The sequence below is a fragment of the Callionymus lyra genome, chromosome 17 (genome assembly GCF_982586985.1).
Source record: "Callionymus lyra chromosome 17, fCalLyr1.hap1.1, whole genome shotgun sequence".
In the NCBI taxonomy this organism is placed as follows: Eukaryota; Metazoa; Chordata; class Actinopteri; order Syngnathiformes; family Callionymidae; genus Callionymus; species Callionymus lyra.
In genome coordinates, this window is record NC_141834.1 from 13,038,120 (window position 1) to 13,089,999 (window position 51,880).

General features: G+C 38.6%; 2 protein-coding genes across 2 annotated transcripts; both read left to right on the forward strand.

Annotated features, from left to right (window-relative positions):
* The first annotated feature begins 19,050 nt into the window (after nucleotides 1-19,050).
* On the forward strand, nucleotides 19,051-29,515 carry efna1b (ephrin-A1b). Its single transcript, XM_087812704.1, has 4 exons — nucleotides 19,051-19,213; nucleotides 27,622-27,917; nucleotides 27,990-28,178; nucleotides 28,288-29,515. Exons 1-4 carry the CDS (start codon nucleotides 19,116-19,118, stop codon nucleotides 28,407-28,409), a joined length of 705 nt encoding a protein of 234 aa, XP_087668830.1. The 5' UTR covers nucleotides 19,051-19,115; the 3' UTR covers nucleotides 28,410-29,515.
* A 4,717-nt stretch (nucleotides 29,516-34,232) lies between these two features.
* On the forward strand, nucleotides 34,233-40,261 carry slc50a1 (solute carrier family 50 member 1). The gene is made up of 6 exons (XM_087778955.1): nucleotides 34,233-34,430; nucleotides 35,072-35,149; nucleotides 35,218-35,341; nucleotides 35,416-35,577; nucleotides 38,951-39,070; nucleotides 39,456-40,261. The coding sequence occupies exons 1-6, from the start codon at nucleotides 34,363-34,365 to the stop codon at nucleotides 39,558-39,560; spliced, it is 657 nt and encodes a 218-aa protein (XP_087635081.1). The 5' UTR covers nucleotides 34,233-34,362; the 3' UTR covers nucleotides 39,561-40,261.
* Nucleotides 40,262-51,880: the final 11,619 nt, after the last annotated feature.

A 51,880-nucleotide genomic window follows, 5' to 3' on the forward strand; every position in this document is an offset into this window, starting at 1 on the left:
CACGTATCACATTACAGGGACAACGATACAACATATTATGACACTGTAGTAACAAGGATATATTTGTAGTATTGTCGAGTACTTGACTCTGGTGTTGCACTATTTAGAGACCGCATGACTCTTGACGAAGTCCTTTTCATTTGTTTTGAAACCAAAATATGTCCAAACATCAGCTTTAAAAACTTCTGGAGACAACTGTATCCTCTCGTCCTCAGTCATCACTAGGATCTCACTGGATTTTATCGTTTCTTTAGCTGAGGATGACATAATGACTGCCGCCATCTAGTGGCTGAAAGATAGGTTAAGGTGGAAGAGGAAATGGGAAATCCTTAAAAGAAAAGGGTTTTAAGTAAGTTATAAAAAATAACTATTTGACGCTCTTGCTAGATGTTGTCGTTTTTTTTCCCCAAGTAAATATAATAATTTACACAAATTAAAAATGTTTTTCAAATCACTTATTTGAACCTTTTAAATTTACTTGAGCGGAAAAAGTCAAAAGGTTTCATATGGAGTAAGAACATCAACATTTCTTTCTGAAAAACAAAATTAGAAAAGCCGACAAATTCATACTCATCATACTTTTAGTTTATTTCTGTTGATCAACAAATAGTCGACATAGTTCTCATGTGTACTGCTGTGTAACTTTAGGTTCTGAGACCTTCAGTAGAAGTATTTAAAAGATTCCTAATATTTTCAGGTTATAAACTCAGGCAGATGTTTTCACATTTGCTCGCTGCCTCCAGCCCTTGTTGTGTTGTTGACAAATGTACACGAAACCCCCCCTCGGGACGGATCCCATGACTCTAACGCACTTAAGAAAAATATCCCTCAATTGAATCTTCTTCCTTCGTAAACACAGAAAAGAGACGTCAACAGAGTCTGAGCCCATGAGACCCTGGTCTACGACTGGATCCCGGTCAAGGGGGTGAGATGAGGTGAGGGATGTTTCCAAGCTGCTCTCCATCCTTCCTGCTTTAACCATAAGCTTGTTAGGAGGCGACTCATCTCCGCGACTCATGACACCAAGTCCTTCTGACCATCTCGTCCTGTCGCGGTGTAATGGCTTTGATTGATTGATTAATTGATCGAGCGTCACCGCGTAGTCTTCTTAGAAAACCACTAATCCTCACTCGTAAGGTTTCTTGTGTAACACGCGTGTCATGCTTGACACGGTTTCCAGACCCACATGTAAAGATCGAAAACAAAGTAATGTTTAGTATTTACACCAAATAATAATAACACATTAATAAATGTCCTTAAATGGACTTGTTCCATGACAAAAAGGAATGAAATTCAATTTTTATTATAGCATAAAAAAAACAATTTCTGATACAGTAACTACAATACTAAATAAATAGAGCAATTTTGACTATAAAAGTTGATTTCAGACTTGATATACTTAACAATTTAACCATTATTTTAACTTGTAAATGGTTATAAAAGTATTTTTATTGCTGTCAAATATGCTTATTTGTGGTAATGTGTAAGATTTTTGGGGACACCCTGGAAAGTTCCTTTGTCCATCACATTGTAATTTATCTGTATTTAAACTGAAGTGCTCGATTCTATGAGGCTGCTTGTGTTTGTAGCTTTGGTTCAGTATGGGTTGGGGGGCCACTTTTGGCCCTTGATCGTTATTTATTTGGCATAAAATTCTGTCTTAAAATGTAATTATGTGGCTGTAAAAGACTGTCAAGACCCTTTTAAAATGATATTCACAGGTTGGAAAAACAAGTTTTTAACTCTGACCCTAATGCGTAAGATCATTTAACAGGATGGAGTTTTTTTGAAACTCACTGATCCTACCAGTATCAGTTTGAAGTTAACATTAAATATCTTGTTTATAATATTAAAAATAAGTTAAAAATCATGATGCCACTTTAAAAAAAAACATTTTAAGAGACGACAAGTGTCGCTCCAATAGTGAGTTGGTTATTTGGGTGTCTCAAGATTCAGATTCTTGGGTTCCACGTTAGATTTAAAATAGATTCAGAATTCTGGATTTAGATTTTGATACAAGTCAGTCTGTTAAAAGTAGATTGGAATGTTTAATCTAATACTTTTGCCAAACTACTTTTAAAACAGTGCTTAAATAATGAAAGAAAATGTGTCGAAAAGATGTTTAACTATAGTTAACGACATTGAATCGAGTTTATTTGTATTTATTTCATATTATCATTTTAAGAATTGATTTTAACCTCATCATATCCACCTCTCTTTATAGGGATAGTTAGCCTAAAATTCTTATTTCATTCATTTTCTACTCACCCTCATGAAGACTAATGGTCAGGAGGAGTGTTTCCTGTCTGATTAGCATATTAGCATTTTAGCATCTGCTACTAACATTCCTAAAATATAGACTTTTTTTTTTTTTTTCGAAAGTATTTCTTATGTCAAGGCTTCAGTACAAGATGGACGTTATAGACGAGCAGTATGGATGTATTTGGATGTTTTCAAAGGTGTCTTTTTGGACGAAGAGGAAGACGAAAATGAGCGCCATTCGTGGCCGTCATACGGACTTACATTTTTGCCTATGACTCTAAAAAAGAACGGATTCCCCTGAAAATAATCCCAACCCTTAGTCGACACGAGGCTGAGTAGAAAATGAGTGAAATTAGAATTTTGGGTGAACCACGTGAGGTCGAAAAAAAAAGATGTGAAAATGAATATCCACCACGTTCGCCTCTCTCTGATAGACTCGTTCCTATTGATTCACTTCTTCAGACAGAAAACCCGAATGAAAAGGTGCATTACGAGGGCGGGGATTTGAAAAAACGACATTTCATTTATGTACGAGGGAAGAGTTCGGCGATGGCTCTGATGGCACGCCGCCCTGTCTGACATCTCATTCAAATAAAATGTGTTTTTTCTCTGCTCTCTGTGCTTTTGAAGAGCTCCCAGATGAAAATGTCGACAACAGCCTGTGATTGCAGCTGAGTGGTTCAACCCTCACATCCATCCCTGGATCAATGTGTGTGTGTGTGTCTAATCGAATAAGGGTGTTTTACTGCAAGAGTCGCCCCTGGAAGAGGACACCATCTGTTGTCAGTTAAGAGCCCGGGGATGAAGGCCGCCGCCCCCCCCCCGACTGGACTTTCTCCGGCCAGGACCCGGCTCTAACTCTTACTCTCGGCGTCGAGAAATGTGACCCGACCTTTTCCCCCGAACCCGTCACCTGCTTTCATCGGAACACTAGAAACTGTCTGCGCTTTGGTAAACTCGGATCATTGAAGTGCCTGTGTGTGTGTGTGTGTCGCTAAATCACACATCAGTGTGTGTCGGTGTGTGTGTGAGACCCCGAGGCTTGATCGGGTTTTTTCAAGGGCTGGAAAGTCTCCCAGGAAAATGTTGTGCACAAGAATCCATCTGCCAAAACCCAACCATCAATCCTGGCGGCGGATCTGGTACCATGTGATCCCCCTCTCCAAGTTGTAATAAGAGATCACTATGATTCTTTTTTTCATCCGGTCAAATCTCACTCAAACGGATGTAAAAACGTTGTTAGCTTTGGAAAGCTTTTTTTTCGTGTCGGATTTGTCTCTTGGATTTTGCTCTGGTATCGTCTTTTCGTGCTTGGCGAAGGAAATGGCAATTCATCCCGGGGAGTCCTCGTCTTCGTGGGACTTCTATCTCGCTCTGCAAAATGTCATCTTGCAAACCTTTCTTAAAGTAAAACATGAAAAGAGAAGATTTCTTAAGTTAATCAGTGAATTCTCCATTGTATCTTAGATATCGAAGATGTACTTAAATGGACGAAATATGCAATTTAAAAGGGGAATATTGTCGGTATAAAAATCCACAGCTCGATCAGGCGGTGATCATATATTTGCACGCGATAGTCGGGATAATAAGCCACTCGGGAGAACTGACGTAATAATAACAAGCATCATTTGGGCAGATGCGTTCGACTGTATCTCTCGAACGATGTAGCATTTCTCAGCTAATGACCATCTTTATCGATGTCTAGAAGATTCATCGTTGCTTTTGTTGTTTGGGAATAAAATTAACAAACCAAGGAAGAAATCATCCCTTTTTTTTCTCAGTTTGCATTGTTTAAACGATTGAATACATGTGATGCTAACGCTAGTTGGCGACGCAGCTAACGCTCACCTCAGCCGTCCTGTGATGTTAATTTTTTTATTTTTTTTTACAATCCCTTATTAGTCCCGCGAGGGGAAATTCGGTAGTGCTTTTGACAGCCATTCACACATACTGATGGGAGTAGGCTGCACACCTGCGCCAAGTCTACCATCAGGAGCAATCAGGGTAAAGTGTCTTGCTCAGGGACACAACGACACAAGCTTGTCTGGAGCTGGGATTGAACCTGCAACCTTTTGGACTGCAGGCAACCACTCTACCATCTGAGCTATGACGCCCCCTTAATCTAGTTTTCTTGAACCAAAAACAACCAGGTATCAGTTTAATCAAAATCTCTATAGTATATTCTATAAGTTGGTCTTCAGTTTGTTCGTTTTTTTCACCGCAAGAGAAGCTAGCACAGGCTAAGATCAAGCTATTAGCCCTAATATGTACTGTAGATATTTTAAGATATTTTCGGGACAATTTCTATGGTCGAGGCTTCAATACAAGATGGACGTTACAGACAAGGATTTATTTGGACGTTTTTAAAGGTGTCTTTGGACGAAAGTGAAGACAAAAAAAAATTGCGTATCAGTCTCTACTTTAAAATGAACATACATTTTTGCCCATTACTCTAAAAAGGAACGGATTAGTCTGACAATAACGTAGGTCGAGTTTGACGAGGGGAAATTTCGTAGCTGGATAAAGGTTTTAAAAGTTCAATCTTGGTCGTACTGAGGCAGGGGTGGGCAAATATAATCCTCAAGGGCCACATTCAATTCTGTGAATGTTGTAAGGGGCTGTAAAGCAAAAGCCAAAGCCAAGCCAAAAGGAGGATGAGAAAATCATTCGTCACTAGGCCATGACTTTGATTAAGCTAAATATCCTGCAATTTTATTCTTGAATATATGATTTTTTTTTCAAAACTTTTCTTTACTAACCTTTAATAAATGTTTTTAGGGATTAATATACACTCGAAAAATGACACACAAGAAAGGAGGGGAAAATTAAATAAGTGTTGAAAATGAAAATGAATAAAACATACAAAATACATTTGTTAATGCATTAGAAAATGAAATGTATACATTTTGAGATTAAGAGGGCCACATAAATACAGTCGAAGGGCCAGGTTTGTTTTGAGGCAATAATCCAGTTGTTGGAACAGATTCATGTAAACATCCAACATGTCTGACGCCAAGATTTCCTTAGAAAGAAAGAAATTATTTTGAAGATTCCAAGATGCATATTCTAAACTATTTAATAAGAAAAGCAAGACTTCACTGCAGTGTCCATTACAGTGTATATTAATTATAATTAAGCTTCACAAGAGAATCAAATTTGACACAGCTGAGAAATATTTACATGTTTTGCGTCCCTAACTTACAGTCTTTTAACTTCATATGCTTCAAACTTGAATACATCTTCAAATGTTAACAGATTTTTGGTTTGAAGAAAGTACTTTCTGTTCCGGCACGACCTTGAACAGTTGGTCCATTTTGAACAGAAGATAAAATCTGGGAATGGAGTTTACAAACAGAAGTTTTCTCCGAGGCCTTCCTGGTGAAAACAAGAGCCTGCAGGCGAAACAAAGATGGTGACACTTTACATTGTTGGTGATTGTAAGGTGGAGGGAAAGTGACGGCGGCGACAATGGCGTTCGGCACAGCTGTTGAATTACTGACAACATGATTAGAGTTACAGCGATGAGCCATGATGTGCCTCATTTTCTTCGTCTATTTTTGGGCCGAGATGAGGACAAGCGGCAACAACCTTCCGGCAACTAAACGAACCGATGTAGAAACACCAACCCCGGCTAAAATACTCTCTTTGAGGACCATCAAATCGACTTTGTCAAGAATTTTCAAGGACAACTGTCAAATAGAAACATGTTTATTTATGACCGAATAACTTATAAAGTTTACCAGATAAAACTATTATTTGATCCTCGCACAGTATTTTTAAACACTTGTTATGTGGACTATTATTAAGATATAAATACGTAGACGTTGTTTTTAATCTTAAAAATGTTTAAAAAAAAATTAAAAATGCAAGCATACGTTGATTTTTTTTACGGTAACATTCTCAATTATTGACATTTCTAATCGAAATGTGGTTAATTAAATGTAATATATTGGTTCTAAATTCATCAAAAAAAGTAAATATAAAATATAAATAAATAAATATATATATAAATATATTCAAAAATATATAAAACTATCAATAAACGATAAAAAAACTGCATAAAAAACGATTGTTTTCCTCTATTCTTAGTATTAATATAATCCGGTTAAAAAACTCATCGATATGAACGAGCATAATTGGAACAAGCTAGCGGTGCTATTTTGGAACTTGCTTGCACAACACACTGCACATGACCAAAAGAATGGCACATACATTTTAACTGCAAACAGTGACGGATCTACAAATAAATGATGGTTTTCCTGAACGCCAACAGAAATAATAGACATCAATGTTTCCAGAAATGTCATTTAATTTGAGTTTTTTGCTAAACTGACGAACGCATCTTTCCATCCCGTGAAATCCTTTGTGAAAGTAATCGATGAAAATCATCATTTAAAACAGAAACATGAACAATAGCGCTGGTTTTGTGTGCACAAGAAAATGTGGCGTATCCGAAAAAAATGCCTCAAACTACTTAGTGTTTGCTCAGCCGAACCAAGTATTAAATGACCCTCTCTATTGAACAACATGGATTTTGTGCAGAAACATTTCAGGGTTGCCATAGTAGCTGCAGCCCTCGACGGTGATAGGTCACGTTGTCTGTGTCTTTCCCCGATACAACAAATATACACTCGCACAACAACCATCGCTGGAACGTAAATCTCACTCCACAATAAAAGACGTCAATGAAGTTGTTTTTTTTAAATAGCATATGCTAATGTGTGTTGTCTGTTTGTGATACTACAGCACAGCTAGACGTAGCAGCCGCCCACTAGAGTCAGCTGGAAGACCCCGGATTACCATGGCGACCAAACTTTGCCAGGAGGCCAGCACATTAACAATGGTGCCCGCTATTATTTGGTGGATAAATTCTGCGGTTGGACTGAAAAGCCACCTCACTTTTTGACATCTTGTGAACGTGAATCCATGCACAGCCCGAAAAAAAAAAACATTGTGGACGAGGATTTTTTCGCGTGGGAGTGTCTGACTATTGCGTCTATAGGTGGGTTTTTTCAAGTGGGTCTACTCGAAAAAAGAGAAGCTCTGCAGCAAGTAGGACGCATTGGCTCATAAACATCAAGATAGCTATTAACTTTAAGTGTGTGGGGGTTGGAACAAGTGGACGGCGCTAGACGGATGGCTCTCGATAAGCAAGCAGCCGAGGAATTATGCAACGGGCGTAAGAGTGCCAGTGATGGACAAAGACGGAACAGACAGACGGAACAGGAGGCGAGAGAGAGAGGCAGTTGGAAATCGCCGAGAGAAGCCGAGAAACCCAAGGAAAAGTCGAAAATAATCCCATTGTCAATCATGTCTTTGCCGTCGAGTGGAAACTTTCTTTCGGGAACTTTTGTCGGAGAAGTATATTTGGACGAGGTCAAGAAACCCCGTTGGAGAATGTTAATGTATCCGTGACACCCGTGCGTGACCTTTGCCCCTCGCACCTGTAACGCTGTAATCTTAGCAGTGTGCGAGTGTGCACGTCGGCCACCTAAACTTAGTTAGCGGGAGCTTTAACCTCTTGCCTCCTCGACGTGTTGATCCTTGAAGACTATCCATAGAAATGTTTAGCATAGCGCACATGTTGGAGGAGCCCCGAGTTTCTCTTTAAATGCAATCTGTGATTTATGGACATTCCGGCCACAAGCATGTAAACAACCATGTGCGCCGTGGACATTTCTGCTCTTATAATTCCAGGTCAAATGAGATGATTTATTACCTCCCGCTAAATATAAAGCACATTGTTTTTTGTCCGTATAAATCTCAGCTGGCTAACCCAGATTAGCATCTAGATCATTTTTGAACTGGTATATAAACGACAACCTGATTGTATCTATGTCATTTTCTAGTCCAAATATCACGTAATGAGTTGGACTCGTTCTCCGTCTCCTCCTGTTTCACTGATCCGGTACCAAATTTTGCAGAGAACGTCTAGAGTCAGCCACAAAAGAAGGGCTTCAACACACACTTTATGTAAATGGATGGTCCACAGAGTAATGTGAGTGGAATTAAAAATGAGAGACGTAAACATCTTGTAGATAACCTCAGCGCTACAGTCTGTTTTCGTCGGGTGGTTTTGGCATCTACCAAAATGTCGATTAGACGAATTAACTACTCACGGCTTTATAGGCATCCATATAACCAGTGTTGGTTATGTTGTTTCCCCAAGGCAAAATATCACACCCCCTGCTGCGAGAGGTCCTGGACAAAAGTAGCCCGTCTATGTAGACTCAAGTTCAAGCCAAGAACCTGTTTGGTAGGGTTTTTTTCCCTTTCTTGTTTAGCACCACCCAGAGGGACCATATAGCCAAACCTATATACACGACAACCTGATTGTATCAACGCCATTTTCTCGTCCAAATCTTACGTAATGAGTTGGACTTGTTTCCCTGTCTCCTCCTGTTTCACTGATCCAGTTTCTAATTTCACATAAAATATCTAGAGGCAGCCATGGTGATGCAAAGGATGTGCTTCAAGAGTCGTTTAATGTCATTGGCTAGTCCAAAGAGTGTGTCAAATTAAACCTTAAAGACGTAAACATCTATACAAATCCTTGAAACCCAGTTCCCGAAAACCTCAGAGATACAGTCCGTTTCATCAGGTGGTTTTGGGTTTCTGGCATCTACCAAAATGATGATCAGATGAATGAAATACTCACGGCATCCTGTTCAGTGTTTTGGTTATGTTTCCCCAAGGCAAAATATCACACCCCCTGCTGCGAGAGGTCCTGGACAAAAGTAGCCCATCTAGGTGGACTCAAAAACCTTGTTTGGTTCTTTTTTTTTTCCCTCCCTTTCTATATACAAACCTTGTTTAGCGCCAGTCAGAGGGACCATATACCTAAACCCATTTAAAGACAACCTGATTGTATCGATGTTATTTTCTATTCCTTACTTCGCAAACACATCTAGAGGCAGCCATAGTGAGTCAAAGGATGTGTCCTTCGACAGTCGTTTTATGTTAATGGCTATTCCACAGAGTGTGTAAAATTAAACCTTCAAGACGTAAACATCTATAGAAATCCCAGGAACCCATTTCCCAAAAAAACTCAACATTACGGTCTGTGGTCTGTGCTCAGTGGTTTTGGGTAAATGAAGTACTCTCGGCTCCATAGGCATCCTGTTCAGTGTTGGTATTGTTGTTTCCCCCAAGGCAAAATATCACACCCCCTGATGCGGGAGATCCTGGACAAAAGTCACCTTTCTACTAAGCCAAGATCCTGGCACCAAACAAAATAACAATATATCAAAAAACTGGAAATGACTCTTTCTTTTAAGACTACTTTTTCCCTGAAGGAGTTCCAGTCTTTCTTGAATATCAGGAAACTATCTTGATTACTGGAAAAACTTCATGACTGACTCTTAATCATAAAACAAAAGACATGTTAAGTATCTCCTTGAAACACTAAAATGCATCCAATATACAGTATATTCAGCATGTTTGAAACCATCTTTTCTGACAGCACTTTTTTAATTTATAAAGATATATTTCAGTTTTCAGATGAATAGATAATGGATTTTAATTCATAGACTGAATCATAAACTCCTCGGGGGATATATAAGGTCCGCGGGTCGGAAAGTAAGAAGTTGGCAGAAGTTATCTCGGCTAAATTCATCTTTATTCATCGATTCTGAAAACTGAATCTACAATGTCATGTTTCTGTCAAGTGTTTTGTTGAGTATATTATTTTGTAAAGTGTTAGATTTTTGAACCACTCTGTCATATGGGAGGGACTCGTGAGGAAATCCACATTCCGGGATATCCCCTGGAATATCAAGTTAAATGCCGGACTCTCCCAGAAATAAAAAACAAATCCTTGAATACAAACACTTTTATGATGCTACCACATGATGTTAGACGTAATTGATGTCGTTTAACGATCTCAGAGAAGCTATATAAGGGCCAAATATTGCTGACATCACGTATGAGTTCAGCGCTGCCGTGCAGATGCTTCGCCCACACACTGCAGCTGAAAAACACCCTCACTCGTGGTCATCTGACCTGAGAGAGAAATCCATTGTGAAGAATCGAAGAAATGCTTTTCTGTTGACTGGCTTCTGAGCTCTGCAAACACCACTGCATCTCTCCAGAACAGATGTTTTATATTAAAGGCAATAAATCCTGTTCATATTGGCTAGATTCATCTTCATTAAATCCTTTTAATGAAAGTGTTTAATGTCATGATATAAATCTACATTAATCATCCATTTTTAATAAGAACAAGGAAATGATTTACATTTTACAAAAGCCACACTTAGAAAAGGGATAACATTTTCTTTGAATTTTCATTTATTCCCATCCTGTGGTTTTTACATACCACTGTATAAGTTGTACATGTTTCCTTCAACTGAGAAAAATGTCTAAATTTAGGAAAATGTGGTCACAACAGGATCTGGAGCTTATAATCCATGATTTTTTGTCTTCTCGTCTGGACTATTGCTTGTTTTCATCTTGTTTTCACAGAACTCTGCAGCTAGAATTCTGAGCGGCTCTAGTAGAAGAACTCACATTTCTCCGATCCTAAAAACTCTTCACTGGCTTCTAGTTTCTTTTAGGATAAATTTTGGTAAAATTCTGGTTCTTACTTTCAGATCTATTCATGGTCAGACTCCTCCTTACTTACTTACTGGCTACTTGAAACCATTCTAAACATTGTAAGGTGAAATTGACCCTTTATCTCTGTTTCTTTTGAGTCAATATTCTTTAAATCTCCAATAAAATAGAAAATCTATCATTTCTAAAATCAAATTGAGGACATTTTTACCAGAAAATATATATTTAAGCAGCGTTCTTTGTGATATTAATTGAGATAAATGCCTAAAGCATGATATTTTTTTATTTGTCATACTGTATCTGAGTCGTCCACTTAACGTCGATATCTGACTATGATAATTTTTTAATGCAAAATGGAAAAATCAAGTTTTTTATAATAATCATGGAAATGTCATGTCGGTAATCTACAATTTTTTTATTTTAACATTTACTTCGTATTGAAAAATATAAATGTTCAATTTGACTTCATTGAATAAATCTTAGATTTGATTTGATTGAGATCCTTTGGTCAGCTGGTTAACAGGTCAATAGAAAGTACGGTCATCAAAAGTATTGAAAATCAAAAAAGTGTTGAAAATATTGCATCCCACTACTCATTTTCCAATTTACCAATACTTGTTCTAGTTTATTTTATTTATTTATGTATTGCACTACCTCAGACCAGTATCATAGTTTCTTTCTGAGCAAGTGTTTTTATTACAAATATTTAACGCGTGATTCTGTTGTTTTCCATTTTTCTTGTTAATAGAAATGTTTATTTTTAATGTGTACTTATTATTCGTCCTTGTGGTATAGAGTATTAATTATTTTCCTGAGTGCCGAGTTATTCATTTTAGTTATCTTGCAATAATATAGGAGTAACATTAAGTTTAGAAAAATTGGCCAAACATGTAGCCTTGGGGAACACCAGAGTGCTGGAGACTAAAAGAACAAAATTGAAATATACAAAAATATAACATTTGGGGAGTCTTGTGTTCTTGGATGTGGTTTGGATGAACTTGCCATCTGTGCGACCACCTCACATGCCCTCAAACCATCCCGGTAAGCATCGTGCACATGCAGACATGCGTGCAGACGAACACCCACGCACACCCTCGGAAGAAGAAGCTCACACTTCGCCCCCGTGTGGCGTACATGTCAGCCCATCTGGGATCATCAACACTATGTTAATGGGTACAGGAGCAGAGAGAAAACAGTGGTGGGAGGAATCGAGCCGGATAATGGATTCTATTCCAACAAGTGCACTGGTAGCTCTGGGGGGGGGGGGGGGGATCGGGATAAGAAAAGACGGGGATGAAGATAAAACCAGTTTGACGAAGAAGGCGAAATGTAGCTTAAAAAAAAATAAAGCAGTTTGTCGGTTACGATGAAATCAAGTGAAAGCAGAATAACGGTGGAGATGTCGCCTCTGGTCAGGAGAAGAAACGACAGATGACAAGAAAGGAAGAGGAGACAGACGACAGATGAGATACTACAACGAACGATGGGATGTGTGGTTAAATATTTCACTCGGGGTTTGTTCTGTGCTTCTTGTGCGCGAGTCCCACGGGGCCAGACGAGTCCGAAAATGAACGAGGGAAGTGTGTTGCCCGGTTAATGATTCCACCTCGGTGTGAATGATCAGTCTGGTGTTGTCCCTGGGGAGGGGGGGGTGGTTCAAACACCCTTCTTTTATTTTATTTTCCTCTTTTAATGAAGATTTCGGAGGAGGATTCAGCAGGTGTCGCTCTCCAGGAAAATAGCAGCCGCTTCTAAAAACGAGGCTTAACCTCGTCCAACTGGGTTAAAATCGGCACATGGCGGAGCGTGTGAGGCGGAAGTGTGTGTGTGGGACCACCTGTATGTAGATGAATGTCGGTGAATGTGTTGGGGGGGTCGGGGAGGGCAGCATACATGCCTTTGTGAGGCTGCAGAAGGAGCAGCTTGCCGGAGTGTGCCGCCATGAGCCGGGGTTTGGGGGGGGGGGGGTCGGCCGGTGATAAAGGCACAGAGGGCAGCAGGGTGACAATCTGTCCACATGCAGATGAAACAATGCCGAGTGTTAACAAGCCTAAGCTCGCCGTAATGACCCGAGATTTGAAGGAACAAAGAGAAGCTCTTTGACATGTGATCCGCGTCAAACACGCAACATATGATTCGGATTTAGTCCCTTTTACTCCGAGCGTCGTGACCCCGTTCGACCTTTTGATTTCGAGGGCCGATGAAACCATGATTTGGAAATTAAGGACAATAATTAACTTGTTTTAATCATCATTTGGTATGATTAATGTTGATGTTTCCAACTCACCACATCTGTGTATGTGGCCCCTTGAAGTTCATTAATAGCAAACAAAAGGTTACGCTGAAACACATTGAAATATAATATTCAATAGTTATTTTTCTAGTTACTTTTAGTAAACTTACAATAGATTTTTGATTCATTTTTTGTTTGTTTAAATATATTTAGTCAACTCAGTGTATGAATGTATTGAAACCATACAAATATATATATATATGTATTTAATATAACATAAGACCCAAAACGCGGTTGAGGGAATACATGGTAGAAATTAAATGAAAAAGTACCTTTTTAATGTACTATAAACTGTTAAGGAAGCATGTACTTGAATCATGTACCAATGTATTTTTAAATGTGTGGGTTTTTTCTGGGGTTTTTTGGGATGGGGTTGAAATAAAAGGAAAAAAATCTGTTCCCCATTTTATTTAATATATATAATAAATAGTTTGAGATTCAATTTAATGTTTTTTCAGTCATAAAAAGTATTTTTTTTAGAATTTAATACAATTTTCAACTATAAATAATAAAAAAATAATGATGTAGAATAAAGTCCAGTGAAAATATGTGTGTTTCGATCAAATGCTTCTATATTATTTGTTTCAGAAATACGTTGAAGTCTCTTTGACACTTCAGTCAGTGCAGTTGAACCTGTGATTCGAAAACAAATAAATTAATTCATCTTGAGGAGCAAGAAAAACATCAACAGTGAGAGAAGACGAGCCCAGAAGACTTTTAAAAGAATCGCGTGTCGGGGTTTTATCCCCGAAGCACGACAAGTTGTTCCTTGTTGTGTTCGGTCGCACCTTCCACCCACAGTCTCTTTCACTTTCTCCACGTTTTTAAAACTCCAACACGCCCTCGTTTCTTTTCTCCCTCTGACACCAGTGAAGGTGAGTCACGGTGTTTCCTTCATTAAAATTAATTTCCAGATTTAGTTGTCAGTGATGTTGACGACACAGAAATAAGGGCGTGTTTGGAAAACAAGTTTCAATTCCAAATATAATTTGTTTTCACGGGCCGCTCCTCTGTTGGTGTTTCTGAACACACATGATTCTATTATATATAATATAATGAAGTTTTCTAACGAAGGATGAGTAGATTTAGGTTTAATCCCAAACTGGTACTTTTGTAACAGTTCCAACTAATGAAAGTCATACTTGGTCTACTTAATGTAATTTAACAGACTGTGTTGTTTTTTTCTGTCAGCACTATTTTGGGGCATTTTTTCACATTTTACATACTTTCCTTTTCTCTCAGTATTATTTTGGGCCAATTTCATTCTCAGACAACATTTCCTATGATCTGTCAGTGTTATTTTGGGGCATTTTTCTTACTAATTTTAACAAACTTTTCATATGTTACATTTGCTTTTTGCTGTCAGTATTATTCTCCGGGTATTTTCCCAACTTTTCCTTTTGCTCTCCTATGTTTTTTTGTAATTCTTACAGACTGTGTTATATTCTGTCAGTATATTTTTATGCCAATTTATTTTATTTTTTAGAAACTTTTTCTTATGATCTGTCAGTATTATTTTGGGGCATTTTTCTTACCAATTATCACAAACTTTTCATATTTATTTGCTTTTTTCTGTCAGTATTATTCTTGGTGTATTTTCCCAACTTTTTCTTTTGATCTCTCATTATTATTTTTTAATTGTTACTGACTGTGTTATATTGTGTTTATAGTATATTTTTATGCCAATTTATTTTATTTTTTAGAAACTTTTTCTTATGCTCTGTCAGTATTATTTTGGGGCATTTTTCTTAACAATTTCAGAAACTTTCTAGGGTTTTGTAAGTATTATTTTTTGGGGTGGTTTCCCCCATTTTCCTACTTTTTCTTATGATCTGTCAGTATTATCTTGTGGCTATTTTTTCCATTGTTACAGACTGCGTTATGTTCTGTCAGTTTTAATTTGGGGAAGTATTTTTTCAATTCTTTCAGCCTTTATGTTATGTTCTTTTAGTATTTCTTTGGGCATTTCCCCCAAAACTTTACCAAATGTTCCTTGAGTTCTTTCAGTATAATTTGGGGGCAATTTCTTTCCATTTTACACATTTTTTCTTATGTTCTGTCAGTATTATTTTTGGGCATAACATGGGTAAAATGGCACGTGATTTTCAGTGGAAAGATATGCTATGTAACATAAGTCTGGTCAAGAAACTTTAAATGAATAAGTTCTTATAATTCCTTAAGTTATATCATTTGCTCCTGAACTTCCGTGAACTACCTGCCACTCCACCGGCAGACGACCCGGTAAAGAGGTCTAATGAGAATTCACGGTGACGAGGATTACGGTGGATGTCAAACGTCACTTTAGTGACCTGTAATGTACTTATCTGGACTCCGTTATAAGATTAAATTCTTTGAGGAAGACAGATGAACTACTTGGTCCTAAACTATTAATTAAATCACTGTTTACTTCTTATCCCGAACACGTCACTTGTGAGCTTTACTGTCGTGTATTCTTTAATCCCTCCGTCCTAAAAACATGGAATCGCTGCCTCACAACCGATCGATGGAAAAGTGAATAAATCTTTTGTTGTTGTATTTTCTTTGTCTGTTATGTAACTTTAATTTCTATAGTGGGCTGTTCACATAAGAGAAAACAAATGAAGAGTCAGAAAGAGTCGCAGTTGGGTCGTTCCCCCGGTTTCTTTCATCCATTTTTAGAGCCGTCAACCTCTTCTATGTCTTCTCTTTATTCAGCTGAGCCTCCAGTTTCCTCCTGGTCTTGGTGCCATTCATGGGTTTCCTTGTTCGACTCATGTGTCTCTACATGTTGGACGAATCCTCTGTTTCTACTGGAAACGCCTAAATCAGACCCGGTGTTGATGTTTTTCAAGAATCTGATTCCAAGTCTGTCTGCACATTTCCAAAGAAAGGGGTGTGGGGGGGATCCCCACAAGCTGTTTCTGGGTTGTGTATTTATGGGACGTGAAGGTCTAAATTAGATGAGGAGGTTCTGGATCCTCACGGAGGTGCTGGAGAGGTAGCTCAGGGATCCTGTCATTGATTCTAAGGAGGGGAATACATCTCTACACCGGGTGAACTAATCGTTTGTTTTGATTCTTGTGTTCACCCAAGTGAAATCAAGTTGTGTGCACATGTGTCGGTGGAAGACGTGCACGTGCTTGCCCGGGCCAAGCCTCGAGACGCCCTGCTTGTTTTTACTCTCTTGTTTATCCATCACTTTAGGAGGCTTTATTCAATTGTAACCAAAACTGCTTATGCTTTTCTTTACCCTTGTGTTATCCCGGGGTAGGCCCAAAAAGAAATGTGTTAGGGGTATGCCTTGTGTTGTCTCTGAGTCAAGGTGAACGACATCTTGACTCAGAAGCAACACAAGGGATACCACAATCCCATTTGTTTTCAGGCCTCCGGGTCACTTTGACCCAAAGATAACTCAAGGGTTCATAGATAACTTATCCCTGTGGTTCCTCTTGTTTTTTGGGGCCATATTTTACCATATTTACACACTTGTTTTTACGTTCTGTCGGTATAAATTTGGGGGGTATTTCTTTTAGCATATTTACATACTTCTTCTTACATTCTGTCAGTATTCTTTTTGGACCCATTTTTCACATAATTGCATACTTTTTCTTACGTTCTGTCAGTATTATTTTTGGGCCCATTTTTTGGCATATTTACATTCTTTTTCTTTTATTCTCTCAGTATTATTTTTGGGCCCATTTTTTGCATATTTACATACTCTTTCTTACGTTCTGTCAGTATTCATTTGGACCCATTTTTTTGCATATTTACATACTTATTCTTTTATTCTGTCAGTATTATCTTTGGGGCCATTTTTTACATATTTACAATCTTTCTTTCTTTCTTACGTTCTTATGTATTGTCAGTATTATTTTGGGGTCCTTTTTTAGCATATTTATGTGTTTAGGAATTATTATGAAGAAAGAATATATGACAAATTATTAACTTAAATAAATGACAGTATTTTATGCTTAAAATATATAGAACAAACTATATATATGTATATAAATAAAAGAGGTAAAGAGCCTCAGTATGAGTTATTTAATATAGTGGAAAACAACTTGATGAATTATTATAGCAAACCTGCACAACAACCAAAATTTTTCTGCATGGCTTCACTAACCTCATCATGTCAGATCATGTCATCATGCAGGAAACACAAGGATAGAGTCGACCCTTAAGTCCCAAACTCAATGAAAAAAACAATGGACTGCCGAGTTTGCCTGCAGCGTTTTTCAGTTCTGATCCGGGGCCGACTCGGGCCGAGGTCCATCCCCGAGGGCAGCGTCTCTCTTCGCCGCGGGTCTGGACTTTATCCTCCCGATCTGAGAGCTTGTTTTCCAGAGTTACCTGTCTGGGGCGCAGCAGAGTGGAGACCACGAGATGAGACGGCCTGATAAGGCGGCAATAACTCTTTACTATCTGACAAAACGCAATCAGTACATTGGCGCTCGGAGACAACAACAGCCTGGAAGAATATAAACGCACAACCTTCTGCTGGTGGGACTGAAACACTCACGGCTCGGATCCCTCGTACCGGGTCTAGACTTCACGGCAGATCACGGGAAAAGTCTCACCTTTTTAAATTCTTGACTGTGCAGTTTAGGGGAATAATGCAAAAACAATCTTCCTGCAAACTGCATAATAACACAACACAAGGTAATAACCACTTAACACAGTTGCAACAGACGAGTGACACGCTCAGGTGTTGCAACAGTGCGGAAAAACACGATGGGATTTACATAACAACTTTTTTTGTACAGGTCCGGTAAACGACATAAATTCATGTGGACGAGCCACAAACCGGTTCTGACTAAACATCGACTTGTTAATCCTTTAAAAATACTGGGTTTTTTTTTATTAATTTGATTGACGACCTGCAAAAGTTACTGGAGACGCCAACACCTGCCGCAATAGACCCTGAACGTCACTCAGATTTACTGTTTGTTTGGCAGTCGAGGAAGTTTTGCTGGAGGGAGTTTTGACTCCATGTCTGTTTTGCTTCATAATAACCTATAAAACCCTCTTAAGACACATTTGTATATTTTATATTTAACTCTAAAAGAATTCTAAAGAATTATTAATACCACACACTCTTTATTTGGAACTTGAGAATTTGATATTTTCATGTGCACATTTTTTTTTTTTACTTTGCTCAATATTACATGGAAATGTTTTTATTTAATTGCATTTTTTTATAGTATTTGATAGAGAGTATTTCTACTTTTTTCCTAATTAAAAAATAAAACTCTTGGATTTTAATGACACCAACAATAAAGTTGCATATTAAGGACCATTTATCAGATTTTTTTTAATTTTTTTTAACCCATGTGTTAGCTCTGGGTCAAGTTGACCCGAAGGCCAGTACACAAATGTGTTTGAGGTATCCCTTGTGTTGTCTCCGGGTCAAGGTCAACGACCTCCTACCACTGCATATGTATTTATGGAAGCCAGGGAGGTGGTTGACCTTGACCCAGAAACGACACAAGGGATACCGCAAACACATTTGTTTTCGGCGCCCTCAGGTTACTTTGACCTAGTAATGGCACGAGAGTTAAGTTTAAAAAAGGAACTAAACAGGACAAACGCTTAAAAATCACAAAGAAAAGGAAAAAAACATGCGAAAAGCTTTTTAAAAAACGTTACACACACATACCCGTAAAACATACGAACAGAGGACAAATCGTACACCTCGTGTTTCTAATCCAATGAATAATTATATAAATTATTCGGCGTTGTGTATTTTTTAACATCCTCGTGTATCTCTCATAATCCCATGTGATGTTTTTGTGTTATTCTGCGCTGGCGAGCCGCGCTGCGGGGGGGCGTGGCTTCATTGTATAGGCAGGGAGTGACTGATCTACCTCTGGACGCCTATTGGCTGTCCTCGCGTCCAGGGGGCGGGACCACAACTCCACAAAACAGACGAACCGCGGCTCCGGAGAGTCAGTCCTTGAATCAGTGCTTGAGTCAAACAGACTTTGATTTATATTTTGTCTCTGGAGAGTGACTTTTGAGAAGATCTAAGATGGATTTGGTGTGTGTTCTGGGTTTGCTGCTGAGCATCTGCGCCTCCTTCACGTCCGCGGACCGACACAGCGTCTACTGGAACAGCTCCAACCCAAAGTAAGTGCACGTTGTAGTAAATCCACGCAAAACCCTCCACGCGTGGAGGGGATCACTCGTAAATCTTATATATGTTTATTTTTATCCTCATTTAAGTGTTGAGTCAATGCAAGCATCAGATGATGATCCTCTGGCTTCACCACTATATTTAACTTCAGGGAATAAATAGAAGCTATTTGTATTATTCAGTCGCAACTATTTAAGAAGTGATGTATATTTGGTGAGTCAGGGAGGGTTAAAAAAAAAAAAGAAAAAATAGGGGGGATAATTTTGTCTTGAGGTCAGAGGTGTAATTCAATCCGGGCACTCAGTGGAATCAATGGATCTCGACAGACGCTCTCAGATGTATGGATCTCCTACCAGGGAGATCCTCTTGCTTTCTATAATCTGGGAGAAACTCCAGATCCTGATAAATCCAAGGGTGGAATCTATTCTTCCAATCTCTATAGTCTTCTTGATGTGTTTAGCTCCGGGTAATTGGCCTTTAAACTAAGACAATAGACTCTGGGATTAAATGCAACAAAGGGCAGAAAAGACCTTCTAATGGGATGAAGAGCGAGTGGAAAAGTTTGGTTCTGTGAGGTTTTTAGTCAGCATTAATAATTGTGTGAGTCAGTAATGATTGACCCACCTGAGTTACACCTGAGTCATCAGACGGAGCGAGTCATGTGATCCAGGTGAGACTCCCAGATGAGTGTTTAAGGTCACATTAAATGGTTTTAACTCCAATGGAAACCAGGTTTTCGGTGGTATTGTTGTAACAAATTATGCTGATTTTAATCATTTTGGCTCCCTTTTGTTAATTTGGAATCTCTTTCACAAGCTTGTTTACACAATACACGCAACAATGGTGACGATTTAGAAAAGAATCTTGGCACGGGAAATCCAGATCGACTCGCTTCAAGACCTTCTGACTAAAAACCCATTTCCTGGCAGCACAGTATTGCGTGATTTCGACACACGGACCTGCTTTTCCTTTCTGTGGAAATTTCCTAGAAGAAACGTAGGAACCGATATGGTTGCGCAACAACATGACAGCAAATAAAAAGAGACCCGCTAATCCACTTTCAGAGCCAGACCCGTTCGCTTTATCTTCCTCTGTGGCAGATCGAAGGGGCCCTTGAGAAGAAGAAGAAAAAAAATCGAAAAAACATCTTCAGTACTTGTAAGATTGTGAAGACACAATCTGACCTCCAGTGCCTGAGTCATAATTCTCTTGCACATGTCCCTCTTATCTCTTCACTCCTCTGCATACCTGCCTCACCCCTTCATCCCCTTATCCACAATCCATCCATCCCGTTAGTGTATCCAGTTAAAAGGACCACAAGGATGAAAATGTCGTATTTTGACACATGTTTCCAGGATCAATGAAGTCCCGATCATTGGCGTTCAATGATTCTGTGGCGAGCAGATGGCATAAGTCGTTTCTTGTCGCGACTGATCCGAGCTCGGACGTCCTCCCGAGAGGGTCTCGAAAACAATGTTTCGTTTACAGATCGAGTGTGTATTTCAGACACACACACACGAATATGTGTGTGCACGAGGAGTGGCTGTTACCGTCGACGCGAGTGTGACTCACACTTCCAGACACTTGGGGGCACCGGGGAGAAAAACTTGGGGAGGTTAATATTAGCCGCAGACAACATTCCACTACGCTGTTACTATAATCAACTGTGTCAGCTGCGTCTGTTCCTCCTCCACTACCTGTCTGACCTCGTCACGGCCGAATAACAGTTTGTAAATACGATCGGGCTGTAAGAAGATTAAAAGAAATTAAGAGATTACGTCGTTATAATCTGTTATTATTGATCTTATTTATGAGGAATTACAGAAGGAATCTGTGTCAGGTCCAATATATAAGCAATTTATTGTACTAAACAGACTTAAGTTATTTCCATTCTGCTTTAAGTTTTACCTGCACCTTTTATTTTCCACCAGCAGGGGTGAATATATCTGCAGTGTCTGGTCTAAGTCAGTCATATTTTATAGTGATTCAATCAATCAATCAAAAGGGAAATTGACCCGAAATGTTTTCCTTTTGTTTTCATATCCAGTCCTGAGTAACACAATATTTAGTTTTCAGTCTCAGGCCTGTCTCGACAAGCACGGGCAGCTATGAGGGGGTGTGTGGGGGGGGGGGGGGTCTCGCTTAAACATTCTGCTCTCTCTAGTATCACCCTCTCTTTACCCGCCTGGTTGTGTTGTTGCCCTTTAATCCACATGGAACGAGCGCAACCCAAACGCAGATTACATTCGACGCCGTAATCTGACCATCTGACCCAGAGACACAAAAGCCGTCTGTCAATGCACATTTATTAATATATATGCGCTTTTTTATTTTATTTATAATCCCGTGATGTAACCTCTTGACCTTTAGTCCCGACAAAGTGGTTGTTGTTTTTTTTTATAACCGTATAGTAAAGTAGAAACTAGGCTACAGTGGATTACGGTCGAATAAATGTTACGAGTCTGGACTTTTCACCGTTTGTTTCTAAAACGCACCTTTTTTTTCGGCTCCTTCTATCTTCCATTTGCTTTCCTTATCAGCAGTCCAGACTTCCTCCCCCCCCCCCCTCGTCCTCCTCCTCCTCACCCTCTGTCTTTCTGACAAACCTTCCTCTGTTTCTAGTCGACTCTCAGAAGAAGAAAAAAGTTGTCGTAGTATGTGTGGGCGACGCATGCCTGCGTCTGTGTGCATGGATCATTCATGGGATTGTGCGAATACCTGCCGGACCCCCAACCGTCCTTTCCCGGACTGACCAGCAGAATTAGCAACTTGTACCTAAAGTGTTGACGCCATTTTGGAATGGAAACGTATAGATTAACTCTCAATGACCCCCACCTCCCCACCCCAACATATTGAACCTGCCATGTTGCCATTTGGCCTCCCGACTATTCATCACAGACGGAACGAAACGGGAGGGAAAAAAAGAAAGCGTTTAAAAGGGAGGAGGAGAAGGAGGAGTAGAGGTCCAAAGGGTGAACCCGGCAGGGAAAGAGGGAAAAAGAGGAATTTGTGTTTGGGGAAATGAGTCTGGATGAAGAGATCTGGTTTATTAAGTCAGACTTGGAGGACACAACGAAGAAGAAGAAGAAGGAGAAGGGATGTGTGGGGGGATGGGAGCGTTTTTAGGAGAATAAAAGGAAAAGGCAGACGGAGAGAGGGAGAGGGTGGACAGTGATGGATGATGGGAAGGGAGTTCAATCGATAAGTAAAAGTTTCCATTCAAGAGATACATTTTTGTCCAAAAAAAAGATTGAAAATTTGAGGTAAAAAAAAGGATTATTAAAGCAGGATAGTTGAAATCTTTGGGGTGTATTGCCTACAGTTTTTTTTAAGGGGGGGGGTGAGTGAGACAGAAATGGAGGTCAATTCCACTTGAGCAGAGTTTCGGGTCCGGAGCTAAAACCATTAGAAGTGCTGACAGGTCTTTAGCCGGAGATGCCTTTAATACGGCCACGAAAATTAATAAGGTTTTCGCCGTGAGAGTTGGTGCGGAAATCTGATGAGTGTGCCATCCATACCCCCCCCCCCCCCCCCCAGATCCCACCTCATCCCCCCCGTTGTGACATTCCTGCACTGATTACCTGCAGCACAAATGGTAGCAGTGGTAATAACAGAGCCTGGGGGGGGTTGGCGAGGAGGGGGTGCATCTGTTTAGTGTTTTCGTCGGTGCTGACAACTTCGTACAAGTGTGTTGTGTGTGCGGAAAAAAAAAAGACGGTCTTGTCTGCTGACTCAGATGCTGGTGCGAGACTCTCAGCCACCCTGAACTCTGAACCCGTGACCCCCCGGCTTGTCAGTTGTGCAGTGAAAGCTCCAGGGGTCAGCGAAGAGCTCCCCATCTTCGGTGACAAATGGTGACAGCGTTAGGATTTGTTACTATGTTTAGTTTTGGTTATTTGTCTGGATAGTGAAATCGAGTCCTAGGCCATTTTTTTAAGTATGAAGGTAAAACTGGTGCATAAGTGCCATGAACATGTATCACGAAATCTGTACCTGATCTATAACTACGTCGTAAAACACAAGCTACATTTACATAATTAAAATAACCGAAAATAAACTATGACTATTGTTTTTTTAGTGTACAAGTTATGAGGATGTTTGGAACTTATCCACCGGTTTTACCTTCATATTGAAGCTGTAGTACTTCAATACAGCAAATTTTATCGTAAAAAACGTGGTCGTAAACACGAAAAAACTATATAAATGATGGTTTACTGTCTTCTTAGTGTAGCATTGCTGTTCTTAAAATATTGTTATTCATATTTTTTAAACAGATACTCCAACATAAGACAGTTTTTTTGAAGTAACTAGGCTACAAATAGTGTTAATTTTAGTCCTTTTTTGTCACCAGAATAATGAAAATCTTCATAAAACACTTGCTTTATATCATTTTATCTCTGAAAAGTACCCTTAAAAATGGTCGGTTGAGTGAGTGTCTATTTCTGACACTGATTGAAACGAATAAACCAGGAAACTGGTTTAAAGATCGCAAGAACAAACCGTGGCTTTTCATACTCGCTCTCCCGGATCGACTTCCTTATTTCCTTCCAACGCCGTAAGATCCGAGCTAATGTTTAACCGACGTGGGATTGTTATCGACGACCTTGCGATGCTTCCTGACGTCAATCCTGCGCTGGTGCGAGAACGACCCGCCCGTGGGTGCAAAAAAAAAATCAACAATAAAAACACCTTCAACCTCGTCTGTTTACGCACATCTCCATCCCTTTTTTCAAGGAAGCATTCGCGAGAGGCTCCGGGTAGACCTCGGCAAACAGATGTGCTTCGCGGGGCCCCGGGCGTGAGCCGCTCTCAATGAGGGTCTTCAGAGACCACCATCAAAAAACAAGAGCGCACACACCGGGGAGGAAGAAGCACGCACCTGGCTCGACACAGATATCACCTTATTGTGACTTTCACTCTCTCGAGAACTGTCAGTCGGGGGGTGACGAGTGGGGGTCCGCAGAAGTTTGTCTTTGATGAGAAATGAGTCTAAAGCTCCAGAGAGCGAGAGGTCTAAGGTAGGAGCTGGAGGAGGCTGTGTAACCTTCAGGCATTTTGTCTTTGGGGCTTTTTTTTGGGGGGGTATAATTACACCCTATTCATGCGCCGTCCCCTCCCTTTCTTAAGAACACATTGGCCCCAGACCCCTAACAGCTTTTAATTAGCCGGAGCAATGGACGACTCGAGGGGGGAGGAGGTGGAGAAAAGGCTGAAGGGGCGGGTTTCCTTTTAAAAGCATGAATATAGGCTGTCAATGAAATTTGCAACAGAATCTTTTTTCTTTCTACAGGCTATTGTCGAGCTTTGTTGTCATGCAGATAAAAAAAGGAAATCATGAGAAAAGAAAAACATTTAAGGAGAGAAGGTTCGCAAAAAGTACTATGAGTATACTTGTTTTATACTGAAATTGAAGAACACTTTTTGATATTAACTAGAGGACAGTATACGAATTTGATCGTTGGTCAACTGTATTATTGTGGTGATCCAGAAGTTAACGTTGCAAAGGATTATGGGAGTGGGCTGGCAGACATATTTTTATTGTTTGCTATTGTTAAATACAACAATTTAACAAAAATATGTTACGTATGTTCCATCTCCTGCATGAAAACTTAAGGTTGTCTGTAAAAAATAGTACAATTTCAATTTCAAGAAGATACCTAGTGTATTGGAAGTATAGAGAATGGTATACTTTGAAACTTTATGGTTTATTTTACGAAAATAGTCTTAGACTCGGAACGTATACCTAATACACTGGTAGTATAGAGATGAGTAAACTTGAAAGTATACTTCAGTAAACTCAAAATGTTCCGATTACCTATATTGCTATTGTGATGAAAAATATAAGTTGTGTACTTTAAATCGACGGAACCTACAGGTAACAAATTTAGGACACTACAAATACATATACCTTAGTATACTTTACGTTACTTAAGTATAGTTTTGTGCCGTGTACCCAATTCGGTTCTTTGGTGGCACCGATGGAAATGCTTCGTACACAAATCAAAACTTGATAATGTGTGAAAACTAATAAGATACAAAGGTAGTAAACATTAGATTAGTAAGTTGTTTACAAGTTTTCTTGGTGTTTTTTTCTTTAAGAAATCGTTATGACGATTTGATTTTCCATTTGTTAGACTTGATCTTATGACATTTTTATTAATATCGAAGCAAGGGTTTTAGTATCAGTACAGGTATCAAAAAACTTTGATTAATACAAAGCCCTATGTTTACTTATAAAATGAAAAGTTTTCCGTTTTATGCTAATGCTAGTTGGAGTTATCCGGCCAATTAAGCATCTACAGATGTTTTTCTTTCCCTTTTCCGTGACACTCTCGCTCTTGTAAACACACAAACAAAGGCAGAAGTGTACACACACACACACAAACACACACACACACAAAGAGCCGTTTCTAGAGATTGCTAGTGGATGGTGTTGATCTGCTTATTAGCCGGGATAACAAGAGTAGAACTGTGCTTCGCTAACAAAGCATGTTTTGACAGGTAGCTGCAGCTTACACACCCTCACACACACACCCTCACACACACACACACACACATGCTGCACAACAGGCCATGAATTAGGGGTAGAGAGACTGGTGTTTGGAGCCAGTGTGTCTGTGACTTGACCAGGGGGTCCTAACAGGAGCCACAACAACAAGAGGTGGCTGGGGCCGAGGGGGGGGATGGGGTCACGGTCACCACGTCCTGCACTTTGAAGCTGCTACACACACACACACACACACACACACACACACACACAAACAATAGAGCGAGAGCTGCAGTGTTGTCACTCTTGCAAAAACATAACCAAGGGATGGAATCGAGCAAGCACTCACACGTTGTCATTCGATTTAAGCCCCGGATCAGATTCCCAGATTAGAGCGTGTTGCCACTCGAGTGTGTAATCAGAGGAAACGCACAACAATCCTGCTTTTTTTTCTAGAAGCACCTGCATCAGAAAAAAAACAAACGAAAGTGTTAAAAAGGTTTTATTTCTCAGTTTTCCACCACGTGTCGCGGAGACGCCGGGGCCCGACAAGAGCCGTAAAACTAAATGAAGGGTGAGGATGAAAAGAAGTTCTCAGCCCGACGGTCTCCACCCACCGCTGTCTGACCCTTTGATGGGGAATCATGTAGCGACCGATCGAGAGACCTGGAATTAAAGGCGACGATCATGGATAAAAACGTCCAGGTGCAAAAAAAAAAACCTCCGACAGACGACGAGGCTGGAAAGACTTGCGGGGGTTTGAGCTGTCGTTTAGAATCACGTCTGCGTGTGAGCAGGTGAGAAGTGAATCTGTGCTCAAGGGGGGAGAAGAGAGAGCTGAGAGGTTCTGTCAGGGAAAAACAAAGTGAACTGGTCGAGCCTGACGGAGCTTCTAATAGCGCCCGTCGGAACAGGCAGATGGAGCAACGACGACCCGTGTTACCTCACATCTGTACTTACTGGTGTGATTATCGGCGATGAGTTATTCAAAGTGTCAGTTTGTGCAGGTATTATGTTTGCCATTTAGTGTCAAAAATGATTTAAAGCAACATAGAATTGGCAAAAACTACACTTTTTGTGGCTACAGTCATTTGAAAATTGATTTATTTGAGTGATTTAATGGCGTAAGTCTTCAGCTTCCAGCGGTCTTTCAGGCTACAACGTTTGTTATTTTAGATGAAACCACTGAAAGTCAACAACATGTCATCAGTTATCGCCAATTTTGGACTTTTATTTTGAAAACAGGAACCGTCATTCAGCAAAAGCTCTTCGAATCACAGAAATCAAAATTAATTTTCTTTTTTGGGAGGTTTTTCGGTTTAAAATGAGGAAACAAAAGGGATGTTTTAATAAGGAAAGGTTAAGTTGACAAATAATAACAATTGAATATCGGTTGAAAAAGAAACAAAACGTTAAAAATTGATAGCGGTTTTGAAATGTTTTTTGTTTCGCCAAAACACTACTTGAATGTTGGTGTACTCATCAGTTTTCGTGGGGCACGAAAATCCTTAAATATAAAAAGAAAATGAATAAATAAGGGAGAATGATAAATGTGGGGGGAGAAGATCCATCTTTGTTTCCTGTTTTCAAAATAAAAGTCCATTTAGATCGACTTGATTAATCCCTCTGGAGAAACACATCATAAAAACAAGAACAAAGTGCAAAAAACAAGTGTAAAGAACGTGGATCAAAAGGAAATAACGCAAAGAAAAGGGTTATTCTGTTAAAAGGAAACTGAATGTTGGGTCGTTTGTCCAAGTTTGGTATCATTTTCTGCTGAAAACAAATGGTTTTAAGAACACAAATCTCAGTGGAATCACTGAATCATACCTATGCTGTGAATAACACAACATCTGTTTCGCTATAAAATAGAAACTTTTCTAACCAACCTTCTCTCTCTCTCTCTCTGTGCAGCTTCCTGTGGGACGACTACACAGTGGAAGTCCGCATCAACGACTACCTGGACATCATCTGCCCGCACTACGCCCACGGCGAGGTGTCGTCTCACGCCGCCGAGCGCTACGTCCTGTACATGGTGGAGAAGGAGGACTACGACGTGTGCAAGCCGCACTCCTTCGACCAGCTGAGGTGGGAGTGCTCCCGGCCCTTCGCCCAACACGCTCCGGAGAAATTCTCCGAGAAGTTCCAGCGCTTCACGCCCTTCACTCTGGGGAAGGAGTTCAGACAAGGAGAGAGCTACTACTACATCTGTAAGTGTTTATTGCTGCTGAGATTCTTGCACGTTTTGGGAATTATACTCATGGAATTCTGTCGCTCCGCAGCCAAGCCGATGCATCACCACGGGCTGGATTGCCTCCGTCTGAAAGTGGACGTCGCCGGACACAAAGGCGCCGGGAAAACCCACTCGGAGAAGAGCAAAGCCGAGGAGACGTCGAAAGCCTTCGATCAGGGCAAGGGGAAGTTCCCCGCGGCGGGGGGAGTCCACAATCCCTCCAACAGACTCCCTGCAGGTGAGAATCGTTCCCATCCCGTTCGTCAAAAAAAAACAACCTTCAGCTGCTTCTGTTTACCTTTGTTTTTAAAGCAATGAAATCTAACTCTCCTGCTCCCTTCCCTCAGACGACCCGACTGTGATGGAGCCGAAGGTCCAGCGGAGCATCGGCAGCTCGGGATCACAGCTGGTCTCCGTCTCGCTCCTCCTCCTCACCACGCTCGTCGCGGCCCTGCTAACGCTGCACTAGAGAAGAGGGTTCGGACCCCAGGGGGCCGGCCCCCCGGGATGGACAATCACAATTTTTTTATATATATATATATATATATATATAAGGTGCTTGAGTGTGTTTCCATGGAGTGAATGTGGAGCGTGGATCGTTCCGAAAAAGAAGAAGAAGGAAGAAAAAAAAGGACCTCAAAGACTCTTTTTTTTTTTTTTTTTGGTTTTTAACTTAATTATGATGGTTCGCATGTCGACCGTTGAAAACGCACAACTTTTTTCATGTGACATCTGAGAGCCGAGCGAAGGAACGGGGATCTGAAACGGGGCCTCGGACGCATTTTGTCAAATAAAAACAAAAAAAACTAAAGGCTACGTTCACGTTACAACCACACACTCGTACTTACTGGCCAGTAAACCTGACTTAAATCAATTAATTTGATGATTATATTGAATATAAATACTTTAACCTTCTGTGGGCCACGTAAACTGACTTTGAGGGCCGGATTTGGCCCCTGAGTCGTGAGTTTGAACCCTGCAAAAAAATTCTGAATTAGTCCTACTGACTAAAAATGTTGTTGGTCAAAAATAACTTAAGCACAATCAACTAAATCGACAAGACTTACTTATAAAATAATAAAAAATATATATTTTTGATGGCGATGTTACGTGAACGTAGCCAGTTCAATGTTTATCTTCCATTTCCAGTGAAGCTTTTTTGTATTTTTTTTACGCGTGGAATTGTGAGCTACTGCCAAAGCTTGTGTATGATTAATGTGGAATGAAACTTCAGTAACTACTGTGATTCTTTACAACAACAAAAAAAAGAAGCAGAATACAATGTATTCCAATACAATTTGATATGTTTTTTGATAAGTGCATGTCATTCAGATTCATGCGTAAAATCCCGGTAATGCATCCACTGGAGAGTTTGTTTTTAATGGTACACTATGACAGATGTTTGGTCCAACGTTGTTAAGCTTCATTGGAAACCTTCTGAGCGTTCTAATCTCACCTGTGTCTATGTATAAATGTAAATATGTAGATTTGTAAATAGAGAAAAGTTATAAGAATATGTTGTAAAAAGACTCATGAGATGTGAAGTAATAAACTTTTGTCTGTTTTTTAAAATAACACGTGACTTTGTTTTTGTTATGACATGCTTGAAATGTGGATCACAGTAATGTGATTTTTTTTTATTTGATTGTGAGACAAATAGAATGCAATTCAATTTATTCAGGGGACGTTTATATGCATTTATTAAGGAACTAGGAAAAAAGTGATAATTTGCTGCAAAGAAAAACATGTTTTTTGTAAATTTGTTGAAGATAATTATGTTTATTACGGACAAATCACGATTGATTAACTAAAGTCTTCAATTAAAAATGGGATAAGATTGGTTTTGAGGTTTTAAAAAGTATTAACAACAAATTATCTTGTTTATTATCTTAAGAAAAGTGCTATATGAATAAAATCTATTATTATTAATTGTTATTATTATAGTTAAAAATGATAATCCCTGATGCAACACTAATAGACTCAGGGACACAGAGGAATCGATAAGATTTTATCTATCTATCTATCTATCTATCTAATTGAAATAGGGAGAATAGAAATGTTATGGTAAACTGTAAAAATAATAATTAAAATAAGCAAATGATCAAAGGCTTTTTTGGACAAATATAAATGTGGCCCAAAACCCACTATGAGAGGAATTTAAGATTTAACTTAATAATCAAAGAAATGTGTTTCCTAATTCTAACTTGAAGAACTATTTTAGTTACCTTTGATCTCTAAGGACTATCTGAGGCCAAAGATAATTGCATAACATACAAAACGTTTAAAATAGCAAAATGAAGCAAAAACACTGAACCTCCTTAGATGAGGTGAAAATATGAAAAGATAAAATGGAAAGATAAAATACTAGCAAGCCATGAGACAGAAGCTTAAAGTTGAAAATATATACAAATTATGTATTTGTTAATGAGTCAGACGTGGAAGTTTGATTAGGTTTCAACAAGCAGCAGAGATTAAAGCAGATTAAATGAAACCCTGATCGACATGGATCAGTCCTGAAGATATAAAGTTTATTTAAACAGTTTGTGTTGCTCAGGAAGGAGCTAAGACAATATGTTCTTTAGTAAAAAATCTACATTCCTGCTCTCACAAGTTTTGAGCAGTGATTTTGAAACTCCTGCAGTGAAGGTCATAGAGGTCAAGTAAGATAGCTCTGGAATCTATTTATAATGCCTTGAATGCCTGAAAGCCATTTTATAAATAACTATTATTAACTATTGATGTGTTCACAGTTTTTTCTAGGATTATATTGTGTCTTAAAAACACTATTTGGATAAATTCATGTCAGGGAACATTTTGCCAGAATATTTGGGCTCAGCTTTTTTATCTGGTGTTTTGACTTCTTCTCTCTCCCTCCACACTTTTACTCCCTCCTCCTCCTCCTCCCTCCACACCCTGGACATTCTGTCTTTCATCCCTGGTGCCACAGTTTGTTCTGGCTGAGATTTCACAGAGTGAAAACCAAACAGCAGACAGTAAAGGGGGATCATGAAGGGGCTCGACGGTGAGGGTCGGAGGAGACTCGCGGCCGGGTGTGAACGTGTCACTCTTACCTCCTCGCCTCGCTTTCTCGCCTTCATTCCTCCGGCGTTTTTACTATTCTGTACATCCTGACGGTGGAGAAGCAGAGGTGCTGCCCACACACACACACACACACACACACACACACACCCCCCCACACACACACACACACACATACACACACACAGGCCTGTTGGAAAGTGGAGGCAAACAAAACCTTCAAACCTCAGAGTTGACTGAAAACTGCCAAAAGTCACCGTCCCTCGCTAAACCGCCCGACATACGTTGATACTCGCAACACTTAAAGAAACGCGATGTTTGTCTTTCCATGATCACGTCATACCTTAAATTCACGGAGGATGATCTCACGCCGGGAGATTGTTTCGGTTCAATTTAACACCCATGTTGTAATTCTGTAGGTCGTCCACGTCAACGTACAACCTTCTGCTGTTTCGGGTGATGTCATCCTGCTGAGCAAGGAATTATACTCAATGGATTTAATATATATATGATGACATATATATATATATATATATATATATATATATATATATATATTATACTGTATATATATATATAAATATTAATATAATATATACATGTATAAAGTATACATATGAATCAGACTATCAAAGTAAAAAAACAATATTTCTAAATTTGGTACTTTTTGTTTTATTTTATTTTATTTTATTTTATTTTATTTTATTTTGTTTTATTTTATTTTATTTTATTTTATTTCAGTTCAGTTCAGTTCAGTTCAGTTCAGTTCAGTTCAGTTCAGTTCGGTTTGGTTTGGTTTGGTTTGGTTTGGTTTGGTTTTGTTTAGGTTAGTTTTCTTTACTTTACTTTACTTTATTTTTCTTTACTATCGTTTAATTTGTTTATTTTATTCCAGTTCAGTTCAGTTCAGTTCAGTTCAGTTCAGTTCAGTCCAGTTCGGTTCAGTTCAGTTCAGTTCAGTTCAGTTCAGTTCAGTTCAGTTTAGTTTAGTTTAGTTTTCTTTATTTTACTTTACTTTCTTTACCTTTATTTTATTTTATTTTATTTTATTTTATTTTATTTTATTTTATTTTATTTTATTTTATTTTATTTTATTTTATTTTATTTTATTTTTCTTAAATTTCATTTAATTTAATCTTTGATTTATTTTAATCTTTGATTTGCTATTTTTCTTTTGTTTTACTTTGATTTGTGTGCTTGTTTTGTTTGAAACTTAAACATGAGGACAAAGATTCCACTAATTGATTCTATTCACTCTTTTTGAAAAATGGATGAAAAGTCTGGGAAAAACACTCAGAGGTCGCAGGTCTGCTCCCAGAAGTCTTCATCATCTTCATCCAGGGTCGGGTCACGGAGACTAGAGGAGGAAAGAGGTGCAGATTTTCCAGCTCCTCTGGGAGAAGACATAGTATCGCCAACCAGTCCTGGGTCCGCCCTGAGGTCTCTTCCCAATAGGACTCGCCAGGAACACTTCCAGAGGGACTTGAACAGGAATCATAAGAAGCAGTGATTCTACTTTGAGTCCCTCACGAATGACTGAGCTCCTCGCCACAAATAAATCTTTACATACTTCAATTTGTAGTTTCTTTATTAATTGAAAACCTTATTTTTCATATTTATTACCGTATTTGTTTTCATTTGTTTTTGTAATTCCTGTATTTGGAAACCAACAACAAATAGTTCATTCATGTGTCAAACATTATTAAATCATATCTTTTATCATCCACAGATGAAAACCACTGGAAACCAATCCTGTCAAAAACAGCCCAAAAGCAGCAGAACTTAATTGAATAATAAAAAGATCAAATTTGTATCAGGAGGATAAATTGGTTCAAGGGCCGCTTCATTACAGAAATGCCACAGAAAAAGCAACAAACGGCAAGAAATACGAAAATGTCAATTGGATGCAAACTTGTAAAAGATTGAGTCTCGAGAAATGAGTTTTTAGAAGCGAGAAGACGAGACACCAGAGAGACCTAAAGGTCAACCATGAGCACTTATTGAAAGTGAAAGAAGAAACAATTAATTTCTCTGTCAGACAACAGAAGAAGAGAGGAAATGTTAAATATATACATAAACATGTTTTTGTTTCTGAACTTTTTGCTGGAAATGAACATCGCCCGAGTCAAAGAGGGAAAGTGTGTTAAAGGTCAGTTTTGTCAGGGATACCTCGAAGGGAATAGCTCACATACATTACCATTCCAATTCACCTTATCTCGCTTCATCTCCAGCCCTGATTAGGAGACACGGGTAACCGTAGCCGGACCTTCCGACCTCCACGAGGAAGAGGCTTTTGTAATTAATCTCCCAGAGGATTACAACTTTTTTAAACCTGTATTTCTACACCTAAAGTGGAGCAAAAAATGTTAATAAAAACACAGACTCAATTCAGGGTTAGAAAAATCTTTAAACAATTCATAAAGTTACTTCTTTAAACTATTAATACTACAACTATGAATAGTGCTTCCACTTCAATTACAGCTTTTATTAGTAGAAAATGAGTACTACAACCACCACTACCCATTAAATACTACGACTACAACTACAACTACTACTACTACTACTACTAAATCAATAACATCAACAAAAAATAATAATAATGAAGCGTTTAATATTATCTATGCTAAAAATATATCATATTTTGTTTTTAGTGTGATGGTATAAATGCTCAAAAATCATGGTATAAATGCTCGAAAAAATCATTTTAAAACATCTCAAATAAGTACAAATAATTTAACAGAAGCTTTTTCCTATTATTTCGATGCAATTTCCACAAAATGTCGATTATCTTGATAACATTTTGATTATGTTATTCGGTTAATCCTTACCTAAATCACACATACATTATATAATAGTTAATTTTAATTTCTTTATTTATTTTGAATGTATTCAAGGTGATCTTTAATCTTTCCTGGTCTAGAAAAGCACTATACAAATAAAATGTACTTACTTACTTACTTACTTACTTACTTACTTCTTTATTTACATGAACGGCACCTGGTGTGGGATCAAAAAAAATGAAACACGCATTAATTCTTTAATTTTTTACCTTCATAATAAGCTAAAACAATTTTATATTTTATTTATTTTTATTCTAAAGTGATGCTGCGAGCGCGTCTCCTCCGCCATCGTCATGACGTCAGCCTGCATGTCCTACGTTCTTAGACGCCATTGGATAAACATAACCCGCCTCTTCCGTTTCTAGCCAATCAGAACGCAGGAAACTCGAGCACACTGACTGCAAACACGGAAGTAGAGGGAACGAAGAAGCCAACGCGGCGTCTGAGTCGCTGTTTACAAATATTGAAAAAGAGCCTGAAGTGGATCTTTCTTGACGCTTTTATCTCCTCGACGACATATCTTTTATTTTTCCTCCTCGTTATATGGAGCTACTGCAGATTCTATCATGGGCCTGCATCGTGTTTACAGTCGGGATGTTCTCGACTGGACTGTAAGTGTCAAGTTAATGTTAGGAAGCAACTGTTTAATGTTTAATTTAATATGAATACATGTGTGTTTTATGACTAAATAAAAGTAGTGTTGACAATGTTAAACCTTTGTTTTTAAACGATTATTTAACTGATATACAAATACCATATTATGTGCAGTGAAAACTATTAGCTTTATCTTAAATTAAAATAGTTTTAACTTTACTATATGTGCTAATACTTTAATTTTTCAACATGCATTGGTATTTAATGTTGCAGACTATTTTAAAATAATGATTGAATACATTTTTGCAGGATAGATATATAAAGTTCTAAGACAGAGAATCCAATATGAAAAACGTATTTTTTATTATTATTTATATGATTAGTTTAAGAAATAAATTGTAGTTCTGTTGCGAGTCTTGTTCAACACAAAAAAAACATGTTTTGATTGACGTGAATGTTGTTAAAGCAGGTTGAACTACATGCAGCAAATACCAGATCAGTTTGCGTAATTTACCTTCTCAAATACGGAATTATTTGCTCTTTAACTGCCTTGTTTGTCGACATTTAAAAACCCCATTATCTGATTTGTACGCATGCTTTCATGTGGTGACACGTTCCAAAGAAACATGTATGTATAATCTTTTTGTGTTCTTCACAGGACGGACCTGAACAAGATGCGCCAAACCAAAAGTGCCGACAATATCCAGTTCCTGCCTTTCCTCACCACGTGTCTTAAGTAAGACGAGTATGTCACCTTGACGAGTGCAGACTCGGTTTGCTAATCATCTCATGTTGTTGCCATAGTAACCTCGGTTGGTTGTATTATGGGATCCTCAAGGACGATCAAACCATTATTCTGGTCAACACCATTGGAGCTCTCCTGCAGCTCCTCTACATTGTCATGTACTTGCAGTACACCAGTCAAAGGGTGAGAGAATATTAAAACCAAAGTTAAGTGTTTTAAAATCATGTTGACAGTGTATTTTGTGTTTGTTGTCCTAGAAGAACGTAGCGTCCCAGACTGTCGCTGCCATAGCAGTGCTGAGCTGCGGTTGGTTCTACTTCACGACGTTCCTTCCTCAGGGCGACTCCAAGCTGACCCAACTGGGCCTGATCTGCAGCGTGGTCACAGTCAGCATGTACATGTCGCCGCTCTTCGACCTGGTAAGAGTTATGAACATTACCCTTTCCCATAGAGAAACCATTGTATAAATAGGTTTATATATTTATGATATTCAGCTTCAAATTTAACAACCACTGACCTACATTCTAATCGCTATCGTAATAACTCAAACGGTGCCGCGCTGGGTCATTATAAAAACAGGCTATTTTCAGAGATTAAAAAAAGGGATCTGTGTTTTGCAAAAGTGTTGTGAAGGAGTCTAATGTGGGGCGAACTATTTAAATTTGTGGTTGAAGATGAGACATGAACTGGATCTTTTGGAAACTTGGTCAATCCCTGCTGACAGTCTTCAACCTGCAGCAGCAGCTCTTGTTTAGTTGGATTGTTCTGAAGCCCGCAATTATTCCTAAATATGAGGTATTAAAAAAGGATCCACTTCAAAAGAACCAGCAGATTAAAAGTGAATTTTAGAAATTTGAACGTAATCTAGGATTAGAATTGCTCATAAATCACTACATGTTGCATGTAATGATGAACAAAGACTCATTTAACGTTTGTAAAACAGTTTTTGGTTTTGCTACTTCCTCAGTTTTTAATTTGTCATTAATGGTAAAATTAAAACATATTTGTCTTTTTAAAACAAACAGTATTTTCATATACTGCGACTGCAGTCCAATATCCTCAGGGCTCGCAGAGAATTCAGTGTTGATATCAGAACCTGGTCCTCATTACAGTTATGAAAGTAAGGAGCCATTCAAAAGCAAACATGAATCTACCTGTCAAAAGGCTCACATTAGCACATCACAAAGATGTTAATACTTTATATTAATTTATATTATAGACAACATATTGTGTCTTCTAGTGTTGACGTTGGTTGTGCACAATTCTCAGTTGACCCTCAGCGACTACAAGCAAATCACGCCATTGGAAAGAAGTCGTGACTATAAAATGCTTGAGTCAAAAGAGTGAAAAAACAAGTTATGTTGCTTTCCAGCTCAAACAAGCCTCTGACACAGGAATGTATTCTTGGACTGCATTTTTCTTGACGCCAGAAAGCGACACATGTCGTAAAGTGCAGACAAATTATAATAATGATCATGAGGATTATTATTGTTTGGTTGTTTTTACTATTGTATTTATAGCCAGTGGTTTTTCCCAATGTTACTTCATGAACTCACAAGGTTATTTCCCTTCCATTTGTTTGTTTGTCTCCCGAATTAAAGTTTTAATTGAATTTCATAGAGCTTAGAAATGGACTCACTTGGAAGTGATTCGATTTGTTTGTGATCTGGAAAGGGCGATGAGAAAAAAATTGGTCGAAATTGGTTTGGTTTTTTTTTTTACGATATTTTATTGATATTCAACAGCACTGTAATGTTTCTTTTTGGTAAAAAAAATATATTAAAAAAAAAATCTGCTTTCAAATGAAACAATTAAATTAATTTGTATCCTAGTTACTTCGTTTGGTTTATATTTCCATTAACTGTGGCTAAAATAAAATAATTCGTTAGATGGCAGAAATCAAGTATGAAATCACAAAAGATCTCTGTGATGACTTAGGATGAGAGGATACAGTCGACTCCATATTTGCCAAATTAAGAGTATTTTGGCTTCAATTCAACCAAAAATAGTGGTGCAGTTACAGGAAATTATGAGACTGGTTCACTGCCAGGATACATGGCCTTTAGCTGCTGCAGTCGTTGGCCTAGCTCTGTTCAGAACGACTAAAACAAGTTTCTAAAGTCATCTCAGTAATACTACATCACTAATAGCACACTGCTAAGAACGGCACCAGATGTGAAACGCTACTTATTGTGTCATGACCTTGGGTAGAATATTTTGTTTTTTTAAAAAATCAAAGACACATTTGTTCTGTTTGTGACCGTGGTGTTGACTATGCTGCTGTATTTCATGAATAATTATTTGTCGACCTGGTGCTGGAAAATGAATTTTGAACGGCGGCGTAGCTCGAATAAGGCTCGTCAAAGAGCCTTCATCCGAGAAATCTTTGTGGTCTTCAAGCCACACTCTCTCTTTCATCCAGCGACTCATCCTACCTGTGATCTTTCCGTCATGTTTCTGTCAACTTTCTACCAGATTTTAGTCTCGATCCTTTTCAAGCCTTGCTTTTTTGTTCCTCTTAAATGTCACATCCAAACACAAGCATCTTCCTTCTATCTTCCTGTGTACTATAATGCAGCTTCAAGACAAAATAGCCTCTCCTTCCTTGTTGCCAGTATCTCTTTGCCCTCTCCTGGCTCTGCTACTATCCTGTTTGTCGCCTTCCCTCCATCGTCTCCTCTTAGCTTCCCGCCATTCTTTCCCTCATCTGGTAGCTTCCTGTTATTCTCAGTCTTTGTCTCTCAGTGTCTTATATCCTCTTGACAAACTTTTTCTTTTAGTCATGACGGGTCATATGCTGCCACAGCGGACACATTTTTGAAAGTACATCTCTGAGGATTCGCCCAGAAGGAAGTCAATAGTCAGGCTATTCTTGCAGCTGCAGCAACACACACTATCTGACCTCTGTGACTAATAAAGAATCTTCTTATCTTATCGTATGTGGATAAAAAGGAAAAAAGGAGGGAATTCTGCTATGATGAACAAAAACAAATGTATTCACTTTCATGACGTGTTTTTCCCTGGTAATATGCAAGTAATTCTTCTTAAAATATACAACAAATATTACATTTACAGTTCCATCCGTCCTGTTTTTGGCAGGGGTCTCCAGGTAGGGGTCCCCGACCTTGTTAACACCACGGACTGGTTTAATTTTGACGTTAATGTCACGGTCCGACCTTCAGATAACAACAACAGAAATAGAAGCATGAATAATACATGTCACCATAACTCTGAAACGACTATTTTTGATCAAAAACAACAAGGTTAAAGTATCAAGGGTCAAAGGCTAAAAAGTAATTTGAATTAATTCAGGGTTTTTTTTCAAAATAAAATATATTTCATGCATTAAATTAACCCTTGCGTTGTCTCAGGATCACGGTGAACCGAAGGGCCTTCGGGTCACCTTGACCCAGAGATAACAAAAGTGTAAAATGTATTTATTTCTCTGTGGTCCGTAACAAACACCTGAAGGAACTGTACGCGAAGACACCCTTAAGAAGAAGAAGAAGAAAAACATTTCAGCTTCTGTCTTGGATCTAAAACATTTGACTTTAGATGAGGGTAGAAATCTCGTTGCTCCGACTTCAGGACAAAGAAGCTTCACTGATCTGCCTCATGATTTCAGCTCTAGTCATCCTCCCAAGACCCACCTCAGGTAGGGCTTCCATTCCACCCTTTTCCCACCTAGAACCCATGCTTTTGAAGCTTCAGGATGCTTAAAATAAAACTAAAGAAAAATTAATGTTAATTGTAAAAATGAGAGTTTTAAAAAATGGTCTTTCTTCTCGCCAGGTCGGGATTATTCGGAGCGGTAATGTCCAGTGTTTGTCCTTCCCTTTGACGGTGGCCACGTTCTTCACGTCCACCTCCTGGGTTCTCTACGGCCACCAGCTCAACGACTACTTCATCATGGTGAGTGACTTCTCATCAAATGACCTCTTGAGACCAAGTCAAGTCATTTAAAAAAAAAAAATCTCTGAAGATTTGGGGTTAGAAGGAACTAAAGACTTTAGTTTTCAACTTGATTATCATTACCACTGCTTTTACTATGTAAAATATTAGATTTTATGTGAAGCTAGATGTTTATTTATTTTACATTGACTGGTTTGTTCTTGAAAATCTGAATCTAATGTTTCTACTTTTGTGTTTGGTAGCTGCCTTAGAAGTCTTTTGCTGAGATTCCTGCCATTTTCTGTTCATGAATCATTAGATGATGCAATGAATTTAAATTTGGTGCCAATTTTAGATACTTTTGAATCTAGTGGTTTTAATTCCTATTATATTTCTGTGTTTGCAGGTTCCAAACACGCCTGGAATCTTCACCAGCCTCATCAGGTTTTATCTATTTTGGAGGTTTGCATCACCTTCTCAATCACATCCGTATAAGCCTATTCCGATATGAAAACTCTGCCGCTTGTAGTTTTTCTATTCAATTCGAGGCAGCAACTGAGTTGAGGAAAAAACCCTTTTAAAACGTTTTTTACGTTGTACAAACCAAAAGAAAATGTATTTCCTTTAAGTGCCTTTAATGTCTGTGACGACAATTGCCTGTTATATCTGTTGTGTTTGACGGTACAAGTGTATGACGAAGTGACGAAGATGCCAGCCTTAATCGTAGCCTCCCACACAGACCCATCATGTGATTATGTATTTATAAAAAGTAGCTTTTCTATTTAGAAAATTATCATTATTTACCATCTTTGGTATATTGAAAGTGAAATCTTTACTCTTGGTACCTACGGACTTGTTAATGTCTGATTGTATATCTCGAAATGCTTAAAAACTCATCTCAGTGGTGTAAAAAACGGAGGGTCCAGTTACAAATCCAGGGAAAATGGATGAACTCTCACGGATTTCCAAAGATGACAAAAAGCTATTTTAAATATCCAATCATTATTTCCATGATGGTCTCATCACGTGGACGACACTATCGCCAACTTGAAAAACGTTCTTTAAATCTGTGCCTCTTATCCTGAGCTCGAGGGGATACTGTCTCATCTCGGTGGCAGCCTTTCATGTTTACTACTCTTTTTTTATAAAGTATTGTGAAAATATTTTTGTAAACATTTCAACAGAAGTGCGAATAAATAACCGTGTTTGGTATGGAAGTTGTTTTGTAAAAAAATCAATGTGTAAAAGATGCTCAGCATCATGACCCGATGCTCGATTCAAGGCAGCGTCTGGGTTCCATCAACCGCTCATGCATGTTCGTCATGGGCTAAAAAAGGGTTGAGTCCGAGCGCAGCGGTTTCCTCCCACCAACCGCCAGCATGAAGACGTCAACCACCGACTCCAGATTGTCGGTAGGTGTGTGTGAGAAGTCCACTGTCAATATTTGTCCTGTGATGGACTGAAGAGCTGAACAGGATGCAATCTGTCGTTTCAATGCTGTTGACCGACTGAAATAAGTGCAACGACGCAGATGAAAAAACAAGTTGAATTTCTTAGTTTTTAAATCTTTCGTGTGTGTAAAACTACTTGTTTGACACTCAACTGGCCTTAAAATGAATTTGGAGAGATCCAATATCAAACTGGAAGTGATTTATTTGATCATTAAATTAAAAAAAACAAGCTTAAATGTTTTATTTTATCAAAAGTTTTTGTCATGCATTTTCATAAATATTAATGATTAAAAAACACAAGCCCTTTAACTATTAAATACCCTGGTAAAGGGACTGTGCAAAACATGAACTATAATACACACTTGTAACAAAAAATGATAAGAATCCAAATATTCTTTAAGGGCCAAAACATTTACATGACAATTTCAGTTGACAAAACAAGGAGTTGCATGTGATAAGAACAAGAACAAAGTTTCTATAAAAGAAAGTGCAAGCTTTATCTAAATCTTAAGATAAAGAACATATATCAAAGAAAAATAACAAAAAGGATACAAAGAACATGGAATAGAATCATCTTTTCACGCCACTACTGCCCCAAACTCAGAATTAAACAATCTAATAGCATGAGGAAATGAATGAGTGCCTGAGTCTATTAGTGTTGCATCTGGGGAGGAGCATTCATGCACTTCATCTGCTTGGTCTTTGAGGTGTTCAGCTGCAAGTGGTTCCTCTCACTTCAGTCCACAGAGTCACGTATCAGACTCCTGTACTCGTCCTCGCTGTTGTCCCTGATGCATCCAACAATAGCAGTGTCGTCAGCATACTTCTGGACGAGACTCGAGTTTTAGCAGAAGCCTAATGTGCAGATGGAGAAGAGGAGAGGGGCCAGTACTGTCCCCTGAGGTGCTCCTGTACTGTACAGCACAGTGTCAGACGTGATGTCCTTCAGACTGACGTACTGTAGTCGATCAGTGAGGTAGTCCGAGATCCAGGAGACCAGAGTCAACATGCATCTGTGTCAGTTTGTTCTGCAGCAGAGTGGACTGGATGGTGTTTTGGTGATTTATTATTCAGCTCAAAATACAATTCACTAAAATTAATTTTGGAATTCAAACGGTAATGAATTTTTTTTTTAAACGTGTATTAGAAAGTGTAATAAATGAATAAAAACTATTGAAAAAAACAGGGTCTTGATCAGCTGTCAGAAACATTTCTACAAAGCTTTTGTCTCACTGAATTCACCCAAAGTTTTACTCTGAGGGCCACGTTAATAGTGGCCCCAAAGTCTGCCTTTAAAGGTCCTGTTTATATAACAATCGACAGTTTAGATGCTCAAGTTAGATTCAGGTCCCAAATGGGACAAGACCATATATTGTACTTTTCTTCATTGTTTATTACTAATTGAAACTTCATTTGTGCTTTTTGCGAGTATTTATTGGTAAGAAATGCTTGGTATTAATGCCTTAGTGTTATTTCTACACATTTTTCCTGTAGTTATTTTGTTATTTATATAGAACTAGATATAAATGCAATGAAATAAGATTGGCCAGTTTCTACAATTGCGATTTCTAAACCTATTTTCCGATCATATCGGGTCCATTTTTCTGCTACTCACTTCAAGCTCGATGTATATTTATTGCCAAACTCTTATCTTTTAGAAGTAATTTAACAAGTTACTGTTACATCACCGTATGACCTGTGTTTGTGTTTCTCTACGATGCGAGTGCAAACATTCTCCTTAAAAAAGAGCTGGTTTTGAAGAAGTGCGTGGATGAGCAGCAGAAACACAAGTGTGTGTGAGAGAGTCGGAGTTGCTTGTGTAAGAAGACAAAAGCCTGTTTGATGGCGCGCTGGTGCGAATAAGTTTGTTTAGGTGAGCTTGTTGATCCAGCGAGGGCAGCGGTGGGAAAGGCCACGCCAGAGGTTCTCATCCCATGTGTGTGTGTGTGTGTGTGTTGTGCCAGGGCTTCCTCCTGAGCACACACTGACAGAACACGCAGACATAACACAGCATTGTGCTTCAATTGAGTGTTTTTTGGGATTAAAGATAAGAGGGACGGGCGGTTTTTGGAGATAAATGAGCTGTTGTGGAGTCGGAATGATGTGAGTCGCCGATACCCTCCACTGCTCCGGTCACTCGGCCGGACGTGGAATGTGGTTTGTAAACGCACAGGTGGTTGGATGAACGCATTAATGGAAGGTTCAGTGCTCGAGAGGGTTCACGCTAACGCAACAAAAGCCCTGCTAATGCGAGCGGAGCTGGAGAGTGTGGATGGCGATGCTTTTTGATCTTGTTATGAAATGTGTTGAAAACCTCGTGACCTCTGTGTCGACAACAATCAGACATGATGTTATGGTTTGCTGCTCCGTTTTCCTCGCTTCCTCTCTCACCTGCTCCACTTTTCTTCTTTTGTCGCCGTTGGTTTGTTTGTTCAACATCTTGTGAATGGATTTTCTAGACTACAAAGTTCCATCTGGATTCAGGAAGGTTTTTGAAGGTTTCTTCATTTACTACTCAACGATCTGGACATTTTTACTTCATGTATTTTTATTGAGGTTTGAATGTGTTTATATTGTTGGTTGAAATGCGGGAAAAAAACATACAAGTTGCAGGTTTTAATTCATAGGCAATAAACATAAGATAGCCAACACAATATGGAATCTAGATATTAGTTATAAGTTCTTGAAGTGTTTTTCTAAATTTGAGTCAATTTAAGGTATAAAAGTCACACACGAGACAACACAATTCTGCGTTCTGGTTGAATTCTGGACTGGTTAATGTATAACTCCATTGCAGACCTAAATAAAATATTAAGCCAAAAAATGACCAAAGCAAAAGTAGGTCAGAGTAATGAACTTCTTTTGCCGTTTATCCGAATATTAAGTATGAATTTTGATGTGAAACTCAGGTTTATTTGTCGCTACAAATCCATAATGTTATATTTTATTCTTGTTTTGTGGATTTTTGTGTTTTCATTGAGAATTTAGGCCATTTTTTGTCAAGTATTCCATTTTTTTCCACAAAACTTTATTGATATTCAACAGCACTGTATAGATTATTTTGTCATTAATAGTAAATTGCTTTAAAATGCAAATATTAATGACGTTCATTTTGGTGTTTCTATCAAACTTCTGGCTTTACGTCCTTCCTTCCTATAGGAACAATGAAATCACACAATAACTGAGGACGAGAGGATACAGTCTTCTACAACTTCAGCAGCTGTTAAAGCTGATGTTTGGACATATTTTGGCTTTTATATCTATTAATTCAACCAAAAATACACTTGAGAAATCACAAAATATGTCACTAAAATTCACTGTCCCTTAACAAAGTTTCTAAAATGATGCAAGTGTATCAAAATATTTATGGTTTTGTTTCTTGAGCTGAATATATCGGTCAACCCGTTTTATATTAATGCAAATATTAGTGACGTTAATATAGGTGTTGCAATCAAACTTCTGGCTTTACGTCCTCCACGGTTATAGGAACAATGAAATCCCGCAAGATCCCGGCAATGACTGAGGACGAGAGGATACAGTCGACTTCAGCCGCTGTTAAAGCTGATTTTTGGACATATTTTGGCTTTCATTTCTATTAATTCAAACAAAAAAACTGTTGAAAAATCACAAAAGATATCACAAAAATTCAGTGTCCCTTAAATTCATTGCTAAAATGATGCAAGTGTATCGAAATATTTATGGTTTTGTATCTTGAGCTGAATATATCGGTCAACCTGTTTTATATTAATGCAAATATTAGTGACGTTAATTTAGATGTTGCAATCAAACTTCTGGCTTTACGTCCTTCACAGCTATAGGAACAATGAAATCCCGCAAGATCCCGGCAATGACTGAGGACGAGAGGATACAGTTGATTTCAGCCGCTGTTAAAGCTGATGTTTGGACATATTTTGGCTTTCATTTATATTAATTCAACCAAAAAAACTGTTGAGAAATCACAAAAGATATCACTAAAATTCAGTTTTCCCTTAAAAAAGTTTCTAAAATGATGCAAGTGTATCGAAATATTTATGGTTTTGTATCTTGAGCTGAATATATCGGTCAACCTGTTTTAAATTAATGCAAATATTAATGACGTTTATTTAGATGTTGCAATCAAACTTCTGGCTTTACATCCTGCAAAGATATAGGATCAATGAAATCCAAGAACCTGGCAATAACTGAGGACGAGAGGATACATAAATAAAAAAAATAAATAAATTCAGTGTTTCCTTAAAATCATTACTAAAAGTCTAAAGTCAAACTGTTGAAATATTTATGGTTTTGTATCTCGAGCTGAATTTATGGGTCGACCCGTTTGGTGTAACAGTATCCCAGGAGCATATGGCGGACGGTTCGTCCACATGACACTTAAAACCGTGATCTGGTTAAAGAGCACTGACGGTGTGTACAGGAAGCGCAAGACAAAGCGATGAGTCGTGAGAAATTGATAACGGGGTCTGGGTGGGGTCCAGCAAGGGGAGAAGAATGGAACATGGCGGTGCCTGGAGTCAGATGGACTGGCCCGGTCGCACCCTTCATTAGAAACGGTGTCTTTGTTGTGGAAAGACGAGCAAAGTGTCCGACATTTAAAAAATCAAAGCATCGCCCTTTAAATCCAGTGAAGTAGTAACACGAGGACGGTGTTTTGTGTACGTGTGTGTTGTGAGGGGGGGTCGTGTAATCAGACGAACAATGAGTCCGGCTCACAAACAGGATCTCGCCGTTTCCTGAAGTAGTGGCCGCTGTCTCCTTCGACTCGTACACACATATTTCAACCACACACTCACACACAGTTATCATTCTTGACGTACGTCTCTTAACAACAACAACCACAAATCACACACACACACACACACACACAAATCTGACGATCAGATAAAAGTGTGAAACACAAGCTCGGACAACACAGCCTTTTGGCTTTGTTGATAAAAAAAACGCAAAGAGAATCTTGACAATTGAATTCCAGTTGGTGTTTGATCTGGAAAAACACATTTAACAACAAGAATGTAACACATTCATCTTTTCTGTCAAAGAATTTCTAACTTTGGTCAGAGTTATACTTTTGTATATCGGTTTTAGAACAAGAAAATAATACACTAAAAGATTTTCATGAACAACAACAGTGTTGAAAATAGAAGTCAATGTTTAATATTTGTGAGTTGCACAATTATTTCCTAGCCCCCTTATTTGAAGCAGAAACCTTTAGAGAACCAGCATTTGTACATGCCATTAGTTACTCATTTTGGGTGTAAAAAAACCCAGATACATTGCAACATTATCTTTCACGATACTGCATCGATATCCCACAGCACTGTATCGCTTTAGTTATATTTTCATTATTTGTTTAATAATTATTTGGCTTTGCCGATCAAAATGTATGTTTTATCGTAGTTCTTTTATGGTTTACAGTTCGATAAAGTGTTATTGAGATAGAATCTTAAATTATAACATCCAGAGTGCATTTGTTCATTTTTGTGTTGCAATAAAAATTCCGGCCACTAGATGGCAGCATTCTTTAGGTACGCTGCCGCTAAAGGAAAAATGAAAGTAGTTAGACAATACTAAAAATATATCCTTGTTACTACAGTATCGCAGTAAATCATTTCTTGTTACCGTATCGTGATACTATTCACCCTAAAATTGAAAAGACGGTTGCTTAAGCCTAGAAAACATTCAGAGTTTAAATAATGTTAGTAAATAAATAAATAATATTATTTCAAAATTTAAATATCCCAAAATGCAGGTTGAATTTACTTTATATAGTGTAGGTTAACATACATAAAACAAATAATTTTATAAAGTTATCTATAATGTTAACTTAAAGTTAAAGAAAATGTCATAAAATTGGATAAATAATACAGTATAATTTACAAAATACAAATATGATTTACTGTAAGGGGAATAAAACAGAATTCCAAAATTGAATCGAAATCAAATAAATAATAAATAATACAATTATAGATATACAGTATATACAGTATACACCTAAAGATTGCTGCCATCTGGCGGCCGGAAGTTTAATTGCAACACAAAATGAACAAACACAGGAAAAATTTGGGATCTTGTAATTGTCCAATTATTTTCTTTCAACATATACACAAAATAAGTTGTTGTTACTCCGAAGACTCCTGTGACAAGTTTCTTATAAAAACTATCCGGACGGCGAGTTACTGGGAACTACCAGCGGGTCTAACTACGGTCAAGACGCCAGTAAAGGCTGATCACCGGTTCTGATCTTTGGTTTCATTTACAAATATGAAAGCTTGAACTTTCACAGTGTTTAAATAAAAGTGAACTGTGAGAAATTGTTAATGCCTGTCTGAGAAAAGTGTATAAAAGTGTGTGGCTAGAGGCCTTAAAACATAAATAATTGTAAAAAATAAAGCTGATTACTTCTGGTTATTTTTAGAACGTATTCCCCCGCGATAAACGAGGGACCCCTGTAATGACCTTTTTGAGTCAAAGTTCTTAATAATCTAAACATAAATACATTTACAACTGTTATTGCAAGAATAACCCTGGAGTATCTCCGAGGTACATGATCTAATCTCTTGCTGAGTCAGCAGGTTTTCGTTGAGGAGCAGCCAAAGCATGAGCTAATGGTCGTGATGTTGTTGACGTTGTGCGCCTATTGTTGCGATAAAGAAGCGATAAAACAGTATCTAGTTAAGGTGCTAACATCTAAGCTGCACGTAGATGGTTGCTTATCAGGAAGTTCCTGACACACACAGTGTTCATGCCTCCCCCAAAGTCACTCCCTCTCTCCCTCCTAAACACCATGTGTGGACACTCGTATCTATTTTTATCATTATGGGTGAATTCAGTGGTACAAACGTCCCCCATAATTACTCACAACAAACTTTCTGCCGGCGGAGGCCGAACTAACGTGCACACTCAGCACATAAACACACACACGCACACACACAGACAGTGTGTTCCCCGGCATCAGTAAAACACACCTGTCCCAGCTGCTGTTTTGAAGGGAACAAGAGGGGGATGAAGGAATGTGCGACTCTCAGTTTTTCCTGTCGGCCTGCGAGCCCCCCTCCGTCCTCCTCTGACGCTTCTTCTTCTTCTTGTTCAGCAACTGCTGATCCTGTGCCGGGTCTCAGGGTCACTTTTGTTCGGGTCACACACAAGTGACTTTCTGTCGGTCAGCTCGAGCTGTCGGTGACTTTGAATTGTGTTTTTTTTGTGGTCCAAATGCAGTCCTTGTTATTGTGGTCATTATATAGATGATTTTGGACAAGACTACCGAAACCATTTTTAAAGCATTTATTTATGAGTTACATGATTGTTATTATAAAAATAATAATCCGAATAAATGTAATTGCAGTAATTATTATATTTGAGGCAGAAACCTTAAGAGAACCATCATGCTAAATATATATAATATACATTTATGTATACTTTTTTAAAAGGTTAAAAGCAGACTAGAAAATACATGTTTTAAGCACTAAAAACGAATACATTTTAATTTTTTACAAGCACAGTTTTCAATAAAAAATAAACAAACAAATACAATCAATTCTAGAATTTTTGTCTGAAATGGTTTGTTTTTAAAATCTAGATTGAAAAAAACAAACCATTTTATGTTGTCTTCAAATAAATAAACACTTTATTTCATCTTAAATAATAAAAGAAAAATGGTTTAATATTCAAATAAAATGAATAAATAAATAAAATGATTTTTTCTTCAAATAAAAAAAACACAAAATGTTTCTTCATATCAAAAAAGATGATAAGAATAACATTTTTTCCTCAAATAAAATTTCATTTTGTCTTCAAATAAAAAATATATATATATTTTATCTTCAAATAAAAAAATACGGTTTACTTTGTCTTCGAATTTAAAAATATAATAAAAATGTATTTTTGTCTTCAAATTAAATAACTTTTAATGTTGTCTTCAAACAAAACAAACAATTTAATTTCATCTTAAAGTTTAACAAAATGTAATTTAGTATTCAATAATAAATATAGTAACAATATTAATACACCTTAAAGCAAAATCAAATCAAATAAATGTTCTAATAAATCAACACCTGATAATAATCAATAATGTATTGTTTTATTCATATTTATTCATTTGTTTTTCTAAGTTTGAACAATTCTTTAACCTTTTGACTTCTAGTCGAGTGGCATCATTTGATACTGGGGCGTGAGAACACCGAGAACACAAGTCAAATATTACCTGCAGCCTTTGAGCAATTGACTTTCTCAAATATCACAAGATGTGCTTTTAATAACCGTCAGTTCCTGCGCCAGAGTGTTGTATTCTCGGCTGAGATCACTTGGTGGTCCAACATTTAACAAAAAAAAAGAAAAGAAATACGGCCTCGTATCAGTTGACTAATAATAAAAACCCTGCAACTGTCAAACAACACACAAGTGTTCCAAACAAGCGTTCTGACCTGAGAACACGTTTGACTCCTGATTGACAGCGGCGTCTCATAAAAGAGCCTCATTAACATCTCGCTGTCCGGACTCTTTACGAGTAGATGCACGCATCGCCTGCTTCCCTAAGCAGTTGTCTTTTCGGTATTTACTGGGGAAAAACATGTAGAGCAAGTGTCTTGTCTTTTCCTGGATTTACCAGCTTCTCCCATCTTTTTTTTTTTTGCTGTCGGCAGCTGAGCGTCCTCGGCCACCGGCCTTGAGAAGTCGTCTCAGCTCTTCCACGAACCCCCTACATGGAGCAGAACCTCCCGTGTTGTCCCCCAGGTGTTGTCGCCCCCTTCCTTCCTTCCTCTCCTCCCCCTGCCTGGGCTGTGAGTGGAGTGATGCGTGGACAGCTAGTCATTAAGCTGTCGGAGGACGACCCGAGCACAGAAACGCCGCCGCGAAAGATGAACGTACGCATTATGAATCGTTTTGTCGTCTTCTGAGGAGAATATCGATGTCAGACGTTTGCTTCTGTTACCTGAACCTGTCGCTGCTCTAGAGGGCTCTGACACGTGTGCTTCTGTTCTGGTGGCCATAGTTACATTAGACCAGTGAAACGATTGGCCGACAACTCTCAGAGTCACCTTTTGTTACTCCACGACTCACCGTAGTGTTACTCTGCAGCTCACTGTAGTGTTACTCTGCGACTCACCATAGTGTTACTCTGCAGCTCACGGTAATATTACTCCTTGAGTCACAGTAGTGTTACTCTGCGACTCACCATAGTGTTACTCTGCAGCTCACGGTAATATTACTCCTTGAGTCACAGTAGTGTTACTCTGCGACTCACCATAGTGTTACTCTGCAGCTCATGGTAATATTACTCCTTGAGTCACAGTAGTGTTACTCTGCGACTCACCATAGTGTTACTCTGCAGCTCACGGTAATATTACTCCTTGAGTCACAGTAGTGTTACTCTGCGACTCACTGTAGTGTTACTCTGCAACTCACGGTAATATTACTCCTTGAGTCACAGTAGTGTTACTCTGCGACTCACTGTAGTGTTACTCTGCAGCTCACGGTAATATTACTCCTTGAGTCACAGTAGTGTTACTCTGCAGCTCACTGTAGTGTTACTCTGCAGCTCACGATAATATTACTCCTTGAGTCACAGTAGTGTTACTCTGCGACTCACCATAGTGTTACTCTGCAGCTCACGGTAATATTACTCCTTGAGTCACAGTAGTGTTACTCTGCGACTCGCCATAGTGTTACTCTGCAGCTCACGGTAATATTACTCCTTGAGTCACAGTAGTGTTACTCTGCGACTCACCATAGTGTTACTCTGCAGCTCACGGTAATATTACTCCTTGAGTCACAGTAGTGTTACTCTGCGACTCACCATAGTGTTACTCTGCAGCTCACGGTAATATTACTCCTTGAGTCACAGTAGTGTTACTCTGCGACTCACCATAGTGTTACTCTGCAGCTCACGGTAATATTACTCCTTGAGTCACAGTAGTGTTACTCTGCGACTCGCCATAGTGTTACTCTGCAGCTCACGGTAATATTACTCCTTGAGTCACAGTAGTGTTACTCTGCGACTCACCATAGTGTTACTCTGCAGCTCACGGTAATATTACTCCTTGAGTCACAGTAGTGTTACTCTGCGACTCACCATAGTGTTACTCTGCAGCTCACGGTAATATTACTCCTTGAGTCACAGTAGTGTTACTCTGCGACTCACCATAGTGTTACTCTGCAGCTCACGGTAATATTACTCCTTGAGTCACAGTAGTGTTACTCTGCGACTCACCATAGTGTTACTCTGCAGCTCACGGTAATATTACTCCTTGAGTCACAGTAGTGTTACTCTGCGACTCACCATAGTGTTACTCTGCAGCTCATGGTAATATTACTCCTTGAGTCACAGTAGTGTTACTCTGCAGCTCATGGTAATATTACTCCTTGAGTCACAGTAGTGTTACTCTGCAGCTCATGGTAATATTACTCCTTGAGTCACAGTAGTGTTACTCTGCGACTCACCATAGTGTTACTCTGCAGCTCACGGTAATATTACTCCTTGAGTCACAGTAGTGTTACTCTGCGACTCACCATAGTGTTACTCCGCAATTCACGGTAATATTACTCCTTGAGTCACAGTAGTGTTACTCTGCGAGTCAACTTAGTGTTACTCCGCGACTGAACGTAGTGTTACTTCGCAACTCACCATAGTGTTACTCTGTGAGTCACCTCAGTGTTACTCCGCAACTCACGGTAGTATTACTCCTTGAGTCACAGTATTGTTACTCTGCGACTCACCGTAGTGTTACTCTGTGAGTCACCTCAGTGTTACTCCGCAACTCACGGTAGTATTACTCCTTGAGTCACAGTATTGTTACTCTGCGACTCACCGTAGTTTCACTCTGCGAGTCACCGTAGTATAACTCCGCAAGTAACTGTAGTTACTTTGTGAGTCACCTTAGCATTGCTACTTGAGTCACAGTAGTGTTACTCACGAGTCACTGTAGTATTACTCCGCAAGTCACCGTAGTATAATTCCGTGAGTCACTTTAGTGTTACTTCGCGAGTCATCTTAGCATTACTCCATGAGTCACAGTAGTGTTACTCCGCGAGTCACCATAGTGTTACTAAGCAAGTCACCGTTGTTTTAACCTGCGTTTCACAGTAGTGTTACTTGCCGAGTCACCTTAGCATTTCTCTGCGATTTACAGTAGTGTTACTTCACAAATCACAGTAGTGTTACTCCTTGAGTCACAGTAGTGTTACTCGCAAGTCACCGTAGTGTTATTCCACAAGTCACTGTAATATTACTCTGCAAGGCTCCTGACAATGAACATGATATTCTGTGTGTCACATTGTTGTTTGTTTATTATAATTTTGTATTTTTTTCCAATCCACCACTCATAACGGTCTGATAAAGTGATCCTCCTAGAAAAATTGTCTTTTCAATCACAAATTTGCAAATTCA

Bases quoted from the DNA above. Each gene is read 5' to 3' on its own strand.
- efna1b (XM_087812704.1), top strand. From the start codon at position 19,116: ATGGATTTGGTGTGTGTTCTGGGTTTGCTGCTGAGCATCTGCGCCTCC. The intron at 19,214-27,621 runs GTAAGTGCACGT...CTCTCTGTGCAG, and splicing joins TGGAACAGCTCCAACCCAAA to CTTCCTGTGGGACGACTACA. The intron at 28,179-28,287 runs GTGAGAATCGTT...CCCTTCCCTCAG, and splicing joins CTCCAACAGACTCCCTGCAG to ACGACCCGACTGTGATGGAG.
- slc50a1 (XM_087778955.1), top strand. From the start codon at position 34,363: ATGGAGCTACTGCAGATTCTATCATGGGCCTGCATCGTGTTTACAGTC. The intron at 34,431-35,071 runs GTAAGTGTCAAG...TGTTCTTCACAG, and splicing joins GGGATGTTCTCGACTGGACT to GACGGACCTGAACAAGATGC. The intron at 35,578-38,950 runs GTAAGAGTTATG...TCTTCTCGCCAG, and splicing joins TGTCGCCGCTCTTCGACCTG to GTCGGGATTATTCGGAGCGG.